General features: G+C 39.3%; 3 protein-coding genes across 10 annotated transcripts; 1 reads left to right on the top strand and 2 right to left on the bottom strand.

The window, feature by feature from the left end:
• Window positions 1-1,182: 1,182 nt before the first annotated feature.
• Window positions 1,183-31,911, bottom strand: ide (insulin-degrading enzyme). Of its 2 annotated transcripts, none has more exons than XM_042432620.1 (25): window positions 31,731-31,911; window positions 29,272-29,456; window positions 28,350-28,557; window positions 26,623-26,792; window positions 25,147-25,269; window positions 23,959-24,071; window positions 23,557-23,719; window positions 23,240-23,332; window positions 23,006-23,097; window positions 22,575-22,655; window positions 21,894-21,997; window positions 18,440-18,542; window positions 18,182-18,304; window positions 17,619-17,701; window positions 16,839-16,983; window positions 14,056-14,166; window positions 13,721-13,841; window positions 12,576-12,667; window positions 10,835-10,946; window positions 8,103-8,270; window positions 7,375-7,647; window positions 6,396-6,457; window positions 3,819-3,891; window positions 3,637-3,704; window positions 1,183-2,271 (listed from the first exon to the last, which is right to left on the bottom strand). In XM_042432620.1, the coding sequence occupies exons 1-25, from the start codon at window positions 31,814-31,816 to the stop codon at window positions 2,176-2,178; spliced, it is 3,048 nt and encodes a 1,015-aa protein (XP_042288554.1). In that variant the 5' UTR covers window positions 31,817-31,911; the 3' UTR covers window positions 1,183-2,175. The 2 variants fall into 2 exon arrangements, with proteins under 2 accessions (XP_042288554.1, XP_042288555.1); XM_042432621.1 differs by lacking the exon at window positions 16,839-16,983 and adding an exon at window positions 15,976-16,120.
• On the top strand, window positions 31,168-47,782 carry LOC121911294 (kynurenine 3-monooxygenase). Of its 6 annotated transcripts, XM_042432622.1 has the most exons (17): window positions 31,168-31,501; window positions 32,482-32,579; window positions 33,905-34,099; window positions 34,416-34,485; window positions 34,641-34,738; window positions 35,428-35,517; window positions 36,583-36,631; window positions 37,822-37,909; window positions 40,369-40,534; window positions 40,665-40,736; window positions 42,804-42,925; window positions 43,461-43,608; window positions 43,687-43,744; window positions 43,840-43,922; window positions 45,108-45,209; window positions 45,296-45,355; window positions 46,872-47,782. In XM_042432622.1, the coding sequence occupies exons 3-17, from the start codon at window positions 34,037-34,039 to the stop codon at window positions 47,016-47,018; spliced, it is 1,416 nt and encodes a 471-aa protein (XP_042288556.1). In that variant the 5' UTR covers window positions 31,168-31,501; window positions 32,482-32,579; window positions 33,905-34,036; the 3' UTR covers window positions 47,019-47,782. The 6 variants fall into 6 exon arrangements, with proteins under 6 accessions (XP_042288556.1, XP_042288560.1, XP_042288558.1 ...); XM_042432626.1 differs by lacking the exon at window positions 32,482-32,579 and having other exon boundaries at window positions 33,995-34,099; XM_042432624.1 differs by lacking the exon at window positions 32,482-32,579.
• A 1,098-nt stretch (window positions 47,783-48,880) lies between these two features.
• Window positions 48,881-56,956, bottom strand: opn3 (opsin 3). Of its 2 annotated transcripts, XM_042433668.1 has the most exons (5): window positions 56,927-56,943; window positions 56,484-56,543; window positions 54,066-54,385; window positions 50,466-50,717; window positions 48,881-49,713 (listed from the first exon to the last, which is right to left on the bottom strand). In XM_042433668.1, the coding sequence occupies exons 2-5, from the start codon at window positions 56,512-56,514 to the stop codon at window positions 49,441-49,443; spliced, it is 876 nt and encodes a 291-aa protein (XP_042289602.1). In that variant the 5' UTR covers window positions 56,515-56,543; window positions 56,927-56,943; the 3' UTR covers window positions 48,881-49,440. The 2 variants fall into 2 exon arrangements, with proteins under 2 accessions (XP_042289602.1, XP_042289601.1); XM_042433667.1 differs by having other exon boundaries at window positions 56,484-56,956.
• Window positions 56,957-60,913: the final 3,957 nt, after the last annotated feature.

The raw sequence follows: 60,913 nt of genomic DNA, 5'->3' as shown, positions 1-60,913 counted from the left end.
GGTAAACGGTGCGTGGCCCACCCAAGCCTGATATGTAATGTTGCTAATCTCATATGAACACAGCTTCATCACGGCCCCCCCAGACGCTGTCAAGCTACTGCCTGCGGGAGTGAAAGTCTACCTAAGGCATGCTGCTGATGCTGGTTGTCTTTGGGTTTCCACCACAACAGGCATTAATGCCCTGTAACACAGTGGCAGTTGATGAAGCAGGGCCTTGTTTGTAAATTTAAAAAAAACACCAAAAAAAAAAGTTGAAATGGTTTTGATCTGGTTGAGACGTAGTAAAATGCTGGAAAACATTGAAGAAGCTTTTTGATACAGTACAATCATACAGGTACTCCTTTATGACTTTCTATGCAGCACCATGCGTGAGCAGTGAACTAGGCCTGAGAGCAGGTATGGTGGGGAAGGGAGGAAAAAAATAAATCAGAAATCTGTTTTTTTGGCTCTTTGAACAGAGTGGTTGGCGGCTCCACCAGCAGCAAAGCTGGTTAGCACCTGAGAGAGCAGGTCACGCTTATGCTGACATCACTATCCATGCACCATTAACCAATCAGAAGGGACAAACAGTCCTCTCCCTGGTTTATGCTGGAGGGAGGCTGGGGATGGGGATGGGGGGGGGGGGGACTCGTCTGCTGCAGCTACGCAGCAGCGCAGAGCCACATCTCACTCACACACTGTCCTCAGGTCCACATCATTAGGTTTATTGCTTTAGTGAGAGAAGTGCATATATTCAGAAAAAAATCCAGACTGGAGTGTTTCTTCAACCCCCTCAAGACATCAACATGAAATGTTTCTTTTCAGAGAAAAGGGCTAGCTGCTTTTTTTTTTTTTTTTTTTTTTTTTTGACATCTATGCTGTAACAGCCGGAGCACAGTCCAGCAATTTAGAAGGGGGTTTAGACCCTCCAGGATTCTGCCCTGAATCAGACCAGGAGCAGTTCAGTGCAGCCACATACAAACTAACGGATGCCCCCCTGGAAAGGCACAAGCTGCAGAAAGTCTCACATGCAGACACAGAGAGTAAGAAGAAAGAAAATCCTCCCAGAGCTCACAAACAGAAAAGAAAAGAAAAAAAAGTTCATCTCTACAGCAATTAATTCCTTTCACTTTTACAAAAATAATTTAAAGATCAATAAGGATTTGATCACATTTAGTGAAGTGAACAAAGTACTAATGTAGATGACAGATCAATAAAAGTGTTTTTATTTTTGAATCAATCACTAATAAAATTGAATGTAAAAAAACAGCATGGAGGTACCCCTGAGATGTCTGACTTACATACTGTAAAATGCAATAAAAAATAAAAATGAGAACAACCTTCATGGGCATGGTTCTTAGTGATCAGCGATTTAAAACAGCTCCTCAAAGGGTCCCAACATTTTACCAGTTTACAAGCAAAAACATTTCAAAATCCGCCCGGAATAAAACCATAATTATAAGGCAGATTATTCTTCAGAAATGCATAAAATTGAATAAAACACTCCTTTTGACCGAGTGTGTCTTTTGTGAGAAAGTTGTGGTGCCTCCGACAGTAACATGGCAAAGATCTACCAGTCCAACAAAACAAAAGAAGACCTTCATGGAGCTTCTGTCTTAAACTTCTACAGCCCCCAGTTCACCAGAACAAACCCGCTATCCATTCTCAAAGCAGCATGTCTGAATATCTCAAATAAAACGCTTCCTACTGTGAAGCATCTGCGGTATATTTGAAGTCGTTTAAAGGGATCTGAACCCTCATCTTTTTTTTTTCTCTCTCTTTTTTTTTTTTTTTTATCATAGGTTGTTTCTATTACCTCTACAACAGCCTACACCGTGTTGTGATGCGTGTAAGTGTTGCGTCTCCTTTAAGAGACTTGAGCATGAGGTGAGTCTGGTGTGACCTCTATCGTTATCACAGCTATGTCGACAACCACACGGCTAACTTTGTGATTCAAATACACGCATTAGTTTCCAAGCATCTCTTCTAGTGGCTCCAGCCTGCCACACATGCACACACACACACACACACACGCATTCACATGTCTTCGCCCAAACACACACACACACACACACACACACACGCGCTCATGCAGGCTCGGTCAGATGAAAGTCTTCCTGACAGGAGGGGTAGGTGGGGAAACACCTCCCGCCCAGCGCCCTCTCCTGCTGCTGCGTGTTGACCTGCCAGCCTCGCTCACAGTTTGGCTGCCATGAAGTTGATGTGAGGCTTGACCAGAGGGAAGAGAGGAAGACTCCTCTTGAACTCAGTCATGTCCTGAACCAATGAGGGCTGCCAAAACAAACACAAGATGTTAAGTCGAGAGTGAAATCTTGACACTATTCTGAGGTTAAAGTCCTTTATTCATTTGGTGTTGTTTATGTTGTTTTTCATGTGGCTACTGTGTCTGTTGTAAACATATCAACCCGATCTTGGCAACACTGAGCAGAAAGTGGGACTGTGACTGACAAGAGACTGTCAACATTTGCCCTTCCTGACCTAATCACATGTCTTTATTTATTTATTTCTGCATGACCTGCATCATGAAGACAGATCAGCAGTCTGTGGGCTCCACTATGGTTTTCCACTATTAGAGACTGGTTCACTTTTTAAAATCGAGCCGGATCACCATGGTAACCTGTGCTGCACAGTCGCGACCATGTGACTCTGGGTAAATCAAAATGCAAATGATCAATATTGCTGTATGAGAAAACCAAATCATTTTCAAAGCCACAGAGAAGAGAACTATTTCATTATGTTCATTTTGGCTTCACTGATGCATTGAATGTTTGTTTTTTTTGAATGTTTTTCACTGTTGTGTTCAAGTACAACATGCTGCCACTGTCAGTACTACATGTTTTTAGAGATTGTTTTCAGTCAGGAGGGCATCTTCATGCATTCACTTCTTTTCTTCAGGTCAGGCAGCACAGATCTGTTTCACTTTCAACTGTTTTTAAACTACAAATCAAACTCTATTTCTGAGTGACCTTTCAGAGAAACTGCTCTACATGCAATTAAATTGTTTTCTTAACTCTAACAATAAGTTAGGAACGTCGCTGTCTGATGTTCAGCCTCAGTGGAAGTAGTCAGGACAAATGTAGACGTCACTAAAACTTGATCTGAGCTTTTGACTATTGATCACAAAACATACTGGAGGAACACACTGGACTGTCTGGAACTCTATCTGACGGCTCTGCTTCTTATTTATCTGGCACAAAAAAGCACAAATGTCATTCAGGTAAATAAATTAATATTACATTTATTTACCTCACTTACTTGCTTGTATAAAAATTCCCACTTATTTATAGGCTTAGTCTTTAATGTTTCTATCAGTTGCTTGCTGTAAATCACCAGTATCACTGTTGCATGTCATACTTGGTACTCCAGTGATGGTTGTGTTCATGTTGCAGGTGACTGAATTGTAATTAAGAACGCCTGCTTTTTCATGTGAATGTGCTCAACAGAAAAACCCAGAGTGAGCCAGTTGATAACCAGTCTATACCAGTTATCCAGGATCACAAATATTAGGCTCAGTGAAGCTAGATTTGGTTAAACTAGCTTTGTGGTTCAGGAAAAACAAAAATCTGAACAGACTGAACACATGTTGGTAGTGAGTGAAGGGAGAAGCATGAATTAAGAGCCTGATCGTTACTGTACCTGTGGCAGGGAGGGAGCAGGAGCCAGGTTGACATCATTCTGAGCGGGGAACTCTCCCACTATGGGACCTGGTAAACACACACACAGAGTGATGTACAGGTCAGCCTGACACTGAATAAAGCCGCTCACCTGCAGCGTCTAAATGAAGCTCATGTGACCAACATGTGACCTCAGATACTCACAGGAGTCCAACTCTCTGGACAGGACGTGCACCGACACCTTGTGTCTCTTTGGAGCCTCGACTGTCAGCCGTTCCTGCGGGGACACAGATGGACAGGTGGGGTGAGGGATGGAGATTTGATTATGGTTGGTTTTCTTTTCCATGTCAAACAGCATCATTACCATTAAACCCATGCTTCAGACATTATTTAAACGTAAAAAAACAAACAGCACATGAATAACAAAATATGTTATAGTTAGTTGGAATGACTTCTCACTGTGTTCAAACTTTTTAGAAAAACGGAGTTGCTTCCGCGGAAGGGAAAGACTCATTGTGGCCCAGCTGGCTGTGTGTTTCTCACAGTGAGTCTGGGATCAGCTCTGACAGGCCTGCAGAGATTTAGCTGCAGTCAGACCTCGTCACTGTCTCTGAATGGAGGATTATATTAGACTAAGATTTGGCTCATCAGCAGGTCAGACAGCATCAACTCCAGCCACCAAAAAATGAAAAAAAAAAAAAACAGAAGAAAAGAAATGAAAATGATTCTGCGATGGCTGCTGATATGACATTAGAAATGCATTAGGTTTATTCTGCATGAGGCCTGTAATGGTTTCTGCTGGGCTGAGATAATGCCAATTCTCTCGCGGGCCATGTGTCTTTGGCCCTTTATCCCCCTTGAAACAGGGTGGCTGGCTGTCATTATGGCGGCTGATATGCTGTGGGCGTCCTGTGTCAGTGTCACCTCCGTGGCTATGAATAGAAGCAGGAGGAGATGAAAGCTAGGAGGGCAGACTGAACCCAGTAAAACCGTGTGTGTGTGTGTGTCTGGACACACACACACACACACACACACACACACACACACACACACACACACACACACACACACACACACACACACACACACACACACACACAGATTTAAAGGTAGGTGGTTTTGCTCATATCAATATTGTCCTTTTATCAGAAATGTAATTATTATGCCATCACTGCTGTGTACTATATATGATGAATATTCAGGTAGTCTGATGATATTTTTCTGTTGTTAAGCTGATCAATAAGTAATTTATAGAAAGGAGATAAAACATCATTCTATGGTCACAATCTATCAAAAGCACCATCAGCTGTTCATTTACCAGCAACATCTATAAAAAATGCTAAATATAATTTCTTTATTGCCAGAAACTTGTTATTCACCTCTTTTTTGGGTAACTAGGGCTCTTAATTATCAATAAGAAAATATATTGGAACATCTCAAACACTTTAAAAGCTGCTGTAATGATAATAACAATAATAATAATAATAATATAAAATAGTAATAAAAATGAAACTCATGTTGATAAGTTCAGATCGGTTTAACTGTGTATAGAGTGCAGTGGCACCATGAAACAAACTGTTGAGCAAACATTCTCACTACAAGGTCTATTTAGTAGCTGTTCTGGGGCTTTCGATCATATCACATGGTCTTCACAGCAGATGGAGTTTCCCAATTGTCAAGAAATTGTAGATAAATGTTACAGTCGAAATTCTAGTTTCCAGTTCAGTCTTTGATTCTCAGCTTTTAAGCCGACATGGACGAGAAGTCCTTAACATGCTCAAAACCGAAATCTGAGCTTCCATGACAACTGTGCAAACTCCAGCGTCATATCATCAAAAACTCCAAAACAGCTACTGAATGCAGCTTGTGCTTTCATCATTTTCTCGAGTGCTGTTTCCAAGGTCAAGAATCAACTTTGGTCCTCAAATAATGAGCTGTCAAACACAAACATGTTTTTTTAAATCATCACTATGACCAAAATATTCACTCTGTACGTCTGTTACTGTTGTCTGTCTATGATATGATCAAATATTGAAGTAATATCTAGTCAGTACATGTTGAAATATTTTAACAAATGGAGGTTCAGGGTTATGCCAAACTACAGAGGCTTCACATAACACTGGAGTTATTATACACTGAATTTTATTATTACAGAATTTTATGACTAACACGTCATAAAATGTAGGATTATTGTCATAATTTATGTAGCTGCCTCATAACGAGACCTCTGCTGTTGACGCAGCGTTAACCACAACCACAAAGAACCACAGTTAAAGTCAGATCATCATCATCATTTAAGGCTGCGCAAATAAAACTGTCAGTTTGGGAAGTAATTCTATCTTTGTTCATTATAATATTATTTCATTATTTCTTTATTTAATTATAGGTTTAAATTCTCAAAGCTCAAATTTGTTTGGTGTTTATAGTTTCAACATCTCATTGATGATTAGAATATCTGACCTTCTTAATTAAAAGGAAACCATAAAACTAAAGTGATTCCCAGCTAACACCAGCAGCTTCATCATCCTATGTCTCTACAGAGAGTTCAAAATGTCCCATGATATGAATCGTGTTTCAGATCTGTTTTTTTGGAACATCAGACTTTTCTGAAATAAAAATGAAATGTACTGGTGCTTCCAAACTAGCAGATAATATCTATTCAAGAGCCAGACGGAGAGCTGAGAGAGCAGAGCAGCAGAAACCACAGATGTGTCTCCGCGCTCGCTGTCTGTTACATGTACTCAAGGGTAGACACTGTGATATGAAGTTTGTGCTACTTACTCTGTAGAAGTGCATTATGTTTTCTTTTGTCAAAGTCTTCAGATAGGCCACTTCAATGTTATCTGCAACACAACAGGAAAATGTAAGTGTTCGTTTCAGGGACATCACTACTGTAGTGTTTCATAACATGAGAAGAGCATTTAAAAGACATGCTGGATAGTACGTAAAGTAGATTGTAGCACATTTACTCAACACATTTCTCTTTGTTTCATTATGTTAAAAGTAAAGTTAGAGAGAGAGAGACAGAGAGAGAGAGAGGGAGACTTATTATATATGCATTATTATGTATTATCCTTGATGCTTTGGCAATATTGTTCATCTGACATTCATGCCAATAAAGCTTACTGAATTGAATGGAAAAAACAGAGAGAGAGAGAGTGAGAGTGCAGTGGTGGTTGAGCGAGCCAGTGAGTGAATGAAGAGAGGGAGCAGCGGTAGCCGGAACAAAGCAGTGAATCAGATAAGTAAAACGTTATTTTCTGATTGTTTCACAGCGGTTACATTCTAAAGTACAAACAAACAAACACGCCCACACCTCCGCACAACCCTGTGGGAAGGTGCCGCATTACCGGATTTAGTGTGAATGCAGCCTAACACTGCTAGTATCAGTAATCACCACCACTCCCTTGGCAGCCTTTCAGGGAGCCATCACTGAGGGCTTTAGGCAGATTACCAGTGAATCGGGTCCATTACAATCCATTATGGCACTCAGGAGAGTGCTGCAAGAGAGAGGTGTGCTACGGCTGCAGATTATTTCTGGCTTTAATCGATCCCAATTTGTGCAACCCTAAGAAACATTCTGCTCTCCTCTGGGTCTGTCCAAAATATGGAGAAATCTCAAAGTCTCTAAGCTTTTCATAATAACCAGATAGATCAGAAAGCGTTTTTTAATATATTCAAATATACCTGTTTTTGGCTTGAGGCCTAAACAGAATGAATAGTTAGCAGTAAGGTGAGGAGGACTGTCAAGAGGCCTCACCTCTGTCAAAATTATACTGCTGAGAGATGATCTCTCCCCAGTACTTGGCGCACTCAGCAGACAGCTTCTTAGGCTTGTCCAGGCGGCGGATGGCCAAAGCCTGGATGTGTTTCTGGAAGGCTTCCTCGCTCATCTCCTCCACAGCCTTCTCCATAGTACACAGGAAAGCCTCTACACGGCTCTCCAGGTAGTGGGGCGCCTTCTCTGACTGGATGATGAAACGCAGGCCTTGGACTCCGTTAGCCCGCCGGGGCCCACTGAACACAATGTAGCCTTGGGGGTGCAGAGGAGAAGACATGTAAGAGCTCAGCAGAGAGGACAGACAGGATACCTTAGCTTGTTCAGAAAAAACTGTCTCTGTATTTATCTTGATTTTGATTTTAGGTCTGGCGCTATTATTACAGCACTCCTTCCAAGGCTATGTGGTATACTTCAGTCCCCAAGTTATTAAACATCATCATGGCTGACAGCACTTTAAAAACTTCACTTACACGGTTTCTGGTCTTTATAGAGCACCATCTAATTACTGGAGGCAGATTAAAACGGCACAATTCTCAAAGAAAAAGGCCTGAATAAATCATAAACATAAAAATAAATAAATATAATCTTAGAAGCAAATTTTACACAACTGCAACAGCTTTTTCTTATCTCCCCGCATCTTGAAAACTGTGTCGGAAGATGCTACACAAGCTGTGTTCACCATAATAGTTTGCATTTTGTGGGCTCACCCAGCTGCTCTTTGGTTCTCAGCGTGTTGAAGCAGGGCTCAGAGATGATCTGACAGAACAGCTCCAGCAGCATGTTGTCGTGGGTGGTCTGCATGTCTGTCTGGTAGTAGATCTCAATGCCACAATTGTTGTGCACCTCATTCCTCTGCTGGTAAACGTACCAGCCACCTGAGAGGAAAAGGAGAATATTTGTTTAAGTTCTTTATGTAATGCAACCATCTAAAATAAACACATTACCATGGTAATGATTTCAAGCTGGGCCTGAAATAAAAATCCACTTTTTATTCAATTGAAGACTGAAGGCAGAGATGGTGCAGAAATAATAGACATGCATTTTCATTCTAAGCAGTGACTTTATTTTGTTGCATATGGTGTTTCACGTGTAGGGAAGAAAATTGAAAGTTGATTATCATGCCCAGGGGTAGTATTGTGATACATGTATTGGACACAGGTAATGAAGGAGTAAGGAAAAAAGTAATTTCTATCAAAATATTGAAAAACATTTTTATTTTTTTTCCTGGTAATATATGTGTGCAAATTTAATTATGATTAGAAACCTGGAAAAGCTCAAAGCGATTCTGTCAAATGTGACTAGACTTTGGTAAGATAAAAGTCATATATGTCGAGAAGTAACACTTAGCATGTAAACAAACAAACAAGCCGTTCTGTTGACCCAGTGATCCATGAGCTCAGATAAGCTATGAAATAAATTTTGCCAGCCCCCCTGAACACCTTTACGTAAACCTTTCCTACAGATGATCCTGTATGTATAATCAAGTCTTTCAAAAATAACCAATCTGCATACAGTAACTTTCACAAGTGTTGCCCGCAAAAAAACAGTTATGTTTGAGCACTTTCCTTGCGGCATAGATGAGTGCAACACAATATAACAGGAAGGTTCAGACAGAGGACAGTGGTGACGCTCTCCAGAAAGTTAAAGACGTACTGCTGAATGCCAACATCATTTTTGCTGAGTTGGTCTAAATTGGACTCTTGAAGCCTTTCATCTGTTCTTTAACTTTTCCTTTGAGCGTAGCGTGGAGAGGGGCCCTCCATTCTAGCATGGGGAAACCTGGTTCCTTTAGCACTCAACTTGAGTTTCTTTGAGTCCATTGTGATCAAGCTTACTGTGGAGTTGAGGCTGGGTAATGCAGGTACCTTTACATACATGCTGACTGAGCACTCTGGCTCTGCGCTTCGGGAGTGTCATGACCACAGTTTTTATTCTTCTCAACATGTCAGGTTTTCTAAAGTCTACCAACACAAATTTAACTTGAAAAGTGATCAAAAACTTTTTGAGGCAATAGGGTCTTTGCTTAATCAAAGCATTCATGTGAAGGGTGGAAATTTCAGGCTTGTGTGTCATTGTGTATTTTGTTCTGTCACAGCAAGTTAGTGTTAGAGCTGAAACTGCATATTTTCTTGCTACACAGTTGCAAGCTTCACAACTAACTTACTGCTTTAAATGTTCAATCAATCAATTTTTAAATATATAAATTACAAGTATGCAAGTATTTTGTACCTTTCGCAACTGATTTTGATTTGAAAAAAGTGATTTACTGTTTTTACAACTATATCTGATATAAAGATTTCTATAGCAACAGAAAAACCATAAGTTGTATAGTTTTGTTGTTGTCTAGTGTTAGTCGTTGTATTAAAAAGTAAAATTTCTTTCTATCGTGACCTATGCTCAACAGTGAACCTGAATGCCTCCTGTGTAATCACTCGCCGCTGATGATCTGCTAAACGTGCTGCTAACACTACGCTTTCTGTCTAGACACGGGGTAAGAGTGTCCATTCTTGATTAAAAGCTCTGGTTTAGCTGTCTACTTTTCTCTTTTTAAAACACTTTTCTCTAACTCGTCTCTGGTCTCTCCCTGACATGCTGGAATCAGTCGGCAGGGACCTGAAGCTCCGCCCTGACCCTGCACAGAGTGGAGTGGCTCGCTGATAGCTGGTTTATTCAAAGTTTATTAATATCAAACGTATAGCGTGTCCAAATTGCACCAAAATTCGACATTGCACTCCCTTGCATCCCCAGCCATACACCCGGCAAGTGTGGAGTTGATCGGATGAACGCTTCTCAAGATATGCGAAGGACATACATACATACAGAGATTCCTTCATTTAGTAGAGAGATGAATGTGTAACCGGCCACAGATTTAAGTCAACTTTCAGCTCTGAAGCTTTCAGCTGCAAGTGTGATAATGTGTTTTTTGGACAGACTGTCGTTCTTTTAGTGAGCCAGTTTTGTGTTTACATCCTTTACGTCCTTCTCCTGCACTTCTGCTCTGCATCTGACTGGCAGTATGGAGCCAAGCCTGGAAAATGTCTTGGTGGGCTACAGGATGTCTCCAGGTGGCCCTGGGCAGCTCTGGTTTTCCTCGCCACATCACTCAACTTTCCTAATGTAATCAGAAAGGCAGCACAGGTGCTTTGCTTTGCGTGTGTGTGCATTCGTCTTTGAGCTGCTGAGAGGAAGGCGTGTGCGCATTTTGCTTAATGACGTCCATTTCCACTCAGTGACAATTATGTTCCTCTGAGGAAAATGTGGGTTACTGAATTTAATTAAGTCTTTACAAACGCAAGACAGCGTCAGTGATGACGAGGGCAAGAGCGCTGGATAAGTACCCTTCTGCTTGGTCGCCGTGGAGACAGTCATGACTGGCGGATGATGATTAAGAGTGCTTAACTGGTGTGTGTATGGGGTGTGTGGGGAGTACAGAACCTACCGTCTGGAACCTGCACCTCTCTGTAGCGAATCAGTTGGCTTGGAAGGAGGGGCTTTGTGTGAGCGTGCTCAATGAGCGTGTCCTCCACCATTTGCATCATGCCAAGAGCAGACTAGAGAGATAACAGACAGGGGAGGGAAAACAAAACATTTTAGTTGACAAAAATCTGATTAAGGAGAATTCCACTCCCAGAAAAACATTATGTATCATTTAGCTTGGCAATCCATGGATTTGCAATTTACAGATGAGAACAGACTGGAGCACACAAAGACCTTTGATTCTGATGAAGACAAAGTCGTGTTGAAACATTGGTCTGTTTGCACTATTAAAGGCTGCTAATCAGTGTGCTCCAGTCTTTTCTCATCTGAAACTTGCTGTTCCTCACCTGAGAAGCACCTGATTCAGCTGCATATTGCTGGAAGATGTGCAGAGAACCTCTTTCTAATTAGATTTGCAATTTACCTTTGTGTTGTGCACATTTTCCCTTGACCTGGCTCCTTTCACTGTTAGTGATTTTTTTATGTACATATACCAGAATTTCTTCTGACAACTCCCAACAAGCTGCATTAAGCTGTGGGTTCTACGTGACCAGAATTAAGTTATCTTGACACTGGACATTTTCCATCAATTTCTTTAGCAAATTGATTGTACACATGGCTATAGCAATGCAGTCAACTTCTTCTTTCACTAACTTGTCATGCAGATATGTTTGGTTATATTTGGAATAGTGAGATATTCGCAGTGTGGTTAAAATGATTTTGTTTGTGACTCCCAAAGCAATGTACGTTTCCAGAAACAAAGTTCAGTGTAGTGAGGATAATCCACAGACACTTAGTATTTTTTCACCTTCTGCAGAAAATAGTTGGAAAATAATGAGTTCTGTGGATTATCTTCCTGCAGCAGAAGTCTTTGTAGCAGATAACTCACAACCACTGCAAATAAAACCAAAACCACTGGGGGTTTATGTTTTTCTCTAATTTAGATTAACAGAGCATTTGAAGTTACTGAAGGGAGGAAAAAAAAAACCCACCAAACATAAAAAAGTTGGGCTTGTGGAGCAAAAGTTTAAATATTGGAGCAGAAAAAGCACATACCCTGCATGGCAACAGTATTTAGCTGTTGTTGCCATTAAACCACAAACTGGACACAGTCATTGAAGTTACATCACCAAAAGCTGTTTTTAAATCATGTTTTAAGGTGATCTTTTCCAGCTTTTTAATCTGCCTGATTTGATGAGGCTAATGAATACAAATTTCTCATCAAAACATGACCACGCACAGTCTCATAACTACTTGGGTCACTTCTTGCTCTGATGTTTCAGAAGCAGGTCTACACCGCTGCTCTGTGATGACGAAATGGATCATTGCTCTCACTGGTGAATCCAATTCTCTCTCCGCCAGACTGTGACGCTGTCATCATTACGAGGCGTAAAGCCGGGTGCTGCGACAGCTGGGACCTCATATAAAGTGTGACTTGATCGCAGGATCTTATAAGAGGTTTTCCACAATAATCCTCTGTGATACCATTGGGAGGCTGAAGGTGACTGAAATGTTGCTCGAGTAAAAAAAAAAAAAAGGTGTATTTTATATTCACTAAGTAAAAATGCATACACTTATTTTATGAAACTTACTGCCTCATTGTGAAGGGAAAGCTTTACTATTGTGAATCTACAAATCCATCAAGGCAGAGATGTAACAAAATTCAGATTCTCTCAGCTGGCAGTAAAAACACAGTGACAAACCTCCTTGGTGATGTTGCCATGGAGAAGGGCTTCAATATGTAACCGGGACAATAGCTGAGGTATGAAGGCCTTGAGGCGTGGGAGAGTTACATCTGGAATACAGATCACAGACAACAGCAATCAATCAGAGAGCAATATCCCAAGCAATTTCCTGAGCTGCTATCAAGACAATCAGTAAGAAAAAGGAATAACTGGTGTGTGTGTGTATGTGTGTGTGTGGCTTCTCCATTGTACAGCAATAGTCACACAATAGACATTCACACAAGTCTGGTTACACACACTAACACATTCACTTACACATGCACAAAAATTAAGTCTGTCTCAATGTGGGCTGGGCAATCTGAATTCAAGCAACGTCTGACCCAGATTCAAGGAGCTAAGCTACTACAGACACACACACACACACACACTTTACCCAAATGATTGTTTGTCCACAGCACCACCAGCACACACAATCTAGGAAACGAGACTGAAAGTGTCTCACAGATCCCAGACAGGGGACGGCGGGAGGGTAAGGACACTGATAAGGGAACAAGCCGTGGTAATTGGAGGCCCTGGTGACTGGGCTACAGGCCTGACCCTGCAGGTTAATTGAGTCTCGTGTGAATCCGAGGATAGCCTGTGTAAGCTCTGTGGTAAAAATATAACAATCTGCCCTTCAGGTTCCAGACTGGCACTGCGGAAAGGGAAGACTGCAGCTAGGGAGGCATCTGCTGGAGGACAGCCTCTGCATTCAAATGAGGATTTACGGAGGAAAACAGAGGGAAGAAGAAGAGAAGGCAAGAGCTGAGGTGAGAGAAGCAAAAGAGTAGCCCTTTATCCACTGCGAGCCCAGAACTTCAGCCTAGAAACTGAGAAATAATGACATTTCTTACTGCCATTGTGATGTTTGTTGTAACTATTCAACAGAATGTATGTATTTTTAGGCCTCTGCTGAGTTAAAATGTTAATTTCAGACACTGCTCACTATTTACAAAACTCCCCTTTCTCAGTTGTAAACAGAAGAACTCAATATGTGTAAGCTGCATTTATTCTGTGTTGCAGTGAACTCAGTTTGGCCCACGGTAGAAAAGAGGCTACTGAGTACAAGGGCTGGGACTTTGAGACAGAAGAGAGACAGAGAGAAATTAAGAGCAGTGTCTCACCATCCAGAGCCTCTCTGAGCTCATCTTTGGTCCAAGCAACCTCGGTCATTAGGAGACGGAGGTAGTACATGGCGTGCTGGTGAGGCTGCTCGGCTCTGAAGTTATTCAAAGACCTCATGTACTGCAGACAGAAAGAGAAAGCAAAGTCAGTTCCACATCAACACTTTATGAACTAGATAAAAAAAGAATATCAAAACTACTTTTGTTACTTTACTTTTCTGTGCTATAAACCAGGGTAAAAAAAAAGTGCTGAATCAATCCAGTAAATTTCTAAGAGTCCTTTAACTGGCTGACTATGACTTCTCACTGATGACAGAGTTGCAGTCAGAGCTTACCGCTTCCTTGATGATGTCAAAGCGCTTCTCATTGATCTCAAAAGTGGCCATCTTCTCAATTATCTTCTTCAACAGGATGTACTGTTTGTCATTGTAACCTTTAACAGACAGCTGCGGCAGACAGTGACAGAGGAAAGGTGGTACATCATCAGCAAATGGAAAAACAAGGAGAGTCTAGCATGATCAGTGGTCTTCCTAAAGCATTTTACAGATCTTACTTTCATTGTTACTTGATAGTTTTGATGCATTTATTTATTAAGTGTGGCTGTCAAGAAAAGCCCATCACCCAACAGCTTAAGATGACTCTTCACTACCACAAATAAAGTAAATCACTGTAACAATGTGTTTGTGTGCTATAAAACAGGGTACAACATCTATATAAGAAGACTGATCTAAAAGAAGCATCGATCCATCACCTCCTGTAGTGCAAACATACTTCATTATAGTGTCTCAGAGAAACATAACAGAACTAGGTGGTTGATGCTTAGGTTTTTTCTATGGAAATTGAATATTTTAAAAATGGAAAAGAGCAGTCAAGGTTATTTAAAGCCTCCACTTTGCAGTGTCATCCACACCTTATGGCCCTTCATGATTCAGCAAAACCTCCAGCTACATGGCTATGCTCTCAGACTCATCCCATTCCTCGCCTCTCCCTGTCGCTAAGTCCCTGCGGTGACACCTGTTAAAAGTAATCTCTCCTAACATCATTAACCTTGACGAACGCCCAGCCAGCCACACCAATACTGCTGACTCAAATCAATTACGTACAGCCTATCATAGTGTGTTGAATTGCCATCCCTAAGGACAGACTACAATCATGAATTTACAATGGTAAAAGGTACTTGCTAAAAAGGATCTATACCAGGACAATGAATGCAGGTCACTAGGTCATGTGACAAAGGGTGCAGAGTGTTAGTGAGAAGGAAGTTAGAAAGATGAAAGCAAAGAGGAAAACACCACCACCGCAGTTTCATTCACAGGCAGGTTGTTACTTTACATTGAAACACTGAATCCCAGAGTAAGACTCACACACACTAACAAACTGCTGTTATAAATTGGGGGGAAACACAGACGTTGGTCTTAACTACATCGATCAAACCTCCTGAATACAGATCTGCTTCCAACTTGCTTTGTGCACTTGCATCAGCAGAAATATGACTATAAATATCTCAGAGAATCTGAATCATTTGGTTTTATTCCTTGTGTCTCGCTACAGACACATTTTAATGTACGGTCTCAATGACACTAATACGATGAAAGCTACACAATGGCAGCCAAAAGAACACAAAATAATTACACAGAGTAGGTAAAGATGCTCCTACCGCTCTCTGCTGTGCATTGACTGTCTTAACGCATTACCCTGAATTTTGGAAGTGAGTCTATAATTTCAGTCACTCATGTGTCTTTGGACAAAAACAGTGTACACCGGAAGTCTTCACAAACCTAGAATTTGCTCATTTTAGTGCCTAAGGGACTAAAGTGAAACCCAATTTAACTAATCACAGCATTTCAACAACATCAATCTTAATCGTAGAAAAAGAAGTGACAAAGAGCTTTTTTTTAAAAAAAAAAAGTATGAACAGATGTGCTCTCCTCTGAGGATATATAATAAAAAGATTCTCTTGAGATAAGAGGTGAATTTCTTAATCGTAGTTAGAAATAAAACTGCTTATATGACATGCCCAGAGTGCTGTAATCAGCCATCTTAGTTAGGTGATAAATTTAGTTGATGTGGGCAGGGAATGCAGTAGCAAGCAAAGATTTCCCACAAATCCTTCTAGTTGGAGAAAAAGGACACACAGCACTTCACATAATCAAACCGAGCGTAGAAAACCAGCCATTTCCACACTCTCTCAAAGCCTCAAAGTGGACCCTTCACTGTTGCCCCGATCCCTCCAGACTTCAAAACAGCTTACTTACGAGGATGGCATTCATCCCTGAGGCTACGCCATACACCAGCCCTGCCAGGCGGGCTGCATATGTATACTCTTTTAAATCATCCTTCAGTAACCTGAGTAACAAGTAGGTCATGTTGCAGTGCAGGGGGTCTGCATATAGGTAGCGACTAATGGAGGGGAAAAAAAGAACAAAAAACAAATACATGTTTGTTGGGAATGTTGAAGGGGTTGTCCAAAAAAAAAAAGATAAGACAGCACAAGTACAAGAAGAATGATAAGATGAGTATGTATATGCAGCCTCGTGACCGGCTTTCTATTCCGTAAAAACAGACAAATATATTCTACGGAGGACTCGTGCTCTGTCTAGCGCCGGCTTCACCTGATGTGATAACTACAGGTGTGCAGCTAGACCTAATCAATCTAAAAGACAGAAACGACAAGGATCCAATCTGCCTGACCACATGAGGAAATAAACACCTCTTAAGTAGTCATGAGGGTTTGGTGGGAGGCGGTTGAGCAAAGAGGGGAAAAAAGATTGATGAAGAATGAAGAGGAAGATGCAGATGGAACAGAAGGTAGACTAAGACCAGCCAGGTCTGGGTTGGAGAGTTTCTGCACACAGTTTATTTTGGTTGCCACATGAGAGTGTTGAGGTATTACAGAAAATAATACTACTAATAATACAATGATTTACCAAATACACTGTGTTCAATGTCATGTGACCTTCTCATTTAGCCACATAGATGGCTTTAAAGTACTCGTCAACCCAGGCCTGGCCTGGCCAAGCTACAGTAGCCAAGTCTGAGGATGATAAAGGGTAAGGGGACTTAAGGTTTGGTTTGGGATGCAGCATGAGGGCGACAGGGAGAGAATTTGAATACTTACATACATCCCATAGACGGTATTTTGGAGGTCATAGTTCAAGCCAGCTAGCTCGGCTGCATATGCATACTCGTTGAGGGAGTCCTTGAGGAGCTCCAGGTATAAATATGCCATGTTACAATGCAACGGGTCCACATACGCAAACGGGCTGTAGAGAAAATGGCAGTGGTCAAACAAACCATAAGCAGCGTAGAGATGTTTGTCTCTACATTTTTTTGAAATATGAACAAAAGCTAGCACATACAGCTTGGTCCATGATTCTAACATGTGGTTATTAGGGGTGTAACGGTACCACAAACATTTCAGTGCAGGGCAGTTGGTTTGGTATTTGCAATTATTTGGTTCATAGTGTGCACTCAATTGTCAGTGTTAATAATAACAGAAAGCTTTGGGAGTGTATCAGCTGTCAACTATTGCCTAAACTTTGCTGGTACAGACTAGCCCAGCTCATATTGTTAATACCACCTATGTGGCAACTGAAATGAAAATCCACAGCTGTTTTTGGAAGCATTATGGCTCCCTGGTAAATTATAGCAACACTGGACGAGGAAGTCAGTTTAAGTCTTCTTCTTTCTTTGTTCTAGAGTTGAGCATTTCTTAATAAATCCTGAAATCCTCTAACGCCATTGGCATCATCCTGCCTTAAAGAGCAGCTGACTCTATGTTGCTCACATTAGGTAGTGGCAGGCTTTCAGTACTACCAAGTAGAAAGTTGATTTACTGGTGTAGGATGTTGTGCTCAAAATCCCAACAGGATTATGATGGTTCAAGTTAGTTACGTACCTGAAGAACTCGAAGTTCAGGCATGCTTTGGGCAGGAAGAACTTGTCATCCTGCTTGAACCACACCTTGCTCATAGCAGTGTCCTGGTAGAAACGAAGGCCACACACAGGCAGTTCTGACATTCATGTTCATTGAAAGTTCTTTATGCTCAAAGATAACAGATGGCATGAGAATATGTCAGCAAATGCAGTTTAACTTCACAGAATAAGCATATAGTGTGCTTTTGCTTATAAATTCAATGAAATGACTTTGATGTCAACAGATCACAATGTGGTCTTTGCACTCAGCAGTAACAACGATGAAGAAAAAGGCACAGCAGCTTTTATTCAGTCTTTCCTTCAGAGACCGGAATATGCAAGCTGTTGTTAATAGCTCAGTTCCTCTTATCTTAACATGATGGCAACAACAGTGCTAAATGCTTTGTCTCAGTCGCAACAATCCCTTATTACCATATGAAAACATAAGAGATTTTTTCACAATACTCATTTAAGCAAAGACTGTCTAGTCCTGTAATGAAGAGTGATGCTACTTTGATGATAAAGCAGTACAGTGAAAACACTTGCCTTGATTAAAGTGGGCATGGATGGAGAGTCTTTCTCAAGAGGGTAGATCTCAAAGTTGGTAGGGATGAACTCGTTTTTCATCGGTAACTTGAACTTCCCATTGAGGTCTGCATTTTCCCATTTCTGAAACACAAATGTATAATCAGAGACCAGTATCTTCTAAAACTTAAGCTGTTGTCATGTATTTATCACAAGCTGAACAGCCAGACTGCTAGTATTGTGTGATTTGTTGAGAGCAGCATGACCACAGTGATTCACCTTGATGGTCTCTTCAGAGATGGCCTCCTGTTTGTACTGCGTGCCATACCATTCTTCTTTTTTGTCTGTTTGCCCTTCAAATGACTTTGACACCACTGCAACTCTGGAAAAAAAAGGAGTCAACCTGGTCATTTTACATTGATATAAAAACCTCTCTAAAGAGCTGATTAGTTACTCTATTACTGCTATACAATGTGAGATGTGAGCGCTTTTCTATTAGTATTCCACAATTTGGATCGCGTTCAATGCAGCGGAGATCTATTGACACACTGTCTGCCTGTAACAGATGAGCTTTGTTTAGAATTCCTATGTCTGCAAAGTTTAAGCCCTCAGTGTGCTGCATTTATAGTGTGTGTTTCAATGGTACCTAAACATTATTTATTCAGTCATAGTGTCAATAGAAGGTTACTGTTTGTTATACAACAAACAACTAGGACTCAATATAAAACCAAATTGTGTATCAACCAAATTTCCAGCATTTTAGTGATGCAACCTAACTTGCTGTAACTTCACTTCCCTTCACTTCACTGTCATGAATTCCAAGCAGTGCTGGCAAAACCCCAAGGTTAAATAGCCACTTCAGTAGAAGAGGAGACTGGCACGCAAACTGTCAGGGTCAGCCAATGAGTGCATGCAATTTCTTCCTTGGTGAGCATTAAGAAATGGACTAGTTACTACAAGTCTGCACTTTGCTTGAAAAAACAGTAGCATCTCATAAAATTAAACTGTTAAAGCTACGCCAGGCAAGACTGTGATGTGAACTCAAAGTGCAGCTGCAAAAGTAGAGACTGTGCTATTCCCACCAAATATGTGCACATTTCTTCTGTTTTCCAACATTAATCTCATGTTGTATATGGTCTCTGGTAGGTAATCCTCTTGCAGAGGTTATAAACTGAACAGGAAAATTGAAAAGTTTCTCAGAGTTCACTCCTCAAAAATCTAACCTATTCAGCATGTTTACAGAGGACAAAAAAGACTAGACTTAGATTTACATCATGTTACAACCACATAGTGTTTAGGTCCAAAACACACAGTAAACTCTGGCTACCAACTATGTCTGCCAGCATATCAAGTTGTCAAGCTCAAATACAATTTGATGTGCCAATATTTAAAATAACATGGGGCATGTATAACAAGTCAGAGAAGATTTCATAAATGGCCAACTTGTTCATGTGAAACCCTATTAGGACACCTGTATTTCCAATTCAAAGAGAAAATCTTGTGTATTCCTGAGCACACATATCTCCTGATATAACAAACAGTCCCTTTTCGAACTTGCAGAGAGAATCAAATTTGTAAAGTTGTCTGTCATCGCCTTCAAAGTAGGCCAACAACACTTTTATTACATCTGGCAAGCAACAAAAAGTACTATTTAACTGTAAGCACAGACACTAGTTTCAAAGACTTCAGTATTTCTTTGGTGTTTTATACATATATAATGTATTGTGTCTATTTGTGCAAAATGCAAATGTAATTAAAGCTGCAAGCAGCGTTGTACGGGCCTTCGCGCCCTTGCGCACGTCGGGCCGCAGCGCAGTCAGCTAAGCTTCTGGGAACCAAGAAAACGTTTGGAGATGATCAGTGTGAGAGTCTTTTGACACACAATACTAACCAGTGTCTCTCTGTGAGCCCACCCCTCTGTTCACAGACAATTATATATATGAGGGATATTTCTTACAAGTGTGGTGTGCTTTTATTTTGAAAGTTTGATTGACATGTGTACTGTCAGGTGTGTAGAGACAATAAGTAACTGCAGCTGGACACAGAAAAATACTCATATATTTGAATGGAGAGTGTGAGCGAACCCACACCTTTTTGAACATTTACTGCTTCCACATAATTTTAGATACAAACTTCATTTGAACTTTAAATGAGTCACGAGACTTTGACCTACAAATCTTGAATTTACATGTGTTTTCTATCTTTTATTGTTTTTGAGATATTAGAGTGTGAGTTTTAAAGTCTTTTCTTGCTCCTCCTGTGATTTTATAATGAGTGTGTGTAGAGACAATAAGTAACTGCAGCTGGACACAGAAAAATACTCATATATTTGAATGGAGAGTGTGAGCGAACCCACACCTTTTTGAACATTTACTGCTTCCACATAATTTTAGATACAAACTTCATTTGAACTTTAAATGAGCCACGAGACTTTGACCTACAAATCTTGAATTTACATGTGTTTTCTATCTTTTATTGTTTTTGAGATATTAGAGTGTGAGTTTTAAAGTCTTTTCTTGCTCCTCCTGTGATTTTGTAATGAGTGTGTATTGCGGAATGTTTCAGAGCACTGAGGGAGTGACATCACCAGGAGCAGTTGGAGAGGAGGATATTAGAGAACGCTTCTTGTGAAATATCCTCATAAATCCCATGACTTTGGCCAAATCCTACATAAAAATCACATTTTTTTGTAGGAATTTTCGTCGCGAATCCATTGATACAGGTTTGAAAGTGGTCAGACTTATAGTTTAGACGCCAGATGCCCCAGTTTGGCACAAAGTCCATGCCCAGAGATTGCCTCCCCATTGGTTTACATTGTAAGGTGTAATGTCGCACTCCAACTTTCAGGGCTTACTAAATCTAAACCGTTCGAGTTATTACAAAGTTTTTAATAACTTTTGCTCAACACAGTGTGATAAGTCATGTATTTAAGTTTGAAGCCGATACCATTAACGCCCTAGGAGGAGATAGCGTTTGTTCGGGGGCAAAAATTGGGGCAAAGTCTTATTTTGAAAAGCTGATTGCAGACTTCCTGTTGGATTTAGGTCAGGGGTGTCAGCGTATGATTTGTAGGTCTTGATGAGACGAATAATTGAGTTTTGGTTCGATCTCTCTACGACATTCCTACGGGCCGTGGCGGCCGTTTTAGATACATAGGTGGCGCTAGAGAGCACATTTTGGAACTTCGGGGGTTAATTTTTACATTTTATCAAATTTTTCACCAGACCTGATGTGCGTGCCAAATTTGGTGAGTTTTTGAGCATGTTTAGGGGGTCAAATTTAGAGTTAAAGTGGCGGATTAATAAAGAATAATAATAAGAAAGAAACAAACACACGAAAAACAATAGGGTCTTCGCCCTTTGGGCTCAGGCCCTAATAAATAAAGCAAATTCAAGGAAAAAGGTAATTTCCTGCAAGTAATATACATTACAGTGTTACAATTTATCACACTGATCACATAGTGCCAGATTTAGTAAAGTGGTGTGTTAAAGCATTAGCCTAATGTTACTGTGGAAGACAAACTATTGTAATTGTTGAGGTACATAACTATGACTGGTCTTGTGGTAATTGATCATCAAAAAACAAACATTTATTCAGGAGTTGAGAGTTTGCTGTGAAATTAGTCAAGTCAACCAGTACATTATACTGGAGTAAGGAAAGTGACCATAGCTGAAAGCACATGGATGGCATTGATTTTCTGTTCATGACCAGAGACTGATATTCTCACACTGACCTGACATGTTCTGGTCTCAGCTTATCCAGCACCATCTCAATCAGATCTGGCCTGAAGTCCTCCAAAAGGTACTCTGCTGCTAGAACCTCTTCAAGAGGGTAGTACTGAAATACACGGAGAGCAATAGCATTAGCATTGTACTGCATGGGGTGGGAGGTGAGGTGGGGTGGGGTTAGGTTACTTATTGTTAAAGCTTGTGTCTTTATTGTTCATAGATGTGTGATCTGTGCACCACAACATTTTATAACTGGAAGGAAGAATGCAAACTGTTGCATGAAGAAAATGAAAGTCAGACTAAATGCTTGCTACACTGTTATTACATTTTATCTCACAGGGGTGTAATATGAGGACTACAAGCATCTTGTTATAACAGAGGGTGAGAGACAATTATTTGCACTGCAAAACCTAGGAGGAGACATACACAGAAAAAAAGCCTGTAATAAGTGCAACAGAGGCCATGATGTACTCTAGTCAATGACCCTTGCTGCTACAGTAATACAACCCCCCCCCCCCCCAAAAAAAAAAAACATGTCTAGCCTAATATCGACCATGGCTCTAAAAAATCTCCATTCTCCAGTCTTACAACAGACCAGGAAGCCTGATGACGACAGCAGGTACAGACGCAATGAGCTGCATTGCGTCTCCCTGGAAACAACCTTTGCAGTTGGAGAGTGGACCTACATGTAGTAAACCAGCCACTTTGGAAGTATAGCCACGGGGTCGCTCCTTGTCCTTGAACCTGAAGGCCACTTTGTTTAAATCCTAGAGGGGGAGAGGGAGGGAGAGAGAGAGACAGAGAGCATGTCACAAGCACATATAACAACTACACACAGTTCAGATGTTGAGATAGATTCTAGAAAGGGAAAGTACAGAATTTAAACCAAGAGCTCAGTTTTGTCATTTTTTTGTATGTTGCATTGGAATGTAATATTATCCACAAGCTAAATGAGGTTTGTTTGACGTGGCTAACTGTACAGTCAGCAGGTGGGATGGAATACATCAGCCTCTGCTGCCTGTCAATTAGTTTTTCCAGTAACCAGACATAAGGAGGGTCAAGTTTGTCCTGCCCTTCCTGTCTGAAATGTTGTCACTGAATATACATCATTAATTACCTTGCACTCCTCAAACACCCACGCCTGAGGTCCCTCGGTACGCAGTTTCTGAATGTACTGGAACATGTGGAATATGATGTCCTCAACGTGTACTGCAGTGACATGTAGAACATGCGTCAATGCTCATTGTTTACATTTAATTTACCCACACATATACCAGTCTGACCACAGTGGGGAATAATAACCACATGCAAAGCACACCAGTAAATGGTGAATGTAGCGAGCACTACTTACAGAGGCCCTCCTCTGTCAAGTCCACATTGATGATAAAGAACATGAATCCTTTGGCTCCTTCTTTCTGCCCACCAACAAGTGTGTTCACCCAGCCTAAAAGAATAATATTCATGGTTATTGTCATTTGATCATCAGTAGATTGACTTTAACTTTTACAATATTCCTGAAATACTGAAAAAATATATTAATTATATATTTAAAAAAAGTGTGTTGTGCTCTGTGTTGGCGCTACCCATTAGGGTTGAATGTGTTCCTTAAACACAAAGCTGTTTAAGACATTATTGTCGATTATCTTGAAGCTCTACTTTGTGTCCCACCTTTAGATTTTAGCTCGGATAACAAACTTCCGGGTCCTTCATGACCAATCAGATGTCCCAGATAATGTCCTGGGTTTGACTTGTAGTACTTCTGTAGGTCTGGGATGGGGAAAGTCACATACAGATTCCTGATGTCTTTGATAGGCACCACTTTGTAGAATTGCTATGATAGAAAACAAGAAAAAATAAGATCAAGTTACTAAAGAAGTGTTAAAGGAGAGTTTAGAAAACTAAACACATGATAAGTGATGCTGTACAGTCCAAACAAAGAAATGAATATATATTTTCATATCGCAAACAGTCAGTTCATAATGAAAATGACCTTCTCATTACTGGCTATGGCCTTACATCACACCTCTGACATAAAGAGCAAGAAACACCGGGGAAATAAGCTAGGCTCACTCTGAGATGTTCCTCCTGAAAGGGGTGCTCTGGAAATTCTGGGATAGGCACGTTCTTGTTCTCCACTTCTCCAAATAACTCGACCACCATGGAGGTCAACTCATCTAGTGATTCTGTGGGTGAGGAGGAGATCACATTTTGACCATTAATTATCAACTTCCATGATGCTCGCAACTGTCACTCTTGATATATATATATTTTTTTTTTACTAGTAAATGCACAACATATTAGACATTCAGCAGCGTAGTAACTGAGAGCCACTGGGAGCTATTAATCATGCTAGAGTGCTCTTATAAGCACTTATGTCACACTGTGTCACTTACAATTCAAATGGCAATGACAGTGTTGCAACATTTCAGCGGAAGATGAACATGCAAGTGACACTTCATTCAATAAGAGCTAACTGAGTTCAACACCTGTAAAGAAAAATGAATACAATTAACTAAGATAAAATGGACACTAAGTGTGGACAGTAAGTGTTAAAAAGGTGCTATGTGTCACATCCCAATATCAATAATTCATTAACAATCATTCTTAAATGTAGAAAAAAAAGACCATCATTAAGAACATTGACTGTCAGTTGTATCTTAGGATATATAACAGTAGCTTTATTGGGTCATTTGTTCAACTGTCCCTTCAACACCAAGACTGTTGTAATTGACAGAACAGGAAGAGGGTGCTGTTCTTTTATGACAGGCAGCAGAGTTTTTCACAACTACAGAGGATTACAAAGGGTGAAACTAGTGATGGGCCAATGGGGAGATGATGTTAACACAATAAATCAACTCCACTGTGTTCAGCAAAGCTATAGAGAAGACAAACATGCAGGACAGGAAGAAAGGAGGTGTAGGGGAAACATGCACTACCCTTTGAAAAATTACTACAACTGGAATTAGGTAGAAGCTACTCTGTCTTACAAATGGTCTCATTTGTTTTTGGTAATTATACCAAGGTACAGTATCTCAATTGATTTGACAATGGTGTATGCTATGCTGATATACTGTATAATTATTTGAAAAAAAAACCTAGAGATATTGTTGTAAACATCCTTAGGCCACTTCCACCAAGTCCTCAATGACTTGCAGTCTTTGTTCCTCTTTCTTGTATTGAGTAAGAGACAATTCAAAGGGTTGTCATGTCACGAGTACTGTCGAGGTCTTTGTAACATTTAAACATGACATTTCTTACCTCTTCCTAACACACAGAGTCCCATGAGATTAGAGGAGTAGTATGTGGAGTGAAACTTCAGGAGCTCCTGACGGATGTCAATCCCATCTTTAGATGGTCTGGTCTCAAGGGTCAATTTGTTACCTATAAAAGAAATAAATCAGCCCAATGGATAAGAGTTCTTTAAAAAACAAAATACATGAAATCAATCTGCATTTGCCAGTCTAAAAAGCAGGTTCATCTTCATTATCCAACTGCAATTATCAATGAGGTTTCAGTAAATAGATTCCAAAATGTGAGCAACATATTGACAGAATATTTGATGTAATATGGAGAATGGACAGATAGATGCACTGAGTGGAACAATGAATGTTCCTGTTTTCAGAATACAAAGGATGCAGCCACAGAATAATGTCAGAATGATCTTCTTGAGAACGGCATTAAATATTCAGAGGACTAAAATAGGAAACTGTGAGAACATGATAGGTCAACCAACTTGTAGTTTATGAGGTGACAATAGCCTGTCAGGTGCACGAACAAGCTGCTTCCCTGCCATTTGTAAACGATTATGAAATCTAAAACACAACTGTAACCTACTGGAACTTCTGAGGCAAGTGCTGGTGGTTGAGGATTTTTGATTTGGAAAAACTATGCAACAATCTGGAGAAGATTATGTTTGTCTCCTCAGAGTGCAGGACTTTCAGACCTGTCTGATCCTCTTCTATTCTTAACTGGAATAAAGATATAATTCAAGACTGCCATCAGGTGGCTATTTTGAGCTGGGAGCTACTCCAAGTCCCTGTCACTCTGATCTGGCAATTCACAGAAACACAGAGTAAGCTGCTTTCATGCTACGAGATGCTTTCCCCTCACGGTTACTGTTAAAAAGGTATAAAGTGATCAACACTACCTCTGCCACAATGTTTACCTCATTCTACAGAACGTTTCCTTTTATTTCATTTATTTGGTCATACATGCAAGGGTTTCTGTATGTGTTTTTTGTGGGGAAATTTTCACACATAAATCAAATATATGTATATATAAAAGGGTATAAAGTGATATAAATGTTGCAGTAATGTGAAAAAATGTGTTTACCAAAATCCAAATAAGTTGAGGTATATATGCTGCCTAATATCTTACAATATCCACCATAATTATGTTGAATAACCACAACCATTGATTAATCTCTGTGTGTAAGCGCCATATATTCAAATATGACACAGCCATAGCACTTTAAAGAAACACCTACTTCAACACTGGTATGCAAAAATGCTAGTAGGCTGGTCCAAAATCTAAATCAGATCATCTATGCAAAAGAGCTAGTGTTCTAAAATATATTGTTCCAGTTGTGTGTTAAATGTATATTTAGACAGAGAGACACATACAGATGTGACAGACCATGACAACATACCATGGAGGCATGATGCAAAAATTCATGATGAATAATATAATGTGCTGTTTAAGTGAGGACTGGTGATAAGTGTGGAGAATTTCTACCTGTTCCAAATTTACTGAAGGGGTGGTTAGGGTTGCCAGTGGCCTTCTCCAACTGAAACAGCCTCCAAGCATCATTCATCAGGTTCTTCTCATGCTCAGAGTCCACAGCATTAACCTCACGGTCCTTACAGCTCTCATCAAACAGTGGGCACAGGAAGAATTGGGCAAACCTACAGATATTGCAAAATGAAAAAACAAAGTGAATATTAGACAGATCGATAGATAGATAGTTAAGTTGTAGAATCAACATGCAGATATATGATAACAAAACTTAAGGTGGTGTCATTTTGAACATTTTTAGATTTGGGCTTTGAGTGGTAGCCTAATACTGTTTTGGGTTAAAATAAGGTTTCTAGTATGTAGGACCATCTGTAGACACAGAAAAGGACGTAAAGCAGAAACAGAAACCATTTGCATAAGTACAAAGAGTGAGCAACTGCCATGCAAATGAGGAAACGATGAGCCCACATATAATTTGAATGTTTTCAAAGCTACACCCCAGTTAGTTCTTGTTGTAGCTTGGAAGATTTATGCAACAGTCACGTCCAAAATCCTTGTTGGCTCTGACTCAAAATGTACCAGTTACAGTAGCTGGTTGTTTAAATCAATAAAAAGGTTTTTACAAAGCAACCACTCCATGACCCTTGGTTCTGAAATGTGATTATATTATGAGGTGCTTGCAGTTGTTAGTCTTAGTTGCACCCTCCTGTATTCTAGCTCTTGTGAAATTGTTAAGCCCATCATAAAATGGTGGGTTTAAAAAAAATATTCTAGCTGAAAATGTTCAACTAACACCACTATAGCTGTACTATTGAATAATCAATCATGTTGAATATAGAAAAACATTCAACCATCCAGACATGTACATTACCCAGAAGGTATGATATAATACAGTCATTCTGATTATTATAACAAGGGTATGGTTAAGGAGCTAATGACACGTATAATCCTTTCAGACACAATGTTTTCAAAGAAGCAACATCATCAATATTTAAGCATAACCTGCACTGTCCTTTCCTACCACTACAGTCCAGATGGTCTTCACAATTCACTATTGCAGGGGAACAATTAGCCTATGACACAGAAACAGGTGCTTGCTAGACTATCATTCATTTATAAGTGGGTAAGCTTATCCCAAAAGGTGAAATTCTGACACCACACAACTGTTCTCTCCAAACCACCACAGCTGACACGTGAGCAGAGCCCCCTGCAAGGCAGAGGACATCAGTCTCACCCTACGCCTGAGGTTTCTGGTCTGAGTGGGGGTGGGAGCTATGCTGAGGGTTACAAAAGAGAGCACAATGAGGCTGAGTCTGGTAACCAAAGATAGAAGCACTGTGTATACTGATTACTTAGGTGAACATATGACATCTGTCTAACTGGATAAAAGGTACTGTATATGCACCCAGGGGGGGAAAAAAAAGACTCATAAGCATTTTTCATTACTGTTCATGTTATATATTGCCTCAAATTCCACCAGTATCTTTCTATCTATCTTAGAGAAGCTTATCTTTGTAAATACTGTGTCAGAGTTGTTTTTTCATCTCTATGGTCATTTTGGAGACTAGTTAGCAGGGTTGATGTTCTGGAATACAGGCTGTCAGGGTCATTTGTTGCCAATAATGACTAAAAAAAACATTAATACATACAGGACACATTCAAGATGTACATGAGATGCATCTATGGAAACAAATACTTGTAAACCAATCAAATGAACACAAAAGTACCTATCTAGTGCTCCTTGCAAGTGCTCATGGGACACGTCAAAGTAGTAGTTGGTATGCTCTCCACTGGTAAAAGCATTGGAGCTGCCTGCGTGCTCACTGAGGAACTGGCTGTACTCATTCTCCTTGGGGTACTTCTGTGTTCCCAAGAACAGCATGTGTTCACAAAAGTGCGCTAGGCCTGAGATGTTCGCCGGGTCCGATAATGAACCTGTGAATTTAAGTGAAAAAGTCACAGAAATGAATTCAAACAAGCTGTATGTCTTTCTAAGTTCACAGATAAAGCATCTTGACTTTTAAGAGATACCTAGTGTAATACTAACAAGTTATTGTGGTAGATTGACATCTTGTGTCATTTTCTCTCTCTCATTTATTATATTTCATCATCATTTCCTCATCTTGCAGTTAAAGCAACCTAGTACTTGCTTAGTCAAAGTAGGAGGAGTTATAGCTGGCAGTCAGAAACTAGGTAACTGTTTTCTCTGTGAAATGGACACCAGTGGTAGAAATATTACGTTTACAGGTTTATTCGTGGCAGGAATACTGGATAACATATGGCCAGTACTGAGGTTACTCTGTAGGTGTAACTATGGCCATCTGTGAAGTACAACATTTTTTTCCTATATATCTTGTAGGAGAATGAGAGCCAGGTCACTGTGACCTGTGACCTGTACCGATGCCAAACATGTCAGACACCTGTGTCTCGACCATCTGATTCCTCTGTTGTCCACCTCTTTCTGCCACAACAATCTTATGTAAATGCTGACTACTTCTGTAATTTGAAGGGTAAAAAAATACTAACATATTAAGTGTCTTTTCCCTATTGCCTTCCAAAGTGTTTGAATGATGATCCCTGTAAGGTGGTAAGTCATGAAAAATACAGAGTACCTGTCCTGGCATAACAATAGTGATGAAAGACCATTACCTATGTGCACGTCCAAAGCAGCTGAGGATTTGTCTGTGGTTGGGTCACTGATGAGCATGGCCTTCAAGCCATTGGTAAACTCCAGGCCCCTATAAACCCGTTTGTCCTCGGGAGAGCGAATTATGTCACCAACCACCCTATTCACAGCCGGGTCGGTCATTCTGAATGGCAAGGATGACACCAGCCTGCAGTGGAGGAAATCAAATGTACAGTTCAGGAGTAGCACAGTTAGCCAAGAAGTCTGTCCAGCCCTGATTATATTCTGATTTAACTTGACATGAAAGCCTAGGGAGATTTTAGCACAGAGGGTTTTTTGATAAGGCACAGCATGTTTTGGGGACAAAAATCACATCATATATGACATTTAGTGCATATTATTTGTCTTGTCAGACAAGGCTGACAAAGACTGTGTAGACATACTAGGTTTGGTTCCCAACTTATGCAACAGCCCTCACTAAGATTTACAGCGACTTTCAGGGGGGTTTAACAGATGCCACAATTTGGTCAACTGGACGTTCACTCAGACTGTGCAGCAATGAAATGCACCTAGCATGGATGTTGATTTGGGTATGTCAAGGTTTTGCTGATTTGACCCTTCCAATATTTTTACTGATCTCAAACAATCTTGCCATTTTAATTCCACATAATGTTATGGTTAGATCTCTGCAGAGTTGTCAGGTTTGTGTTATGCATTGTCAACTAGCTGCATCCCAGCACTAGTGGAGTCTGTGATGAACGGTGGTGAATCTGAGGCGGTTGGAATTTATTGTTTAAACATTTCAAACGTGACAGAGTTGAAAACGTCTTCACTGGACAAAACTAACATTAGTTATTACATTTATATTTCAGGTGTTAGGTGTTTTCACGTAATTTGTGATCATTGCTCAGACATGATGTCATTTTATTAAACATCTTTATAACTGTATGTGAAAATGCTCCCAAAAGTGAAGATTTCAGGTCCTTTTTAAAGAAAAACCAAAGTGTAAGTATAACAGCTTGATTAATAAAAATGTTCTGTAATCAATCCAAATAATTATCTTTTTTGACATTATAATGAGAAACATCCCTCCCCCTTTCCATTAGTGGATCAAGAGCAGAGTTATTATTTTTATTATAATAATTTCCCCTACGTGAGCTGCAGCCACTCCTGAGCTCTGACATCACAGAGACACACAGACAGGTGAGCTGCAGCCTCCCAGGTGAGCTCAGACATCAGGGTGGACGATCTACCCATAAATTCAGGAGCTGAATGAAAAATAACGCTAGTTTCTGAGATGATTCAAAGATATCAATGAACAAACTGACAGAGCTACAGAAACTCAGGTGAGGTCTGAAAATGGTTTACAGCTGATAGTTGATTTAAACAGAGTAGCATCTTGCCTGCAGCTTTTTATGCATTGATTTCCTTGTAACAATTATAGTGAAAATCTATCATATGTTAATTTAAAATATTAATTTTAGTCTCAGTTTTGTACCAATTTATTTTTAAAGTTATATATCAGTTTAAAATGAGAGAAAAAAGCATGATACAAGCCTGGTTTCACGCAAGTCAACTCGGCAAATACATATTCAGTAAAATAAAACCAAATCTACGTCCTAAAAGAGCGACTTCTGTTCATCATGGTTGATAGTTCATGGTTGAAGGTTGATGTAACCCACCTTAGTAGAAATATGGCATTTAAGTACCTCTACAAACAAAAATATTTTTTAACAGTTCTAAAATACAACAACCAACCTGTTTATAAGTTATAATAATGAGTTTATATTGCTAAGTACACAGGCACACAGCAGAGATTAACTATCAATACACACTACAGCAGCGGTTCTCAAGCTGGGGGTGGGGGTATTTTAATTTCACTATTATTTCACCGACTAGAGGTTAAAGAATGACTATTCTGTTAATAGGTTTCACGCTCTTCACTGTTAATCTACCAACCAACAGTATAGACAGTTATGGAATAACTTAATCTTATAAGATTGGGATCTCTGAGATCCACATCTTATCAAATACGGATCCACGGCCTGATGTGCATCAATTTGGGGGGACCTTGACATCAAATAGGTTGAGAACCACTGCACTAGAGGACATGAAATAATCCCACTTACAGAAGGGAAACTAGCGTTAGCTTGCTACATTAGCATCAAAAGCTACGAAAAAGTCAGCATGAAACCACGAGGCAGCCGGGTTCGCTTGTGTAGTTCTGTAGTTACCTTTAACCTTCCGCTGTTGGTAAGTGTTATAATAATAGTAATTGTACGTGGGCCGCACACAAACCGTTTTGTAATTGCCACCTTATGTACCAACAAAGCTAACTGCTAGCTTCGGTAAACCAACCGGCTTTAACTGCTACAAGGGCTAACGTTAGTTCAGTAGCTAACTTAACTAGACTGCCGTTTGGTGTGACAATAACTCAGTTATTTTAAGCTAAACGTTACGATATTAGCCAGACAACGCTTACCTAAAGTCTTGGTTTAGACAGAAACCGTTTCCTGCTGACTGGAGATATCTCGTACACTGGGCCGTCCGGTTAATGCACTTAAACATACTTTGTACCCATGGAAAACAAACCTTTTACAGCGCCATCTTTGTATAGACTAAACTAACCGAACACAGAACAGAGTGTAATTCAACATGGTGAGTTATTTGTTCTGCAATAAACTCCCCCCGCGGATGTATTTGATAATGACAACAGATATCAATTCGACATATAAATGGGCTTAAAGTGACTGGCACATGGCAAAAATATTGAGCTTATATCTAGAAATTCCGTTGCGTCATTGATTCTGATATCGATTAGAAAGCCTGCGTGTGGATTTCCACAGCCGGATCCTGTTTCAGAGCTTTGTCTTGCGCGTCATGACTTGTGCCTGACAATTTGGCTACCAAAAAAGATCTCATAATTACGAGATGCGAATGAAAATGTAATTAGAGAAAATAAATCCACAATTATCTCACTATTATTAATTAACTTTGAATTTCTTGTATTATTTACTTCTTGTATTGTTAATTTTAGGGTTTGCAACTCAGACACATGCCGACGAATGCAATGTAATGCAGTGGTAGCGCTGTTTGTGAATGTTCAGGCTATAATGTTTCTATCTTGGTATCTCAAAGGTGTTAGAGCGGCTGGATTGAATGTCTTTGTGATTTCTATGTATCACAAAAAGATATTTGTCATTTGTTGTCTCACCCTTTTCTTTGTTTTGAAGGCAAAAGATGGACAAGGATTTTACTTTCTTTATTCTGGTATTGGAGGAAAAAGCTACTTAACCCACTGATTCTACATTTTATCTCATGGTCGTCTCATGTACGCAAATAATCTTGGTTTGATTTGTCAAGCTTGCATTTTTTCATTTCCAGTTGACATTGTGGGTGTGTGTGATGATGTGCTACTGTGTGTAACTTTGTATAATGTGCCCTGTGTGTGTGTGTGTGTGTGTGTGTGTGTGTGTGTGTGTGTGTGTGTGTGTGTGTGTGGCTTCTTACTGTTTTGTTATTATGCTGTTATATGTTTTAATTGTGACCTGCCGAAGGGACTGCAGATGAAAATTAGCTATAAGCTAACTCTGGTTTTATTTATTTATTTTGCCTTTATTTTACCAGGAAGTCCCACTGAGACACAAAATCTCTTTTACAAGAGATACCTGGCCGTACAAAATCACAACATATTAAAATAATAAATGATATACAAAAATTCACAATAAAACAGAAGAATAGCTATGCAAACACAGTGGCCTCTCAAGACAAACACAGAAAACAACAACCTAACCCCATCACCACATTGTTTATGATGCCCTTAAATTCATCAATGGATATAATCTGTTGCTAATTTTAGATGTTTTTGTATATTATTCCATGCCCAAGGTGCATAGTAGGAAAATGCAGTTTTCCCCAGATCTGTCAAAACCCGGGGTACATGCGGTAATAGTTATGCTTTACACTGTACATGGTCCCTTACAAATAAAATAAATTAATGAATAAACAAATAATAATTTTTAAAAAAAAAAAAAGAAAGAAAGAAATCTACTGGCTCCGAAGTCAACTTTGTACACTTTTGATACGCACTATTTCAACATGGCACCACGATATTAAAAAAGGGAAGGCTCTGAAAACTCAGTTTATTCTGAAAATTATTTTTTTTAAATATATATTTTACAATAATGATAATTAACATCTTTGTCACATGAAATAGATGTGTTTCATCACACAGCCACTAGATGGAGACGGATTTCTTTACTTACAAAAATCAAGGCCATTCATTATTTCACTGGAGATATTATGAGAGCAATAATCCACCAATCATATCTCTCTCCTTTTTTTTTTTTTTAGTTCAGTAAACGCACTGAATACTATCTTGTCATCTCATTTGCGAAACACGACAACACAACTAATTTTAGAGGATTTTTTGACAACCCATAGACAGATCCTTTTGGCTTTATATCCGACATGCAGGCGGTGATTTTCTGAGTTTCTGAGTCAGTGACTTTCTTGCCTATTCAACACAAATAATATTGCTAAAGTATAAAGAGTATCTGGTCTACTGTAGGCCTTTAGAAACTCACACACTGAGGGTTAGTCAGGCGCTGTTTGGCAAGCCCTTTGCTATCTGTCTGGTGTGTTTACTTTGAAAAGGGAACTGGTCCCGAGAATGTCATGCATGGGATTCACTCCGCTCCTCCTCCTTTAAATCCTTCCTCACTACTCCTGTGAACTACTTTGAAGTGGACAGCCAGTGGGTAAGACCACCTGAGAGCCCTGAGAATCATGGAGAAATCAGCCGACAGACCAAACAAGAAAAAAGTTGTAGCAGTGGTGGGCGGTGGATTGGTAAGACAAAAGTGAAAGCGAATTATTAATTCATTATAGCTCTTTATCCGTTGACTGTATAACAACCATTTCCAAGGCAACTGTCCTCTTTAAAAGGGGATGTCAGTTCTACGAAGTACTTTTAGGAGAAAGGGACTTTCATTTCTGTAAATTGCAGTCAAATAAGAAAATAAGGCAACAAAAGAGTTTTCAGGAATATGCAGCCTAATATTGACATTGTGTAGTTTAAAGATAATTATTCTTGTCTGGTAGTGTAAAACACACACATTTTGGCAAGATTTTCAAAGAACCACATTAACTCCCCTTCATCCTTTAGGTTGGTGCCCTGAATGCCTGCTTCTTTGCCAAAAGAGGTTTTGATGTGGAGGTCTTTGAAACTCGGGAAGGTAGTATTAAACTTTCTCTTGAACTTTTTTAAGTAAATAACACTGCCACGCCACTCATCTCTCTGAGAAATAGACCCACACTCAAAATAACACACATTCTGAACAGCACACACAAACAAATGAAAAGAAACATTGTCTCATCTGATTTTGGTCAGATATCCGGAAAGCTAAAGTTGTGAAGGGGAGAAGCATCAACCTGGCCCTGTCTCACAGAGGTCGGCAATCACTGAAGCATGTTGGAATGGAAGATAAGGTATGTTGATTACATTGTTTAAATAATAATGTAGAAACAAAGTAAGTTTTAGGACAGACTTGCAGGTGACCCTATCTTGTTTATTGGTCGAAAAGGTGTCTAAGAAACAAATTGGGACCATATACTTGTGTAGGTCATTCATTACTGCAGCCCTTGTTATTGTATAAGTCTTGTTAAACCACACATCATAGTGAAGTGGAGGCAAGTGGGTGGAAACCTTTCAATCTTTTGTTTAGCCTGATTTTTAATAATGAAATACCAAATATGTGGCCGTGCCCTAGGGAATCTGTCCACCCTGCTTTCTTTGCTTGCAGTCCGCTGAAGATGTTTAATTCTGGCATCTGAGGTCAGCAATCCTTTTTGTCGGTCCACATTTGCTGCATTGAGCATGTTATGCACGCTTGACAGCTCTACATCAGACCCTTTTTTTTTCTTTTTTTTTTTTACACTTGCGTGACTTTTCAGCATGACAAAACAGGGTTTTCATGTATACTTTGAAGGGCAGATACTGAGTGACCAAATGGACTAGCTGACTGTTCATGTCATAACCTTTTCCCACTCATACTAATAATTTGACAACACTGATTTGCCAATGCAAAGTATGACCATACATAATTATTTATCCTTATTTAAACGTCAGTTTTATCTATATGAATGTGATCTTCTGTAATAATGTGTCTGCTTCTCAGATTGTCTCCCAGGGAATCCCCATGCATGCAAGAATGATCCATTCCCACAATGGGAAACAGTCTCCAATCCCCTATGGCAAGAAAGGCCAGGTAAGCCTGCCGTTAGAGTTATTTGAACACATTACAACAGCACAGAAAAGGCCGGGACATGACTTAAGTGACATATTATCCACTTGGTAATTGTAGGACATGTGTCAGTTATTAAAGTACTGTATAGTTATTAACTGTTGTGATTTAAGAGATATGCTAAGTCATTTCCAAGGATGATGTCCTGCAATAAGACATTTAAACAAGTAACAAAATACACAAAAAGTTTGGATTAACTACATAACTGTAATTACTGATTAGTTGGTATTAATAACATATTTTAATGGATTCAATTATTATTTGCAAGGTTGTGCAGTTCCATTATATCTTGTTATTTTGACTTTGGTAAACTGTTTCTTTTAGGGACTTGGTATATTAACACTATCTGCACAATTTCCTACTAGATCCAAATATCTGAAAATAGTTCCCCACTACATCCGAGTTACAAGTGTTTGGTTGTTAGTAAGCATACTGTAAGAATTGCCTCATGTACTGTGCCAGTTTGCAGATTATATATTAATTTTGCAGCTTGCTAGACATCACATGCATCAACATAGGTGTGTTTGGAAGCACACACACACACACACACACACACACACACACACACACACACACACACACAAACAAATAAACCACAGTATGCATATATACACAGAGATCTGGCAGGGTGGCTGAAATGACTCAAAGATGCACTACATGATGATCAGCATAAGCGACAACATGTGTAGACTTTACTTTTATCACATAACAATGAAACATTGCAGCCCAGGAATGAGGTCAGAATGATGTGATCTGAGTTTGTATGTCATTATAAAATGTGTCTGTTATTTGTATTTATGGTTGGTCTGTCTGGAATTCTTTGTCATTGTTAATCTCATGGGTAAATGAAATTAAACAACAATGTGCAGGAAAGACAATGAAAGCATGTCGAGACATGAATGTAGGAAGACACAATATAAACCCAAGAGGCTTCCTGTTCCCATTTCAAATGAACAATGATAGAGTGTCTGTTTGTGAAGCTGTAGTACCTGTGGAATTGTGCTATAATACAGATTGTTCTGCTTTCAGTACATCCTGTCAGTAGACCGAGCCAATCTAAACAAAGAGCTGCTAACAGGTAAGTGTCTCTCCATAACTGTGCTAAACAGTCTCAGTACATTGACACTGAACACTGCATGGTATAAGATGTGTGTCAAAATAACCAAATTATTGCCAAACTGAAGACACATACCGACTTATAAAGCAAAACCATGTAAATTTTGTTGAACAATGGTTACTGCAGGCACAGTAATTGCAGTAACAATTATAGGATAATGCTAAATGCTAATATTTAGTGTAAATGCTAATATTTAGTGGAGAAGAGTCATAAAGTCAGTGAACCACAATATAAAGCCATTGTTTTCTAACATTAGCTAATATTAGCCTCCATAAGCTGCTGGTCATACCAGACCAAGAAATGCTGTAGCTTCTTATGAATTCAACTTTTTAGTTGTAAGAGTAACAATCTGTGAGTTGCAAAGTATCACTTAATAGGATCCCCAATCTATTTTTAACAAACAGCATATTACACAGTATGTTAATAAATGTTCTTGAATTCCACTTCAGCCCGTGTGAATGCCTTAATCAAGTTGAATCAATCAAGTCTATACCCTTAATACATTCTTAATTCATGAACTCTGCACAAAGCTCCCAGTTAAAAGACTCAATCTTTCTTTACAACAATCCTCCTAAATTAGGCTGCTTGCTAGCGAGCTGCACCTTATCCACAGCTTATCCCACTGCATTACAGAGCTTCATGCGAGTCTTTAAATTGCACAAGTACATCAAGGGATGTGTTAGTGTTTTTGGGCTAAAAGGATTTTGCCCCATATTTAATGAAGTGCCTCAGTGTACGCTTGGAGATAATGTGTCACAACATGGGGCTGTCTTTAATTAGATTGCCTGAAAAAAAGGCTGATTGTGAAGCTCGTCGCTCTTATCAGGGCCGATCCAGACTCCTGGAATGAACGTGGAGATAAAGAGATTTTTGAGAGTGTGACAGCCTAAACATCAGGTTTTCACAAAACCAGATTCACTGACTGCTGTGATGTGTTTTTCATGATTCATGCTGTTCAGTGTGAGGTCATTACCCTTCAGCAGGGGGTTGATTTGAGCACTTTACTGCCTGTGTCCTCACTCCGTTTTATTAGTATTGTGAAAGTTTCCTGTGTTTTTTAATGAGATATTACCTGTCATATTAAACTGCTGTTGTTATGTCATGCCTGCATGTGTGATATAAGCTCTTTTTGTAACATGTTACCCCCACAGAGGCAGAGAAGTATCCAAACACAAAGTTGAACTTCGACCACAAACTGCAGGACTGGAGTGCTGAAACAGGTTTAATGACCTTTGTCAGGTAAATCGTTACCAATCTCATACACACACACACACACACACACACACATACACACACACACACAGGCTAATCTAGTAGGAGGATCTGCTCATTTGGATTCTTTGTTTTAACTCCAGCTTTATTGACCATGTTCCCTGCATGTAAACACGTGGCCTTGTACATGCTAACTGCCAGAGGTCTGGGACGGTGATAAACATGTTGCCTTTTAAGCCTCTGTGCGTGACTTTTTTTGTAGCTCTGTGATTCGTCGTCCTTGGAGGTAAATGTGACACACAATTTACAACCCAATTAACACTGAAACACCTCCAGGTTGTTTCAGTTGTGGGAATTAGAGTAGACATGCAGTGACTTATTAACACGGTATGCAGGGCGACAAACTGTTTCATTTGATCACAGACTTCTTCAAATTGAATTTTGCTTTATCTAAAATGTGTAGAAATCCATTTGACGTGTATGTCGTCATCTGTATTTATTTATTGTTATGCCTGGTGGCTCGGCGTGTACCTAGTTGAAATTGTGCATTAGAATGAGTCACTGTGCAGTTACTGCCACAGTGCACAAACACTTTAATGCACTTTATTCAGGTTTTCCGTAAAGGCAATGAATGTGCCTCGAATCCAAAAATTGCCCTGGCGAGTACCTTACACATCTAGGACACATCCCCCCTCTCTGGCCCTGTAACTGAACTGTGACAGCTCATATTTGTTCTCTGCAGCTTGTATAATTAAATGTACACAAGGAGCCTGATGCCACAGAGATAGCCAGCTTCCTCCCATACTAGTCAGGAAATGTACAGATAGCCATCAGCATGAAAACATGTGCATGACCTGCTTTCTTCTCATAGTCTCTTCTATAATCGTACAGTAATCTACTTATATCGCCATATGATTAATATGTTAATGAGGCTTTAGAGTATCACTGAACACAGTCAATATTGTAATCTGATTAATTAGTTTATGAAATGGGGAAGCGCTGCGGTGGGCAGACGTGATATGACATCAACATCTCATGGTGAAACATATGAATATAAGGATAGCGATAGATCCTCATAACATTGATTAGAAAAACAGATACTGTCAAATTTATTATTTTCATAAAGGTGGGGAACTCACAAGAGACTACAGAAGACAGACAACTGTTTACACAAGCTGAGTAGTACTACCAACCTGAACTTCATGTGTAAAATTGGTGCCCCTTTAAAATAATGCTGTTCATAAGGTTGGATCAATAAGGTAACACTTTACTTTAAGTCCCCCTTGTAGCATTTAGCATTTAAAAGCAGTATATAAACATTTAATGAATGGTTTAAAGGACACTGTAATGTAGTTATAAGCAGATATAAGCATATTTTAAGTGTTTATTACTACTATTTAGGTATATTGTCATTAATGATCTGTTTCCTACACCCACCTCCACTTCTGGGTGCCCTCAGGAGGAGTTATAGTAGTTGACAGATACATTCATAAGCACTTATGTCTGCTAACATCATCATAGTGAGTTATAAACTATTTAATAAATGTTTGCATACTGCTCATAAATGTTAAATAAGGGGACCTAAAGTATAGTGTTGCCACTAAGACTAAATTCACACTGCTAAAATGGTCAAAATGGCATATATGCACCAATATGTAATTACAGTCCATTGCAGATCACCCAAACTGTCATGATGGAGCCCACATGTTCTGTATTGAGACTGAGAGCTGTACCCTTTAAGAAACAAACTTTTTAGGATTCTTAGATGTTTAGCTTTGCATTTGTACATCTTTACATTTGTATATGTACAATATAATTTTGATGACCCTAATCAAGATATAAATGTGTGAGGGCCCAGTTCAGACATAAGCAGTGTGTGATGTCTTATGGTTTGACCTGATGCATCTGTAACCCATAAATCTGGAGTTTTGCATGCTGATGAATTACCTCAAACAAGATGTGACCTGAAAGTGATGAATACATTAGTATTAGAAATGGGGTCAAGAATAATCAAATCAATTACACCCTGCAGCATTGTTGATTGATGTCTAAATAATTGGAATGCTGTTTAAAGTAATTTGGCAACACTAAACATAATTATCTGTCCTGTAAGGATCATTAAATAAGATGTCAAGAAAAATATTCAGATGTGCTTAACAGTTTAACAAGTGTTACAGTTACACTTGAGTGAACAGTCAGATCACAGAGCCAACATCCTTTCTGTGTACTATGAGCACTTTCAATGTTGTGCATCAGACTGTTTCAAGGGTGTTTGGGAAAACTGACTCCTGTTTCATGGAGCAGCTCTTAAAGGCAATGAGCAGATGTCAACATCAATGACGCTGAGAAAAAACATTTAATGCCAAATATGGGAAATGTAATAAAAAACACAAGATAAATATATCTGGTTATTACTTTATAAGTGAGTTAAATCCAGCTGTTATTACTGTTATGTACGTTTGTCATGCCTCTGGTATGTTACTCAGGTCAGACGGGTCCAAGGAGGAGATCAAGGTAGACCTGATTGTAGGCTGTGATGGAGCTTTCTCTGCCATCCGCAAGCAATTCCTTCGTCGCAGCCGCTTCAACTACAGCCAGACCTACATCCCCCACGGCTACATGGAACTCACCATGCCACCCATCAATGGAGAGGTCAGTCCTCCATACAGTACCCTCCTTTTAGTGAAGGTGCTGAGATGCTGCTAGTGTTACGCTCACAGTATTCAGGCACCATTGTGGATATCTTCACGTTCATTTGTCTTGCTTTCATCATTATCCGCAGTTTGCCATGAAGCCTAATTATCTGCACATCTGGCCTCGAAACACATTCATGATGATCGCCCTGCCCAACTTGGTGAGTCATTTTTTGTTTATTCTTTTTGCTTCTTTTTAGTTGCAAGTTGGGTAATGTATGCGTGTTTATTTGTGAGGTTATTATCTCGCATTATCTGGTAAACACTAGCTGTTGCAGAGGGACAAAAGCATAATCAATTCAGAAAATTCCAGGCCATGATTGACCTTTGGGATGTTCTCATACGGTTAATTAGCCTCGTTTGCAGATGCTTCATAGCCAGTGGAGACCTACTCATCAGGAATCTTACACTGTAAAACGTCTCAGCTCCCTGAGGTTAAACCTACTTTTCACACAGCAGTTGCGTCCTCCTTCTCATCAGTCTGTTTTTTTTTTTTTGTGACAGACCTCTCTCTGTCTCTCTTGCCCTTCTTAATCCCTAAAATGATTTTTCTGCTTGGCTGACTCAGCAACAGCCGTCTTAGCTCTCTTTAGTGAGACCAGGTTAAGGCAGCTGACTCTGGAGTGCATTCATGCTGCCCTAGTTCCCAGGAACACATTAGACCTGAGAAAAAAAACAAAACAGACACATTATTGCTGCTGTGGATACCATGGTAACAGAGATGGTGCTAAAAGGTGGTCCTCTGGGAGGACGTTGTGACGTTGATAGATAGCACCTGCTCAGATGGGCAGATAATGACACACCCACAACCTCAGAGCACTTTCATCCATCACTTGCTGGGTGGAGTCTGGTTTCTACGTTTGTATTCATGATGAAAGATGCAACCATGAATTCAGGAGGGAGGATTTTATAGATGCGGGAAAGTAACATCAATTAAATTATAAGAAATAATAAAATGCATATAAAATGTCTTGTGCATACAGTAAATCACAGGATTTAGCATTTATTAAAGGATGCTCATTTTTTGTGAGCTAATTTTTTTTTGACCTTTGGAACACTTACCTTTAATAAATGATTCTAAACACAAGGCCCACTTGCTGAAAGGATAGGTTCACAATTAGTCAAGTCCCCCATCACTTACACTGAAAGCGCCCTAATAGGGGATCTTTTAATGACCATTATTAGCAGGAGGAATCATTACAGTGAGTGAACACACTTGAAAAATTGTGAACCTATCCTTCAACTTTTCCTGGAAACTTCAGCCATATCCCATGGCCTTCCTCAGTAGATATAGCACAGGATATGGCTCAAAGCTTTGGGAATAAGTATGTAAACCTTTTTTTAAAATATATTTAATCATAGATACTAAAAAATAAAAAAGAATATCAGTGAAAATAAAAAGAGTACATATATGAAATTTAAAACTTTTGTAAAAGCAACTCCAGGCTGTGGATAAACAGATTAAATCAGATTATATATTCCACTAAAACAAAAGAAACATGTCTCACATGGTTTTTGTGTTGTGTCTGTTCTTCATCCAACTGCGTGGCTTAATTCTTGCTATGTTATCTGCCTAATTGATCACCCTATTAAAAACAAAATGGAGTATTTTTGCTCATTCGACAATTGAAGTGATTTCTGAAAGAAAGTTTTCAAGGATGTATGACACCGTCGGACTGCCAGATTGCTCTGAATGTAGGCAGACACCATATTTTCAAGGTTTCATTGGTGTTCTCTGACAGTCGGGTCAGTGGTGGAGGATGGATTGTAATAACTGCCCCTGACTTTTCATCTTGCACCAAGATAGTACTCAGAATGTTAGTATTGTTAGTATTACCATGTCAGTATGCTGATGTTAGCATTTAGCACAAATCACTGCTGTGCCTAAGAATAGCCTAGCAGAGCTGTATACTCTAGACTGTAGAGTCTTATTACTCCAGGACATTCTTTTTGAAAATGGCCACTATGACCAAAAATACAACAGTCGAATCAACTGATGCATAAAATACAGCAACTTTTCATAGTAGTAGCAGTAAATGAAAGTTCAACACAGCACTAGTGTCCCACAGGGAGAGCAGTAGGAGGTAAAAAGTTCACTTTGTGAACCATTACGTAAGGTGTTTTGTCTATGTGTAAATAGAGATGACTTGATTTAACCTGACAAGAATTGTAGCACAACAAATTGGAGAACTGACATCACTGTGCACGGTGTTTATTTTCCAATTTAGGACAAGACATTTACCTGTACCCTCTTCATGCCCTTTGACGAGTTTGAGAAGATTACCACAGGAGATGAAGTCATTGAGTTTTTCCAGAAATACTTCCCTGATGCCATACCACTAATAGGAGTGTAAGTGACTTTCTCACCTCCATCCCTCCACCTCTTCCTGTCTACCCCCTTTTCTCCTCTTCTTCTACTTTTATCTCTTCTTCCAACCTGCCAAGCCATCCCCAAAACACTTTCATTTCCCATCATTCTGTCGACTTCAGCCACATCCACAGCCATGTTCTGTGAAGTGTGAAATTGCAGACTTACAGTTACATGGCTTTGCGAAGTGAGGTTTTAATTTGAGGTGAACCACAGATAGGGGAGGCGTGAGCTGTAGAAACGCTCAAGGCTTTCATTCACTAACTTCCTCCTTTGGTTGACTTGATTTGGAGTGCTCATGCATAAACAACTGAATGTGTGCTCTCGCTCCTCTGTTTGGCTTTAACTTTTAACTTTACCAGCACAGACAGATCACGGTTGTTTCAGCTTATTCACATGTGACAGACACCTTTGGAACCAAGCAAAACCCGAGTGTCTTGTTTAGAAAAATGCATCTGTCAAAACAAATAGCTCAAAATGAGTTTGTAATTGTTTTACTTCCATTTGTGCCTCACAGTGATGCTCTCAAGAGGGATTATTTCCGATTGCCTGCGCAGGCCATGGTGTCTGTCAAGTGCTCCCCGTATCACATTGGCGACAAATGTGTCCTTATGGGCGATGCAGCCCACGCAGTGGTGCCTTTCTATGGGCAGGGGATGAATGCTGTAAGTAACATTAAATGGAGGAGAAGAAAAGGAGAGAAGGGTTTAATGGAGACTCATTCATCCATTTATGCTTTATAGGGCTTTGAGGACTGCATTGTCTTCGATGAAGTAATGGATCAGTGCAATGAGGATCTCAGTAAGTGCTTTTTACACAAGCAAAGATTAGAGAGGACACAGAATGAACCCATAAATCATAAGAAAATCTTATTGTTTTCCTTCGTATCCGCCCAGGTGCTGTACTTCCTGAGTATACCAGAGTGAGAGTCCCAGATGACCACGCAATTGCAGACCTGGCCATGTACAACTACATTGAAGTAATTATTTAATTTGTCCAATTTAAGCTCACCAGGTCAGGGTATCCATTAGAGATTAATCCTGCTAATTTAGAGGTAGTGATGGGATGCACACTGGTGGAAGAAGTATTGAGAATTTTACTAAATAGTAATACCACTGTACAAAAATACTCCATTACAAGTTAAAGTTCTATATTTAAAATTTTACTTTAAGGGGGATTCAACCAATTTTACAGTCATGAGTACTATAGTGTACAGTTTCTTCCGTAGCTCTGAAGGGAGTTTTTCAAAGTTTGAAAAAAAATTAACCCTGATGATGCCATGCATTGTCAATGCATCATAGTTTATAAACTTTATAATCAGATCCTATTTTTATATGTAAAATTCAAATCTGAAACTAAGTAACTATAGCTGTGAAGTATGTAATGTAATGTAGTAAAAAGTACAATATTTATGAATTAAGTATGAATTATTTAAAAAAACATAAAATTGAAACACAAAAGTCAAGTACCTCAAAATTTTATGTAAGTACAGTACAAGAGTAAATATACCTTATTACATGTCACCACTGGTGATAGATGTACTGTAGTAAACACATGGAAGACATTCTGTCCTTAACGTAGCATCTTATTAACAGTATCAATTAGCATCAATCCAACAACCACCAAACATTCTGCTTAATTGTTAATTATTTCCCAATTATGGTCAGAGTTACAAAGAAGCGACTGATTGAGAGTGATGCAGTCTGCTCCACACTAACAATAATTCACTGTGAAGGTGATAAAAACTACACTTAAAGACTGATTTAGCTAAGTATCATACTGTTTGTACATGATAGATGAAGAAAAGATATTCACAGGCATAAGAGAGTCCGGTCGGGTTCTGGGTATGCCGACTCCAATTATCTGTAGATATTTACACTCCGTTAAATCTGACAGGCACGCAACAGCCATCTGCACATTAAAATTCATGCACACAAAATGCCAGTAATTGGTCTCAGCTCTGTTGTTACTCTTACAGATCTTGCAAATGTTAGTCATGTACAGCACTTTGTTTTAGCTTAATCCCCCAACATTGCAGTCTTGCCCAAGAGAGTAGAGGAGACTGTGTGGAGTTTTTGATATGGATGTAAGATGTATTTACAACATTGCAGTATGAAGGACAGATGGCTCACTTCACTAACACATGTACTATTTTGCTTTGTAGATGCGAGCACATGTCAACTCCAAATGGTTCCTCTTCCGAAAGCATGTTGATAACTTCCTCCACTTTTTCATGCCCAAGACAATAATTCCACTTTACACAATGGCAAGTATCTTCTTAATAAACATTTCTGTCACATTGCTTGGCTTACCTTAAAACCTGCATTATTACTTGTCCCTCACCTTCTCTAGGTCACCTTCACCAGGACAAGGTACCATGAAGCCGTGGAGCGCTGGCATTGGCAAGACAAAGTAAGGCACTTTGTGAAAATATGTTTTCTCTTTAGACTCATTTGTTTCATCTTTGCTGCATATTAACGTTTTTGGAGGATATCTCATACCTTTGAACATCCTAGTATTGTAATCCGGGACTCTTTTGAAGCCGCTGTATTATCAGCAGTGAGCATGAAAGGCGGATGTGACTCTCACTGGGTTTTAAGAGCTTTTAGAAACATTTCATTTATTTCTGCCACAAATACAGAGCTTTGATGCACAGCGAAAATGTCTCTGATTTCTCACGCTTGGCTGTTTGGCCTTTTAGTCCCTGGCACTGTGTCAAACTGTCTGATGTGACCTGTGCTGATGGCTTCTGCGCTAATGGTTCACTGTCAGATGGACAGCAGGGATTTCACAGCACTTCCTCTCTTCCTTGTAAATTGTTTAAACCCGTAGGGGAGTGGACAGAGGGCAAAATGACCTCTATGTAGAGGAAGACTGTAGGGAGCATATACAGAAGCAAAACATGATTGTTGACCATATAATAAAATTGTGTGAAATGGAAATAGACAAATAGAGCATGAGGGTTTGTGTCCTAGACAAGAACCGGGAGGCTGTTATAATTATAAAAATATGTTATAAGATAAAAGCAAGGTCACAGGACATGCTGTAAACTACACTGCTGCATTTAGAAAAAAGTACAATAAACAACAATAAGCGTCCTCTCTCAATCAGAAAGAAACCAGATTAAAAGCATTTTATAATAGTCCATGAACACATTATTACACATAAATTATATTAAATAAGCCTGATGAGTGTTATTCAAGGACTGAATGGGGATGCTATGTGGACGTAACCCAAAACACCTTGAAAACCCTTGATCTCTCTAAAAATGTATTTTTACAACAGTTTAACCACAGTAGTCCAAAAAAGTACAGCAACAAAATAAACGAAGAAGTAAAACAGGGAAATACAGACCATGTTCTGAAACAGTTATTTGAGTTTAGTTAGTTGTGATGCTGATTTCCAGATGAATTTCCTTGAAAGAATTGCTAAAATCTTTTTGATTTGATTGGTGCAGATAATTATGATGCTAATGACCTCTGATGGTGTCATCAGGGTTACATAAACTTGCGCCAGAGACTTCAAATGTTTAACAGAAAGGTTGCCTTATAATGTGTGAAAGTCATTGGCGCAAGGGAAGTCTAACAAATGCTGTTGAGTTACATTATGGCATTTTCGGAGCTTGACTCATGCTAGGGATTAAAGTCAGAATATCTTGGCGCCTTCTGCCATGATTTTGACCTTTTTTATGTAATATATGTCTCCCACGTCCCCCAAATTGCTGGAATACCCCATTAAAACCACTGTTGGGTGAAGAAACTTAACAGCATCATAAAGATGCCACATAATTTCTTTGCAGTTAATTAATGATTGATCTACCCCAAATGCAATTCCGTTACAAAGCCTTATGTTAAGGTGTGAGCATAATTTTGTGCATAAACCTGACAGAACTGAGTCCAAATTAATTAAAGATATGTGTTTTTCACAGGTGATAAACCGTGGCCTGCTGGTCTGTGCTACAGGAGCTGTTTTGGGAGGCTCTTACCTCCTCGTGAAAAATCCTCCAGATATCAGCAAGCTTAGCATCCCTGCTGAGAAAATGTGGAACAGGCTTGTGGCCTTTGGGACCTCCTGAGCACTGGCACCATGTCTGATCTGATAGACAAGTGCAAAGACCAGAGCATCAAACACTATAATGAACTGGACGGGTCCAGATTGTAATTAAATCCTCTAATTCAGACAGGTAATTAATGTACTGTAATAATGATTGTCGTACCTCATACCAGTCATAATGAATTTCTGGATTTAAATAAGATCTTAAATCTTATCTGAAAAAATCCAGCACTGGGCTCAAACCAGTATCAGTTACACACTTGTGAAATCTGTTAAAATCGCATCATCAATCATTATGTGTTCAATATGATTTTGCACAATTTTAAATGTGAAAACAAAAAAGTCAGTATTAAACTCAGGCTCACAGAAAGCGTCTTGGATACATAGTGTATGAGTTCATAGATAAATACACATAGATACCACATTGGGTGCTGCTAGTCATTGTATCAATGTGTCAACACGGCCACCATACTGGTCTGGTCTAGTCGCCCCTCTGAATGCATACAAGTATATTGTGAGAAGAGGTTCGTCTGCTCTTACAGCTCCCATAACTCACTGAATTGTCCATCAATCAGTCAATTTTCAAAGACTTTGGGTTTTCATGATTTTCATACCAAAATACCTCTGTTTAATACAGTCACAGTAAGACAATGTAACCACAATGAATTCAAGTTGAGCTTACGTTTTGTAATTATTTTAGAAGTATATTCTGTTTTCATATTGTGTTGTAATATGGCTACTCAATACCTTCTCAATAGTTATAACTATTAAAAATGTCAAATATCAGTGCATGTCTATTATGCTATGGCATAGCAATTCTGTTTTCATATTTTATTTTCACACACACTCTACTGCCATCTCCCACACTATTTACATAAATGATGTATATAGTGAGTTTTATCATCAGGTTTGTGCAAGTAGTTCCAGAATAACAGTGACATGTTCTTCATTTTCAAGAAATAAAACCAAAAGTAGAGGGAAAATTAAAATAGTTGTAGGCTGCATGTTTGTGTACGAGAGATTTGATCAATATAGATTCAGCCCTAATCACATATACATTTAGTAAACGTAAAAAACGTTTATTCTATGAGGGAGATCACCGGGTAGGTACGTGGACACTGTAATAATAGATAATAATAATACAAAATTGAAGCTACAAATTCACCTCACTCATAACCATGATAGAAAGTCCTACTGCAAAGATTACTGCAAACAGTATATTCAATTCAACATTTTCGGACAGTAGAGTGTTAGAGTGTTGTAGAGTAGTAGTGTTGTGAAATCACTACTCGCCCAGAAATTATTCCCTGAGCCTCAATTTTGGCATTTTATTCCATGGAACATCCAAATGCAGCACAAAAGTCTGGTATTTTCTACTGTAGAGAGCTGGTAGAACATCGGTCCAATATGGCAGCGGCTGAAACACATCCCACAACCCAGATGTGGTAACTACATGTAAAATGAAGTTTCCTCAGCATGTGGTTTCTTTCTATCTATCTATCTATCCCTCCAAATTTTTTTCAGTAGCATCTACTTTATGTAAATTGTTTGGGACAGAATGAACTCCATATAAACAAATTAGAAGAAGTATAAACACAAATGCTACTCAGTCAGTCACTGACCCACTCACTCACACATCCACACTGAATAAGGTTTTGAACAGCTATGGAAATCCATTCATCAAGTCTATTCATAGCTGACAGCCCAGGAGGTTATGAAAGGAGCATCTCACTGGAGCATACCCAGGTCCCAGTCTCATCTCCTCTTATCTAATTACACTCTTGTAGTCCTCACATATATAATTCCACCAAATGTCATTTCACAGTGACTGCTCTCATCACACTGGAGCTTTAGATTAAAATGAGATAAAGTACACAAGCTAGGTAGCTTAAAATAGCATCTCTTTATTGAATCCATACACAATAATGTCAGTGTGTGTACTATGGTTTATGGCTAAGGAGCTAAGGCTTATTTTCCATGTTACACACTTGCAGTTGGGTACCAACCAAAACAAAATCTGCTATCACATGTAGATCCAAACTCTTTAACACCGCTGGCCTCTAAATACTCGACACACAGTTGTCACATATAAGGAATATTTGACAAATAAGTGTGAGTCTTTTTCTAAGAGAAACATATTACTAGTTGTTAACTACATCATCATGTATGTATTGTATATCACCACAACTGATGTTAGATGAAGATGTCACACTTTCATACTACCTGGTTAGACAAAACATCATCAGGAATAGGTTTAGTAAAGATCTTGGGATAATCTGCAACTGACAGAAGGATATTTACATGAAGTTGTAACAAGTCTGTAACTGTGTGTAAACGCAGAAAAACGTCCAGGGAGGTCAGATAGAACTATTTTGGCTTGGAATTACATGTCAGGTCCTAAGGCATACTGAGTGTTTGGGGGTGAGAAGTCCAGTCCTTGTGGATCACAATGGCCTCACTTGAATGACATTAACCTCCGAGGAATCTCTAGCCTTGGAGGTCACGTCCAAACGGCGGAAGTCATCAGTGGTGATGATGAAGACGATGGAGGAGGAGCTGAAGGTCACCCTCTTTTTGGGTCGGTCCCTGCTGCCGCACGTGCCGGACACGACAATCGGTCGGATGGGGCGCTCGACCGGAGCCAGGGGACGCTCTTTGAGACTGCGCTGCAGCCAAGAGAGCCTCGAACAGAGCAGCTGCAGCAAACAGCGCCGGAACTGTGGGAAGATAAGTCGGAGGAGAGGCAGAGGGAAAAGATAAAAGGCTGGTATTTAACACAGGAATGAAATAGCACCTTCTCCTCACTCATTTGTCTGTCAAACATGCTGAAATAAGATATCAGCCTTGCAGGATGACAGCAAACTAAGACGAGTATAAGTGACAATTTCACTCCTACACACACAATACATGCATACAGTACAATTAGAAGCTTGGAAATATGAATAGAACCCTTTAGAGGCATATACATCTATGATGCAGATGTTACCATCTCTATAAAATTGCTGCTTTTTCACATTTTGCTCATTTTTACTGCTGCACTTTTGAGGAAATCAAATTTCATAAAATTGCTAATTTCTGTGTAAAAATGCTGCTATTAAAATGTTAAAAACACCTCTGTCTTGTCTGTTCTGCTTAAACCACAAACTGAAGCAGTGCAAGAGGAGAGCAACTCATCACCTCTAATTTAGATGCCATTGATTTGCCCTATTTTCCCATATTAAATTCTGAGGTCAGTTGTTCTCACTGGAGGGGAATACAATTGACTGAACACACAGGAAGTGGCCAATCAAAACTCTTGAGCAAAACATAGTGTGTATTCTAGACGGCAGCGAGACCTGAACCTTCTCACTGCCATCACCCTCCCCATCTACACAGAGCATTAAATAAATGTTACACTATTTACTGATGTCACATTATTTCTTGGCCTTAAACCTGACTCAGAATTCAAACTTGTTTCAAGACTACACACCTTTCGGCTCATGAATACATAGATGAGGGGGTTGTAGGCTGTGCTGGACTTGGCAAAGAATGAGGGGATAATGGCCACTGTGGGAGAGACCATGCTCTGCCTGCCGAAGGCCTCCATCATGGACACAACAGCGTAGGGTGTCCAACACACCAGGAAGCAGGAGATCATTAGAAGAAACATAATGGCGACCTTCTTCTCGTACCGCAGGATCTTGATGATCTGAACAGTTTGGAGGTCCTGGATGGAGCGCAGCTGTAACAAACAGGAAAGATATTAGCCAGTAAGACAAGTTAACAGTTTGACAGGCTGTCTAGTGAAAAGATGGTCACTGGTTTGGATGTCAGTAGTTTGACTGGTTGTATTACATGAGGTTTTCATGTTGTCAAAATAAAAAGGTGGAAGGTGGTAGTGTATTGTAAGTAAAATTTTATGGTACTATACTTCAGTATTTCCATTTTATACTAGTCACTTACTTTTGCAGCTTACCATTTCAGAGACAGGTATTGTACTTTTTACTCCACTGCATTTTTCTAACAATTATAATTACAAGTTATTTGACAGATTAAGATTCTCCTGTATAATGAGTACTTTTAATTTTTGGTAAAGGCATGGTTTGATTTTGTAAGATAAACGTTTGAAAGATCAATACCCCTCTCATGTCTGTACAGTAAATATGAAGCTACTGCCAGATGTAGTCCAGCACATAACCCCCCCATAAAACCACAAAAGTGCAATTTTTACACTTTGGTACAAATTAAACAAATAAGACAAAGCAAGTTTCCAGTCTTAATGCTAAACTAATCTAAGCTAAGCTGGCTGTAGCTTCATATTTACAGAGACTACTTTTACTTGAGTAAAGAATCTGAAAACATCTTCCACCACTGATGCAACAGTTTCTGCTGTTTTATTTTTTTATTTTTTTATTTTTTTTTACTGCAGCTAGTCTATAGCAGGTTCAGTTTAGTGCTGTCACTCCAAATAAAGCAAATGCTGAAACTGAACCAAGCTGACTTTTGCACTGTGGCTGGGAACCAAACAAACAAGAGATGTGGTAGTAGAGGTGAACATACACTGGGAAACCACATGGATGAACAGAAACTAAGAAACATGTACTCGTGATCTTTTCATGACTTGAAAAGGGCTGTCGTTTCTAAATTGTCTTTCAGAAATCAGAGGAAACCTCTCTCCACTCTTCACGTTCTACTTCTATATGGATAGCATACCTTTAAACGCATGACTATCAGCAGATTTAGAGAAATGGACAGGCCACTGCCATTGAGAATGTTTCTATTCAAGTCCATAAAACTGTATTAATAATATAATAAGTATTACCAATACTGCAATATTTCCATAATCTTGTATAATTGACAACTCATAGAAACAACATTGTAATACCTTAATAACACTATATATTAGAATATACCCTACAGCTAAAGTGATGACGTGATAAAGCATATGGCTATTTTCTAGACTCCCCCAAGACAGTCTACAGCAGCTGATTGAATCACTGCAAACTTCCATTTTTATTCATGAGGCCTGTTTTTATTTCTAATGAAGCCACAATCTATTTCCATGTTTCTGGCTCAAAAATACTCTGTAGAGTTCAGAGTACTCTTTGAAGATTTTCATAGCATCTTGCAAAATGCTGTTATGTGTTATGAGCTCATCTCAGGCCTCTGAGGTGTTCAGGGACTTTCAGAGAGGCTGGGAATTTTGATGAGCTAAAGCTTGAGACTGTGAGGAAGCAGCAGCTCTTACTTCCTAAAAAGGTTGCAAAGAAAGCAAGCAGCTGCACTATACTGTGCTGCAGAAAGACATCTGGGTCGCTTGATTAGAGTTGATTAAAGTGTTTTTTCCGGTTTACGCATTAGCTTACATGCTATCCTGTTCTAACACTTCAGTGGCCATCTACTCACTGACGCAAACAAGAATTTGATACAGACACAAACAGATCAGAGAATCCTGTGGATCCCTGATTCTATCAATTTTGCAGGAATCATTAATGTGAACACAAATACTCAACTCTCACTGTCACAGCCCACTCACTTGTCCTTTATTACCAGGCTGTCTTGTGCAGCTGATACATCAGTGACACTTCTAAAACTCAGTACAGACGCAAAATGAGCTTTCAAATGATTTCCACTGTACAGGACAAGCCCTGAAGGCACAGAAGCATATTATGATAATAGAGTCTGCAATGAAAGATGGCCGGCCAGTGAAGGTCAAGGAGTTTCTTTTTCTTAAAATGAAAACCCAGAAGAGTCTGCTAGGTTTGTATTTGTACTACAGCCCGATCGATACAGGCTTTTTGATACTGATATTGATATTTGTGTGTTTAGAAAATCTGATAATGATATATTGGTCGATATTGATTTTCTTTACATAACCCATAACATAAATAAACATGTTTGATAAGGTTCCCAATAACAATTGCAACCAAGAAATGTACTAGGCAGGACATTTTACAGTTAAAAAATATGTATGGGACTGGTTTCAAAAAACATAACTTCCTGTCATTGTTAGGCTGACATATATGCTGATAATGATAAATCTGCAATGAGCTAATATAACTTTATATTGGCTGGGCCTATTTATTGGTCAGACTCTAATCTGTCTTCAGCCAAAAGTAATAATATGAAGATCTTTGTATGAGGGGTATATTGAATATTAAAGGGACATTTTTTTCACATCTGAGAAAGTATGCACAAGTGGCAGATGAAATACAAATACTGACAGAAGTTGAAATGGCATTTAAAATGTGAGTGCTGAAAGAAATTATATGCAAGCACTGGAGTGTAAACTGAATAAAGTTGAAATATCACTTGATGTAAAAGTGCTGAAAGGAGTTGAAATGTCAATTGAAATGTAGATGATAAATTGACCCTGAAATTGTCAGTTGAAGTGGAAGTAAATTAGTGCCAGTTCAAGTGTATAAACTGAAAGACAGTGGAAGTTGTGAGAGGTGGAGCTGAATACGTTTTTTGGTTGATATTTCGAAAGTGAAGATCTGAGACCGAAAGTATCACTTAAATTGTTGAGCGCTTAAAGCAGTTGAATTTGGAGATAAAGATTTGAGAGCAGTTGAATTGTGAGTTGATGTGAAACCACTGGATGGTTGAATTATCAGTAGAAGAGGAAAAAAAGAAAGCAGTTGCAAAGTCAGTTGAGAAGTAAGTCGTAAATTTCAGTTGAGTGTGTGTATTGTAAACAGTTGAAATGTCAGTTGTAGTATAAGATCTGAAAGTTATTTAAGAATAAAAATCAGTGTCACGATGACATAATAAAAATAGATTACTCGTTACTCAATTTATAATACTAATAATAATATCACATTGTCTTTTATATCTGTAATCAGCTCCAATTGGGGCAAGATGTTCATTTTATTCAGTCATAACTTATTTTATTTATATTTATTTATTATTTTTAGTTGGGGATGAGCACAATTGTTATTTTCTACAGTCTTGTTTAATGTTTCCTTCCAAGATTTTGGTCTGAGAATGTGAATCAGCTACCCGCCATTCATATGTAATTCATTAATTCATTCTAATGGTTATTCTAACTCATTCATAATTTATCATGATGCATATCTGCATGTCTTACCATTTGCACTGTGTAGAGGATGTTCCCATAGCAATAAATCATGATGCCAACAGGCACAAAGAAACAGCCCAGGAGGAAGAAAAGGATGAAAGAAGCATCATTTGGGTCTTTAGATGCCCAGTCCAGCGAGCAGCCCAGCTGGTGGATCTCCAGAGTGTAGCGGTTCCACCCCAGTAGAGGAGCCCCCGTCCAGGCCAGGGAGTACAGCCAGATGTGGGCGATGGCCCGCCGCGCCCAGGGGAAGTCCACTACTTGGGCGTGGACCACCCGGATATAGCGCTCATAGGCCAGGGCTGCCAGAGTCATGATGGAGACGATGCCTGGCAGTGGGAGGGAGAGAGAGAGAGAGACAGGCACGCTGAGTAATGCGGAGCGCTCATTGCGGGATCTGGGTCAGCGGCTACTCAGCGTCTCTTTGAACTGAATGAGTTTCATCACACTTTGTACAAACAGAACTCTGAACATCATGGTGCGAAACATCACATTTAAACATTGTGTTGAGCGTCCTTGAAAACTCACAGAAAGAGACTCCTCACTCCCACACGCACACCTCTAAGACCTGGATCTGTCTTGTACAGCCTGCTTTTCCACAGAAAGTGATGCTGTTGGGTTCATACTGATACATGCACTGTGTACTCAAATATTTGTAGCTATTCATGTTCATCTTATACATCATGCTGTTCCCAGATGTATATAACGTTTAAGTCAAAGAGCTAATCTGAGTCCTCATGGCACAGTATGTAAAATTGATTCTGTGTGTTTTTAGTCAATACACATCACACACATTGACATAACCTATATATCTATCCAATTACATACTCCAGTACATCGCTGTCTGTAAGTCATTGATCTCTTGATTAATGAGAGACACACACCAACAATGTAAATGAATAGACACACAACTTACAAATACACAACCTCCACTGAGTAATACATATGATGGAGATGACGACATATTTGTCTACAGAGGACTCTGCTGTAGAGGACACAGGAAGAACGTATGAGCTACTGGATTTATTAATCAGTGTCAGCAGGGATTCACATATTGCAAATATTGTATCAGGTGCAGGTGCTGGGAGGCAGGCTCTCCAGAATTTTGATGTTCCCATCGAATCACACCTTGGCTAATTGCATGACCTTGGGGTTTAACATGTCACACTGTGCATGCGAACGTTTATAGCTGCAGTACTGTACTGTGAATGACAAGGGAGGGGTGCGACGGTTCTCAGGATGAGGTGCTGCTGTAATTGAAATCCCTATTTATCTGCCAGGCTTGTCATCTCATCTGAGTGTGGGCCAAAGCAACAGGATGCCACATTTTTTTCTGTTCAATGCAATTTCAGTGATGAAATACAGAATCCCAACACACTTTGGATGAAAAGTACAAATCTGGATTTAAACAACAACTTTGCAAGTTTTTAATTATAACTTCTTTGTGTCATATCTGCAATTCAAAGTTAATAACAAAGTTGCAGCATTGCCAAGTGTGATGCCACATGACAGAAGCAGACAACAGTGTTCTTCAGATCATGTGCAAAGAAGACAATGTCAATTAAAGGACATTAAGGTTGTGAAAGAACTGAGCAGTGCATCTGTGTGTTCGGTTTGCTGATAAAGGCTTGAGGGTGTGCTCTAATGAGCTCATTTTCACACATCCATCCTCCTGAGCTATAATTCCTGCAGGGTTGGGACCTGCAGAGTGACCCTTCTGGATTCATTCACACTTCACGGCTGAAAACAAGAACTGCTGGTAATAAATGGACAATCGTGTTACTGTGAAATTGAAGCTGTAGGCACAGTGAAGGTGTCAAAAGCAGTCTTCTGCATAAAGCAATCACCTGCAGAATCAGAATATGCTTTCTTTACATCAAAAAAAAACACCTACTGATGAATAAAGATAAATAGTATATAATGAGGAGGCCTTCAAGGTCGTTAGGTTTTTACTGCAGCTCTTCATGGGAGGAGACTACAGCATCCAGTCTGTATTTTTAGACCATTCACAAATGTATAGAGGAAGTGAATGAATGGAACAGAGAAAAAGTAATTATTATTAATAATAATAGTAATAGTAATAATAATGACGTTCCTCTTTTACCTACAGCACATTTAACTATATTTCACAGAATTAATTCAATGTGGAGTATCATTATTTCCTGCCTGCGTTGTATGGAATAGTGCATATTTTAAGATGCCTTGTAATTTCATCATACTACGCTGCATTTGTTCATGTTCTGAATTATGCCAAAATCCGATTTTGATATTTTTGTAATATAGCGACGAATAGAGTGACGAATAATTAAGAGACACAGGCAATGCGTTTGTCCTGAACTATTTTGCAAGAGGTTTATGTGACAAACATAAATAATTAATGATTTAATAAATGTTAATTTAAATGTTTCCTCGTTTTATTTCTCTCACCAAATAAGCTGTTGCTGAAGCCATCCCACATGCATGTTGTCTGGCTCCAAATCCATCCACCTTTGACGCACGAAGCAAATGTAAAGTTTATTCCGATGACAGAAACCAGAAGATCACTTAAACTTATGTTGACCAGTAATAAATTAGTGGGCGTCCGCAGTCTCTTGAATTTACAGTAGAGTAGGATGACGACAACGTTGTTACAGAAGCCAAATACTCCAATGGTCCCGATGGTAAAAGCGAGAAGTTTGTAGGTGCCAACTGCAAAAATGTATTGTTCTGCACTTCTCTCGGCGCTAGTTTCGTTGACAGGATTCATTGCGCGGATAAAAACTTGGTTTCCAGCATTGTGCAGCGCGCTGTGTGTGAGCGCGCGTCCAAGGCACGAGATGGGCTCCACGCCGCTTCTCCACGCGCACCTCGCGCCGCTAATTCAAACCAACCTGAGACTGCTGTGAGCCGAAACTGGGTCAATGTACCAGTGTGAATTCAGTCAGGCAGATTATATACGTTACACATCCGGCTACACTTTCACAGTAAAATAGTTTTGACCTACATGTTTTGCGACGAACTTGGTAACGATGTTTAACACTTCATTTAAAATACACATATATAGCCATTTAATATAAGAAAACAAACAATTTCACAGAGAGCAGTGGTTCTCAAACCTTTGCATGTCAAGGACGCTAAACTAAGCGGACGCTAAACGGACCCCACTTAGAGACCACTGCTGATATATTTCACCAGCACTTAGTGTAGCGCACAGTATAATATTTCAAACTCTTATTTTGAAATGCAAGTGCCCTAACAATCTCCGGTCGTATTTAGGTTAACTGGGTGTATTGATTTAGCAGTCAGTGATGTGTTGTGTGATGTGTAATGAAATAATTTACTTAATACACACCAAGAATGCATATACATTTTACATTTCTTACAAAATGTAAGTCCCCCTCCACTCAACATGTGTTTTTCTTCTTGTTCCTACAGTTGGATGTTTGAGCTTCAGAATGATGTATGTGCAGAGTTTGACACTAGAAGGCTGTTTTCACACTCATCTGCTGAAGCGACAGGTTTCTCTGTGCTCATTGAAAATCTGAGTTTAAGGGATGGGCCCAGAGCACGATTTATAACATCACAAATAGCTTGGAAGCCAATCCTGGTCCAATATTCAATTTACACAAGTATGATGTGGAAACTTGAAGCCCCCAGTGCACAAACACTGAGAGTGGACTTTACAGTGAAGTAGGAGACATCTTATATCCAGCAGTTAAACTTTTCACATGAAATACATTTGCATATTCATAGATTCTGGATTTTTTTTTAATGAGGGAGGAGGAGTAGACACCATTTTAAGGGTTTTAACGTGGTAATTATACATTTTTTGTCAGACAAAATTCATATCAGACACACATTATTGTTCCAAGCTGAGTATTTTTTATATGTCTTAATACATGTCTGGAGGGGATCTTTACATTGTGTTTTTAATGTAAGAATGCAGATAACATTTATTTGAAATTTATTATGGGTATTTAAAAAAATCAATAATTATCATATACATACATAAACACTTGTGATACACAAACATGACACATGTTAATTTATCGATGCTAGCAAATTGTCTTTTCTGTTGGGAACACGGAACTTAGCATTCATCTATTTTAACAAATGCTTTTTTTCTACCTGCAGCCCAGGTGACATTATGCATGATTCTCACACCTCAGCTACCCACCAGGACTTTATATGTGACATCTAATTATGCTCCTGCCTATGTGGCAGAGCACACTTGATGATGTATGAACGTTTTCATTACAGTAGAAAACTTTTTTGCAGGAAGGAAGTTGGAAGACTAATAGAAGAGCAGGTGAATAAGAAAAGAGAGAGGGCACCAAAAGGAAAAACTTGGTTTCCACTATGTGTGCATTTTGCAGTGGTTGAGGCGTGCACTTACCAAATAGTAGACCAATAGTTTCACATGCACTGGGCTTTAAATGACGACAACACAGCATCTCTGTTGGTTTGGTAGTGTGTCTGTAATTTGTGTGACATTTTGAGGTGCTCTCCTTCCTCCAGCTGTCACCTTTTGTCCACAGAGAAATGTCACTATGTTGAAATGTTGTATTCCAGCAACGACGTTGTTTGCGTCTGACCTCATTTCTCAGTGCCTACAGGTTGATTCAAAATAGCAGATCTCTCTTGAATAAGATGACACGAGAGTTTGTGATGGGGAAGTGCATGACACACAGAATCTAGGAATGTTGTAATTATTCTGCAGCTTGAGCACTGACTCACCCATGTGCTGCTCGTTCATAAGGTATATTGTTCAAGGTATAGTCACAGGATTTATGCTGTAGTCTGGTACTGTGATAAAACGTGTTCTCTTTTTTACACCAAGGGTGCTATAAAAAGAAACTGAAGATGCTGAGGTCAATGGTTCATTTTCCTGAATGTCACACATCACATGCTTTCCTATGATTAGTACTGACCTCTCAGTTTAAAGTCTGCTGCAGCAGTACAGCAGCGTAATAATCAACAGTGATCCATATATATGCAACAATTTAAAAATAAAAAGCAAAATCCAATTAATAAATAGGTCAACGGCATTCTAATATCCTCAGCAAAAAGATGTCCAATGTGTGTTGTATACGTCAGAACGTGAATAGGCTTCATTGACAATACATCCTTCAAATGTAGGTCTAGTACATCTTGTGGAGGCATCATTCTTTGTGTTTCTTTAAATCAATTCTAAAGCCTCCATAATCTCCATAAGTACTTAAAGACAGATGCCTCTTTTTTTGAATTTCCTCTAAAGCTTTTATCTGTGGTCAGAGTTTCTACATCTAGGTCAAGCTTCCAATCAAAGCATTTCTTGCAGTCCTTCTATCTGTCCAGCTCTCTCTCTCCTCCCAGTTGTTTGTATCTCTCTCCTTCAATTTAGGCATTGAACATGATAAGTCCTAGAGTGGAGTCTTATTAAGGGTAATCTGTGAGCATATGAGCCCTCTCTCTTTAGCAAAGCACCTCTGCTTGCATATACACAAGCACCCACTGCTGAGCCCCCCTGAGATGCAATTACTTTAGAATTACACTCCCTGTGCTGTGAATCAGTTTTATAATGATTTTTAAGTGTCTTTTTAATGTCACAAACATCAGCACCTCAGGCAGGGCCAAGCTCTGAACAAGTTCTATCGCTCGCACATCTACGCATAATTCAATATCATTGTACCTTTACTGATACTCTTCAGTTATGCTACAGTGGTTCACTGAGTAAATTGCCTTCTGTCTCTTGCGGATAAGCTGGTGTGGGGCTCCAGAAAAGAGGTGATATTCAGGCCCTGTCAGCTTATTCAATCATTAGAACCACTGGTATGCATGACCACACTGCTGCAGGGGAAAAGTAAAGGTGTTAATCTGTTGTCTTTGTCTTTTTTGCATTCTGCTGAGAACCCAGTTCTCGTCATTAACTTTCGTTCTTAAGTGGAAATAAAAAGCACAATACGCGAAGTATCTGCAGAGAGCCGGAGCAAAACAATAAATCACTTCTGGGCTGTCAAAGAGATCAGTGCAGTTTTTGAAACACAGACTAACAAAGTATGGGTTCAAAGGAATACTCTGATATTTTGGGAGATATATTTGCTTTCTTGATAAGAGTTAGGATCAGTACCACTTATGTCTGTATGATAAATATGAAGCTACAGCCTGCAGGCAGTTAGTTTAGCTTAGCCTAAAGACTGGAAACAGGGAGGAAATAGCTAGCCTGCCTTTTTAATGATCATATATCAGCAAAGTTACAAAAATGTTCATCCTGAATGCTGCAAATTGCTGATTGACAATTTATCACATTTGTTTTCCCACCAGCTCTTACAATAAAATATCCGTTTGTAGCAACTGGAGCATGAAATAGATATGAATGTACTGACAGTTCTTGGTTAAAGAAATTGTTTGACATTTTGGGAAGTTATCTAGTTTGCTTTCTTAATAAGAGTCAGATGAAAAGATTGATACCACTTTCATATCTGTATGATAAATATGAAGCTACAGCCAGCAGCCAGTTAGCTTAGCAGAAAGGGGGAAATAGCTAGCTAGGCAGCAGCTAACTGGTAAGAAAATCTACCTATCAGCATATCTATAGATAACTAAGTAACACGTTATATCTTGTTTGTTTAATCTAAAACGTTAAATGTAAAAATGGAAAGTTGCTGTTTTTTACGGAGAGTTGCTGCCAATTTTTTGGAGAGACCCAGTTTAGCTGGTTCCTTTATTTCCTGTTTTTATGCTGAGCTAAGTGCCTGCTAGCTCTAGCTTCATTAGCTTACATATATGTGAGTGGTATTGATCTTCTCACCTAACAGTCAGCAAGAAAGTGAATAAGAGTATTTCCCAAAAATGTTTAACTATTCCTTTTGATTTTGATTTTGATGCTTAAAATTTGC

Source organism: Thunnus maccoyii, chromosome 14 (assembly GCF_910596095.1).
Source record: "Thunnus maccoyii chromosome 14, fThuMac1.1, whole genome shotgun sequence".
In the NCBI taxonomy this organism is placed as follows: Eukaryota; Metazoa; Chordata; class Actinopteri; order Scombriformes; family Scombridae; genus Thunnus; species Thunnus maccoyii.
Note: the sequence above shows the minus strand (reverse complement) of the source record. Positions and strands in the feature narration are given on the sequence as shown.

What these genes read in the sequence shown, in the direction of transcription:
- ide (XM_042432620.1), bottom strand. Translation starts at nt 31,816, where the DNA reads ATGTTTAAGTGCATTAACCGGACGGCCCAGTGTACGAGATATCTCCAG. An exon ending in TGCTTTGGACGTGCACATAG is followed by an intron (nt 28,558 to 29,271) that starts GTAATGGTCTTT and finishes TTAAATTCACAG; the next exon opens with GTTCATTATCGGACCCGGCG. An exon ending in CCATGCCCACTTTAATCAAG is followed by an intron (nt 17,702 to 18,181) that starts GCAAGTGTTTTC and finishes CGTTTCTACCAG; the next exon opens with GACACTGCTATGAGCAAGGT.
- opn3 (XM_042433667.1), bottom strand. Translation starts at nt 56,802, where the DNA reads ATGAATCCTGTCAACGAAACTAGCGCCGAGAGAAGTGCAGAACAATAC. An exon ending in TCCTCTACACAGTGCAAATG is followed by an intron (nt 50,718 to 54,065) that starts GTAAGACATGCA and finishes TGTTTGTTACAG; the next exon opens with CTGCGCTCCATCCAGGACCT. An exon ending in ATGTATTCATGAGCCGAAAG is followed by an intron (nt 49,714 to 50,465) that starts GTGTGTAGTCTT and finishes ATCTTCCCACAG; the next exon opens with TTCCGGCGCTGTTTGCTGCA.
- LOC121911294 (XM_042432626.1), top strand. Translation starts at nt 34,037, where the DNA reads ATGGAGAAATCAGCCGACAGACCAAACAAGAAAAAAGTTGTAGCAGTG. An exon ending in TGATCGCCCTGCCCAACTTG is followed by an intron (nt 40,737 to 42,803) that starts GTGAGTCATTTT and finishes TTTCCAATTTAG; the next exon opens with GACAAGACATTTACCTGTAC. An exon ending in GCTGGCATTGGCAAGACAAA is followed by an intron (nt 45,356 to 46,871) that starts GTAAGGCACTTT and finishes TGTTTTTCACAG; the next exon opens with GTGATAAACCGTGGCCTGCT.